We start from the raw sequence: 72089 nt of genomic DNA, 5'->3' as shown, positions 1-72089 counted from the left end.
TACAGCACTGACAGAACTTTATATTTGCCCGTATGACGTCATACCATGGCGGATCGTGTTTTATATCCCGTGATATACAGATTAAAATATACGACTTTTAATTTCAATATAATAAAACAATAATGTGCTTTTATGATTCCAAATCAACATATTTAAGTGTATTTCTACATAAATTTTAATTTTTTGCAAATTTTATATTTTATTTTTCACTACCGAAAGTACCCTATTATTCGAGAGGAAAAGCTGTTGGGAGAATCCCACTTGTATTGAAAAAAATTGATTAGTTAGGTTTATCTTTAATTTTTATTCTTTTCGTAACCATTAGTACCGTGAGCCAGTCATGAAAAGTTACCGATTTATCGGTGGAACCCGATTTTGGTGAATAAATACCGATAAAACGATTTTAGGGAGTAAATCTCCCGATTTACTCCATTTTAGCACATGAAACGTAAATTGTACGAGTTTTAAGGTTTGTATCACTTTCATAGGTACTAAGGATTAAATATTATTGTACTTGGAAAGTAGGGGCTTTCCACAGTTATCGATTGCGAGTGAAACACAAAATCAATAAGAAATAGAATAGGTTAAAGATTCTAAAAATAAGGCTTTTAAATCAAATTAGTGTACTCTTTGAATATAATAAAGCGGATTATAGCATTGTGAACATACAGCTATCAAAAATTAATTGGACAGTTGAACTAGAGGATAAAGATATTACCGAGGCTGTTGATACGTTCTATAGTATCGTGAACGATTTAATTGACAGATACATTCCATCTAAATTAGCCACAGAGACTGGGTATCCTGTTTGGTATTCGCGACGGTTGATTAGACTTGTAAATGTGAAATTAAAATGGCATAAAAAATGGAAAACGTATGGAAGGCTTAGTGATTATGAAAGGTTCTCAGAAATTAGAGCACAAACAAAGAAATTAGAAAATTACTGTTACAATTGTTATTTAGAGCGAGTAGAAAAAAATATTAAAATTAATTCAAAAGAATTTAGGTTTTTTATTAAATCTAAGAAAGAACACATTGGTATACCTGATACTATGTATTTGGATCTGCAATCTGGCTCAGGTGGACAAACAATTACCAACATGTTCAGTTGCTTTTTCCAATCTGTATTTGAACCGAATATATCATTCTCGCTCAATACTATGGACTATAACTCTATCATAATCATTGCGTCTTTAGATATATCAGAGAACAAAGTACAATCATACTTAGCTAAATTAGATGTACGCAATAGGAGTGGGCCAGATTCTATTTATCCTATGTTCTTAAAACAATGTAGTAAAACTTTAAGCATACCTTTAACTATTTTATTTAAAAAGTCCTTGAATACGGGCTGTATACCTAAAGAGTGGAAGAAATCTTTGATAACTCCGATTCATAAGGGTCTTGATAGGAGGAATGTAAGAAATTATCGTGGAATCTCTAAATTGTCCTCTATACCAAAGCTTTTCGAAAAAATTGTATATGACATGATATACCCGGTATTAAGACCCTTGTTAATGAGTAACCAGCATGAGTTTATCAATAAGCGATCGACTGAAACTAATCTTTGTGAGTTTTTAGATATTGTACTTAATGCAATAGACTCAGGACACCAAGTTGATGTTATATACACTGATTACGCAAAGGCTTTTGATAAAATTTCACATAGTCTTCTAATAAAAAAACTTGAACATATCGGAATTCATGGGAATTTACTTAGGTGGCTGACATCCTATCTGCGTGATCGGCCACAGACTGTGGCGATTAAGGGTTACACCTCTTCGTTTGTTCCAATTACTTCTGGAGTACCACAGGGCTCACATTTATGACCTCTACTATTTAATGTATTTGTTAATGACATTGATAATTGCTTTTTGAATTCAAATGTAATATTATATGCGGACGATACAAAAAAATTTAAAATTATAAAAAATAAAAAAGATTGTGCTTAATTACATGATGATTTAAATAGACTTGAACAATACTGTAGATTTAATAGCTTGTATTTGAATTTAGAAAAATGTTGTACAATTACATTTTCGAGAAAAAGAGAACATATTTTGTATAATTACTCAATCTCTAATGCCAGTCTAAAAAGAGTTACGGAGGTAAGAGATCTTGGAGTTCAGTTGGATAGCAAGCTCATTTTTGACCAGCATATAGACAAGATAACAACCAATTTGTATAGAATGTTGGGCTTTATATTTAGGCAAGGGATGGTTTTTAAAAATACTCAGACCTTAATTCTCCTGTATAATGCATATGTTAGATCAAATTTGGAATACGCATCTACCGTTTGGAATCCTCGATATAAGAAATACATAGACATAATTGAAGGAATACAAAATAAATTCGTTAAAAGGTTGAAAGTCAAATTTGGATCTGATTGTTTTTCTAAGTTTACTTCCCTTGAAAATCGTAGAGAATACAGAGATCAGCTTTTTCTCTACAAATTGATTAATGGTTTGGTAGACTCTCAGTACCTACTTAGTAGGGTATCGTTTAGGTGCCCCAGTTATTGCACAAGATCCCGAGCAACTTTCTCCCCCTCTGTCACTCGGACAAGGTATTGTGGCAACTCATTTCTCGCAAGGTCATGTAAAGTCTATGACGACCGGTATAATGACATCGACTTGTTCAGCAGTGGGATCAGAAAGAAAGAAAGAAAGAAAGAAAGAAAAATATTTTATTGTTCACAATAAAAATATCCAAAAAAAAAATAATACAAATACAGTTTCATAGATATTACGAACAATACAGGCAGCCACTCAGCATTTGTCACACCATTGGAAACAATGGTGAGACGCTGATTTTCAGTGACTCCTCATTGTCACTCACTTGGAGCGACATCACTGACAGCACTCAACCAATAACACACTCACACAATTATAGCTCACTTGAACCACCCACTTAACCGACACCAACATACACCACAAGTACACTGCACATATCAGAAAAACATAAACATCCGTAACCGCCATACACCACCTACACCCACAAAAAGAGAGCAGCACATCCACACTGACAATATATATACATAGCATACACATACACATATACACTTACATATACACACACACATATACACATACATATGCATATACATACACTTAACGAATATTTTGACAGAATCTATCATATTATTACAGTATTTATCATATTATTATATTCCGCGCCGAGGATGGAGAAGAATAAACAAGACAAATTAACATTTAACTAAAACGAAAGATCTAAAGATCTAAGACTGGCTGCAAAACTCTGCTACTAACAGTAACTTATATTTCCTCTTAAAACTAGTGACCGTTAACGCTTCTAGTAATGGAGGAGGTAGGTTATTCCAGCACTTACTTGCGCTGTACTTGAAACTCCCCCTAAAAGCAGCGGTGTGAAATCTAGGCAGACAGAGCTTACGTAGGTGTGACCTGGTTCTATGTTGTGTGTTTCCCTCTCCTATCCACGATAGTTTGTTGAAGAGATATAACGGATACTTATACTTGATCACATCGAATAATAAGCAAGCAAGGTGCAGACGCCTACGATTTTCCATATTTAGTATGCGCTCCTTAACAAGATATGGTGTGATATGACTACGAGGTGGTACGTCCCAGCAATATCTAACACAGGCATTTTGTACTCGTTGAACAGCTAATTTGGAACGCTTTAACAACCTAGGGCCATAAACTACATCCGCGTAATTTAATTTAGACAGCACCAATGATTCGCATAACCTAACACGCAACTGTGTACTAAGGTATGGACGGATACGATAGAGCAGCCTTAAACGGTAAAAGCAATTAGCGATAGTAGTGTTAACATGTTTTTCGAAACGAAGGCTTTCATCGAAAATGACCCCTAGATTACGTGCCTCTGTAACGCGTTCGATGGGTTTATCCTTTATACGTACTAAAGGAATATTATGTTCTATTCTTTTGACTTTGGATCAATGAGTACAAATACTTTTTGAAAGGGAAAAGGAAAACTAATCGAAATACGAATTAATGCTTAAAACAGTGTGGTAGTGTTCGATTTGTATAATGTATATTTGTCTTTGTTTTTTTTTAATGTTATACATATATACGTCCTTAAGTACAACTATATTTTATTGCATTGTGTAGTATCTATAATTATATTTATTGTATTGTCTAATTTATTTGTTCATAGTTTTAAGTGGAAACTTTGTTGGCTTGATTATTTTTTTTTTATGTCTCATGAACGAATTATATTCTTTGTGCTGTTTGTTTCCCAATAAAGAGAAAAAAAAAATAAAAAAAATAAACAGCTTTATGACAATGTTACCCATTACCCAACATAAGAAGAAAAATCATAATTCGATCACAATTTAAGAATACCTATATTTCTGTAGATTTTAATTTTAAGTAATAAACATTGATTTATCTAATTTATGGTGTTTTCTTTGTTATTTTATTGTTTTATCGTTATAATCCAGAAAACAACTATGCTTTTTCGTTGTAACACAGCAGCGAAAAATGTAATAGATTTTTAGTAATTTCTCGTTCTCTTTTGGTAGAATTTAGTAGGTTTTATCCTCCACAAGCAGTAGATTCGTTAAATGAAATCTGGTCACACTGCGAGAAAGAGTGGTGCAGTATATAAGTGTATAATCTATGGAGTGGTGTAGTCGTTTGCGATCGCTTAGTGGAATGCACTGTTTGACTTGATTGAGTCAAATTGACGTTTCACTAACTTGAAATATTTGTTGTGGTTAGGTATTTTATTTATTTCTAGCGATCGTGTATAGTAAATGCTGTTTATTCATTGTGTTTTAAAATATACAATATTAAAATGTCTTCGTTTTGATTCAGTATAAAATACTAGTCGTGAAAGTTTTATGTAAGTATAATAACTTTCTGGATAAATCACCGGTGTTTTAAAAACAAACCATGTCGGATGCATGGGAAGAGATTCAAGCCGTTAAGAGCAAGAGAAATAGTTTGAGGGAGAAGTTAGAGAAGCGGAAGAAGGAACGACAGAATATTCTAGGTGCCACATTAGCGAGTGGAGACAAAAGTGAAGGTTTACAAGCTGCAACAAGTAGCTCAAAAGAAAAGTCTATCGGGAGCCCTGCATCAGGAAAAACTGAATGTAAATAGACTTTTAAACGTTTTCTAACTGTAGGAAAAAGCTTGCAATCCATAAACAAAGGCTTTGCACGGGTGCAGTGCTGATACTAAATATAAAAAATAAAATTAATATTTGCAAAGTAAGCGCAAAAAAAAATGTGTTTATTTATGACATCACATTAGAAACCTCTAAAACTATCATTGTTCCACTACTATATTGTGCACTATATTGTGTATAGTAAACATTTAAACCTATGTCTGGAATCACTCTATTTTTTAAAGAAAACTGCATCAAAATCCGTTGCGTACTTTTAAAGATCTAAGCATACAGACAACTGGATGTGACTTTGTTTTATATTATGTAATAATGATTTTAAAAAAACTTATAACAAAATATTCATTTGTTTAACTTAAAATTTTTGTGCACTCTTTAAAATTACACAAGAAAATTACAATACTTACACAAATTACTGTCATAATACTATAATACTAACACAAACTTCACAAAGTGCAAAGGGAGTCATAACCGAGAGTTACTTACACATACTCCCTATTCTATCCCTTTACACCCAAAAAAAGTCAGTCTAGTCAGGAGTCTAAAGAAGCTACGAAAAATGAAAAAAAAATCTCTGAATTTTCAGTTTTCCTGAAAAGGTCCTCACTATCGTGACACTTAGATACAATCTACAAGTCTCACGATAGTGAGTATTCTCTTTTTTATTTAATTTTTTATAAAAATGAACAACGAATTAGTTAATTATCATTATTTATTTGTTCTTAAAAATAATTATGAAACAAAAATCAACAAGTTTGGAAAATAAACAAAATAAGCCTCTAAAAATTTTAAAATCACAGAATTACAATTATATTAACTATTAGGAACAAAAACGAGATCACAAATTATTTAATATAGTAGGAATAGTAAAATGTAATATATTTTGAAAAGACATAACTGGATATTAACTGAGGTACAGGCACAGCAGGAATTTCCTGCTCAAAATATGGAGCAGTCCGACTGGGGTAGTACCTCGACCTTACAGAAGACCACAGCTAAATAATACTGTTTTCAAGCAGTATTGTGTTCCTGTTGGTGAGTAAGGTGACCAGAGCTCCCGGGGGGTGGGATTGGGTCGGCAACGCGCTTGCGATGCTTCTGGTGTTGCAGGCGTCTATAAGCTACGGTAATCGCTTACCATCAGGTGAGCCGTACGCTTGTTTGTCGACCTAGTGGTATAAAAAAAAAATTATGGTTTGAGGTGATAAAATTGAAACAGTTTTGGTTTCGAGAAAGACACAGGTAAATATTTGGAACATTTAATCTTTGATGGGCTATGACATCCCTCCATCATGTATGACCTTGGTGCTTTTATGTCATCAAACACAGCCAGGTTATCATATCAATCATATCTTTTACCCTGTGATGGCCATATCGGTATGTATTGGCTATTAATAGGAGGTGGCTTGTTTTCGTCTCCGCAGCGGTTTTTTTAACGAAAAATTGGTTAAAGTGTCAGCAATAAGAAAATATTTTAAACCTTCTGGTCATGGTTTTTTTTGACGACCTGAGGCAAGGAACATCGGCCACTGAAATGTATCATCTGTTCATCTATGCAATAAAAAGATGGAACTTTTTCCAATTTGTTACAGGTATCCTGAACTCGTTTGATTATCGGTTGCACCTTCCAAAGTTGATTGTTAATCTCAGTTGCAGTTGGCTGATTGTGATCAACTACATGAAGAGCATCGCGTAAAGTAATAAATTGATCGTGAACTATTTTGTCTGCTATAAGTCCAAACCTCATATTAGCTCACCAGTACATCGGCGTTCGTGGGTATGGTAGGCATTCCATGAGAATATGTAGACCAAACACTTTGGCTATTTCTGCTTTTGTAGTTTTGTTTTCTTGGCCAGTCTTACGCTTGCAATAAAAATGAGTACAAAGAGCAATCTCCTCATAAAAACTTTCATCAAAATAATCATCAAGATTTTTAGATGGTGTTTCACTGGGTTTTTGTTCAAATTGCAGTATAGTTATGTGGCTTATCAGTAAAAGGAATATTCTTTCAGGTTCGTTCAGGTCTCTACGACCATGTGGCTGCAGATTTGTCGAGTCACCATAGTACGAGAACGTTCTCTGCGCGATTGCATTATTTACGAGGCATTGCCACTAGAACGCCCTCTGCTTCCAATATGCAGCAAATTAGTACTAGGAGAGAGTGTTCTATTTGGTGTCATTACCGTACTTAGAGGTTCCGGTTCAATTTCAGCGCATGAAACTTCAGAATTGTTGTCCTCGCCAAAGATCAGCGAGAACATGCGGCTCTCCTTCAAGATGTTCTTCTTGAAACTTCAATTTCTGACTCGTTTCCATCGCCAAGGAGTTCCAAAATACGTTCATCAGATATAGGGAGCACTGAAATAAAAAAGACAAGACAACTACTTATCCACAATACTAGTTTTTAATCAATAAATAAAAAACTACGTTGGAATGCATTTTACGAGTCATAACCGAAGAGCCACGACCGTGCTACTTGAAGTATAGTTGCATTTTATTTCTAGCTTATAAAACGAAATAATAACAATAGTGTGTATTTCATTTGATTAATGTTTCAATAGTAAAATAAAATAAAAAGTATTCGCAAAATATGGCAATAAACATCAAAACACGATACTTACACGTGTGGCCGGTCGGATCAAAAAACTCTGCCATATTGTACCTTCGATTGAGACGAACTTCGAAACTATTCTGCGAATCGGGCTACACTACGAGTGAATACACATCTCTCACTCAGATTGTCGTCGGTTGCGTTAGCAAAAATAAATCCGCGCGGTCTTGAATTTTTTTTTTTAAGTACCCGCACTAGCGTATACCTTCGGGTGTAAAGGGCTATACATATACTTTGACTTGTTTGCTTATTCTTTTTACCATTTTAGCATATTATATGTTTAATGTATAAGAAAAGTCATATTATTGAACATAGTTACATAATTTTTAATTTTTAAATATTTTTTAAGCACCGCCGGCTGAAAAACCAAAACCTCCAGTCCCCTCAGCGTCATTGGAAGTACGTTTATTACAAGTGTTATCTGACATGCAGCTACAACTACCTGCCACAGCCAGTGCCCTTCTACCAGGTCTCGGTGACGTCGACACTGGTATTGTTGCAAGTTTATTACAGAAGTTTGCAACGCAGAAGCTTATAACGTGAGTTTTGAATTTAAGTATGCAGTACTATGTGACTACGGTACTAAAGAATATAGCCACCCCCTCTCTTCCCGTGGGTGTCGTAAGAGGCGACTAAGGGATAACACAGTTCCGCTACCACCTTGGAACTTAAAAAGCCGACCGGTGGCGGGATAACCATCCAACTGCTGGCTTTGAAATACACAGGCCGAAGGCGGGCAGCAGCGTCTTCGGTGCGAGAAAGCCAGTACTGTGGTCACCAACCCGCCTGCCCAGCGTGGTGACTATGGGCAAAACACATGAGTTCACGCATTTTTGGCGCGAACTTGTGGAGGCCTATGTCCAGCAGTGGACTGTATAGGCTGTAATAATATGCAGTTTTATTTGCATTTATTGTACTGCTCAATTTCCATACGTCGTAGGATTATGCTTTATGAAATTTCTTCCAAATAAACATAGAATATAGTAAACAATTTTTGTAATTTTAGATCATGATATTCTGATTACTGCAAAATACTTTGCTTTGTGACAGTAGAATAGATGTATTTAATGTGCTAACAATAAGTTATACAATTTACTAATTTAATTTATTATCAACTTCTATGGACTAATTTGACAACTTACATACATGAAGATACCTGCTTATTTATTTATTTTATAAGTATTTCTAGCTGTGTGTGTACGGCAGTAAAGAATATAGCCTCCAGGGGGAGGTGATGATGATGATAAATATTTCCTTTTATCACTTCACTTCAGCCTATCGTAGTCCACTGCTGGACATAGGCCTCTACAAGTTTGCACCAAAATGATATGATTTCCTTTGCCCTATATTAAGTAAATTTTTAAAATATGCCATTATAAAATCATTATATTTCTTTAACATCATTGCCTGTGATATATTTCTATATTCGAAACTAAGTTTAATAAATTTTTTCAACATGTAAATATTGAGAATGTTTTGTTTTGTTTTTTAAATTGTTTTAAAAAGATATCATGATAGGTTTTGTAATATACATGTAAGTGTTAAAATGTTTGTTACAGAATAAAGGAAAGAACAGAAAGCACAACAGATGCGAGTATAGAAGTAGTGAGTGCAGAATCAGTAAGATTGGCCGCTGTGTTAGCTGCTTTAATGGAAGAACAGTCTTCCACAACTAAAAGAAAAGGTACTTTGATACCATTTTATTTAGAAGTATTATTTTAACCTAGTTGACTAGAATATAGTAAACTTTATACCTTCATATATTTTTAACCGACTTCCAAAAAAGGAAGAGGTTCTCAATTCGACTGTATTTTTTTTTATGTTACTTCAGAACTTTTGACTGGGTGGACTGATTTCGACAAAAAAAAATTTTTAATCGAAAGGTGGTGTGTCATTTGGTTGTCACCTAAATTTATTTGAGATCTAACAACCACTTTTCGAGCTATATCTAATAATGCGTTTATACCGCATAACTTTTTACAGGGTATACCGATTTTGATGATTTTTAATTTAATCGAAAGCTGATGTTTATCATGGGGTCACATTTAAATTTCATCGAGATCTGATAACAACTTATTGAGTAATCTTTGATAACGCGTATTATTACTTGACTATTTTTTCGTCTACCTACGTTGTATTACTTGTCGATGTAATTGAAGTCGGATTTTTTTTCGTTTGCGAGCAAATACAATTATTTATGAATATATAGATTTTCTTTTTAAAAACCTTATTCTGGCAATTACGCTTCAACCTGTAATATCCCACTGTTGGGCATAGGCCTTTTTCCCCATGTAGGAGAAGGATCAGAACTTAATAATCCACCACACTGCTCCGATTCGGGTTGGCAAATATATTCCCTACTATGAGTAACGATCGCTATCAGGTGTACATGATAACAACCGGGACCGACGGCTTAACGTGCACTCCGAGGCACGGTGGGGAGACCCACAAAGACTGCACAAACACCCAGACCACGGCAAACACCTGTATGACCAATACAAATGTTTGTCATGTGCGGGGATCGAACCCACAACCACCAGCGCAACAGTCACCAACCAGTGCTGTGACCGATGCGCCAACGCGGCGTCATTCTGGCAATAACAAAAAAAAAAAATATTTTATCCAATTTGGTAAGTTACTTCGAAGTTATGTGCAAATTAACGTTTTGGCGCTTATTGGCATTTATTTATATAGATAGTTTATAATTCTGTTGTGTGAATAGGTAGTTGTGTACCTCGAAATAAATTAATTTTTGTTAATAAATGTTGTTTTATAAACAAAATAATATTTCAACTTTATAAATATATTTATTTGAAAAATGCTTTTCTAAATGGTATATATGTAATGTTTACTTTTTATAGTGTTAACTTTTTCCAGCTTTATGATGTTTTATGAAATTTATACAAAATTTTAGGTGACAACATTACAGAAGAAGGTTCAAATCAAAAAGCTTCAAAATTAAACACAGAAGAGAAGAAAGCAGGAAAAGATGATACAGATATAATGGTACACATTTTTATTTGTTTTAAAAACATTTAAAAAAAAAAGAAAAAAATTATAAAAGTTTTTATAGCATTTTTTTTTTCTTAAATGTATATTGTTTAAAATTAACATATCTCTTAAATCTTACCATGATGTACAAAATATCGCTAACCAGAATTCATCAATTATGGAAGTAAAATAATATAATTGATAATAACTCTTTCAGTCTTTGTTGGCAATGCCTTCAAGTAGAGAGAAGGCTGTCAAAAGAGTGGGTGAAGAAATAATGGACTTACTCAGTAAACCTACTGCTAAAGAAAAATCACTTGCTGACAAGTTTAAGAGTCAGGGGGGTGAGAAATAGTTGTGTTTATAATTTTATCATTATTTAACTAAGTCAACAAACAAGCTTATGGGCCACCAGATGGTAACACCAGAAGCATTGCACGCGTGTTGCCGACCCTAAACCTCCCAACAGCTCCGGTCACAGGAACGCAACACCGCTTAAAACGATTATTACTTAGCTGTCAACTTCTGTAAGGTCAAGGTACTTTCCCAGTGTGGCTGCTGTAGATTTTGATCAGGATATTTCCTGCTGTGTCCTAACTCAGCTAATCAACTCAGCCTTATACTCACTTTTAAATATAATACTAGTGACGAAGGCATACGCAGCCGAGACGTGGACACTGGCGAAGGGATTGGTCCACAAGTTTAGGGTCGCTCAACGTGCAATGGAACGGGCTATGTTTGTGGTCTCTCTCAAAGATAGGATTAGAAATGAGACTATCCGCGACAGAACGAAAGTAAACGACATAGCCTACAGAATTAGCAAGTTGAAGTGGCAGTGGGCTGGTCGTCTGTGTCACAGGACCGATGGCCGTTGGAGTAGACGGGTCCTAGAGTGAAGACCGCGTCTCGGCAAACGCAGTGTGGGACGTCCTCCGGCCCGTTGGACCGACGATCTACGTAAGATTGCCGGTGTCGGCTGGACGAGGATTGCGGAAGACCGGGATGTCTGGCGCGAACTTGGGGAGGCCTATGTCCAGCAGTGGACTGCGATAGGCTGAAGTGAGTGAGTGAGTGAGTGACGAAGGCATGATTTAAAAGTGTAGCGACATATATCGCGCGGCACACAAACTAGAGAAAACTGACGTATCCTACATCGCGCTATCAAAGTTATCAAAGTGATTGAGTATATATACAAGATCCCGACAACAACCGTCGGGGCGTTAGCCCGCCAGACATAACACCCGTCTGGTCGGAGGATCCTCCCTTTGCGATGGCGGACGAGGAACTGAACACTATGTTCCTCATACACCACCAAAAAAGCCAATGAAAGAAAGGTAGCCGTGAAGCGGTAACAGTGACGGCGCGCGCCAGGTGCGCAGGTGATGGAGTTCTGCGCGCACGGCACGCGCGGCGAGTGCTCGCGGCGCGGGCCGGCGCGCGCCTGCCGCAAGCTGCACTTCCGCAAGATCATCCAGGCGCACACGGACGAGGCGCTGGGCGACTGCTCCTTCCTCAACACCTGCTTCCACATGGACAGCTGCAAGTGGGTGCCGATGCCGTTTCCTTCTTCTCATATAAACTTTTGCAATTTGTACCATTTTATTTTTGTGTTACCCACACGTTAGGGATTCTAAACATTTTTTTTTTATATCATATAAAACATCGACCGTTCCAGCGGGGATCATACCTGCATCTCCTCAGCCGACATCTGAGTTCTTTGCAGGAACCCGTAACTATTCAAAGCTTCATATTACAATGAAAATCTTCTAAAAAAATCTCACTATAGACGGCGCCACGGTTCTCTTAAACCGAATAGAAAAATCATCATATCAAAAATTTCGATCTAACGGGTACATCGTTCCATAGCTTAATTGGCTCACGGTCAGTCGGAGATGGGTTATAGAGTCGGAGATAGGTTCGATCCCCGCTAGAACGGTTGATTTTTTATATGTTATTAAAAAAATAAAGTTTGCAAACAAGTATATTTTCCGTCTGATCCACGATAAGCGAATACCGTAAATTTTGGACAGCTGCACCACCAGGAACAGTACCGACACTAAACCCTGGAGCTCTGTCGTTACCGACCTTATCTTTGATTCTCCCCAGGAGCTCCGACAACCTTACTCTCCCCGCAGCGACGCAACACTATTTGAGAACAGTATTACGAGTATGTAGCTGAGATCTTCCGTTGGGTACTTACCTATCCAGTCAGTCATCTTAAAATTTTGAGCAAAATATTTCCTGCTATGTCCTATCATTATATAATGATGTGATAATAAACCATACTTTTTGGAGTAAACGCGAGTTACGCTACTGTGTATACAGTATAACATTTATTTTTAAAAACAATTCTATAACTTTGCTTACAAAATTATTACAAAACAGAATAATATAATTTTATATTTTATTACTATTTTGTCTGCTTATTTTATAGTTATTACCCGACTGCCAAGGAAGGGTTATGTTTTTCACGCGTATCTTGTATGTATGTATGTATATTTGTATGTAATATTCTTTACTACCTCATATTTCCAGAACCACTGAACGGATTTACATAATTGAGGTATCGTTAGGTTTGTCTTAGCTGCCCAAGTGTTCTTAGATAGGTGACATTAAAAAAAAATCAATCATGGCGGCTGCGCGAAGCCATTGTAGTTAATGAAAAAAAAAAATTACAAGTTTTTTTTCATTACAAATTTTTATGAAATTGAAGGTTAAGTCAAATCATTCTCTCTTTGTGCATGTCTCCGACTGCATGTTATGTACGACGTTGCATAAAGTTTCGAAGGACTACCGTATTAATATATTTTAAATGTACAGCACAAAATGTTTGATATTGTTTCTATTTATTTCGCTGACTTTGTGTGCATATTGAATTTTTATCTTGTTCCAGCTTTTTCAGTTGATTTTCTATTAGTTATTCTTCACGCAGGCGGGTTTTTTGTTTATTTTTAATTATTATTTTTCAAAACGTGATTAGTAAGACTGGCATTTAAATTCTATAAAACTGTCAGTATTGCCAGCTAATAATGTTTGTGTGCTGTTCCGTGCCAGTATTTAAATTTTATATCACAATTTCAGATACGTTCATTATGAAGTGGATAACGCAGATCCAAACGTTACCGCGAACAAAACGACCACAGAACCCGCAGCTAAAGCTGGTCATAACGGTATGTACACTACTTAGTCATTTTTAAAACTAAGCAAAAGTAACACAAAAAGTAATAATAAAATAAGTTTTACGTTGATGTCGAACAGTCAGTCGTTATTGTTACACACAAATTTGTTCCCCCTACTTATTTTAATACCTCGATCTTATAATTTTCAAAATAAAGCAACAATTTGCCTAAACTCTTTCTACCTGATAACTTTTAATCCTGTATATTGCAATAATTGAGATTCTTAATCATAAATAACATTTTTTTTCCGTTTCAGGTACAAATATAGTACCAAAACCAGATGGGGTATTAACCCTGACGCCGCCGCAGTGGATACAGTGTGACCTCAGGTATCTCGACATGACCTTTTTAGGTAAGCTAAAAGTAGAATGAAGTACTTATTATCTTTTTTTAATTATTTTTTTAAGCTTACAATATTTTTGGTTTATATACATACCTATGTCGCTTTGCTCAAGTAAAAAGTAGTAGACTTTGTTTAGTGTTTTTTTTTTTAATTTTAACGATTGAAGAGTGTAAAAACTTCTATTACTTTAGCCAAGTACAACAAGCTATCATGGACAATAGCGTTTTTGGTTATGATTAGCATACAGAAAGTAAATTTTTTGTTGTTGAAGGTAAATTTGCAGTGATAATGGCGGACCCACCATGGGATATTCACATGGAGCTACCATATGGTACTATGTCTGATGATGAGATGAGATGTCTCGGAGTACCGCAACTACAGGATAGTGGCCTCATATTCCTCTGGGTCACTGGCAGGTAATAACAAATATTTTTAAAGAGGGGAACAACACAGGTCAATATCATGTAAGTAAAAAGGGGATCGGTAAAAAGAGGGGGAGAGAAGATGTCTGTACACTAGACGTTAGGGAATGTTTAAATTTTAGTTATTCTTATGTTTTAAGATAGTTTTTATGAAATTGATTCAATTTCACTGGTGACTTTCTTTGCTTCAAATTCTTATTGGACATAAGAGTTTTCTTTTGTCATCATCAAAAATCACTATCTGTCTGTTATTTATTTTATATAATTATGATTGTGAAATAAGAGGACATCTATTAATTATGTGAGCTCAAAATGGCGGAGGGGTCCAATGAAATCTCACCAAATCTCATTTAAAACGAGGGGGGATGATTGAAAATCTCACCTCAACTTCAAAAAATATAAAATATTACACGAAAAAGTACACGAGCCTCCATGGATTGAGTAAAAATTTAAAAAAGCGTTGTTTTTTTTCTGATTTTTCTTTGAATTTTATTTTATTTAAATGAACTTTAGTATAGCTAAACGGCTTATTATTTTCCTGAATAATAAAAATAAATTTAGTCTAAAATATTTTAGCGTCAATTTAACGTAAGGGGACAGAGGGTTCAAGCAAAACACACTAAATCATACCTGGGCTTTGCGGTCTACACTGATCGAAAATAGCTCACGTAATTAATGGATGCCCCCTGAATGAATAAATAAATTAAAAATATATATATTATACTCAATTTATTTAACCGAAAGCTGTCATAAGTATGTTGAGTTAAAAGGGGTATGTTTGCCTCCTTTAAATAAAATCTATTAGGGCCTGTTTCACCCGTTGTACATAACGCTATTTGACAGACGGCAGTATCTGACAGCAAAAAAATGTTGATTAATTTATTAATCTTAAAGTCGCAGTTTACTAATTTAGAAGAAACAGGTCCTATTGACCTATTCTACCTCCCGTTGTCATAGTCTATTTTTATCGTCGTCCGTTAAATAGTGTTAACCACAGCTGGTGAAACATTCCCTTAATAAATTATGTTTTAGATATTTACTTTAAGAGCAAACAGTATAACAGACCGTAAATATAATACCACAGGCCTTGTATTCAAAAAACTTGAAAGTTAAAGCAACTATCCGCCTAACCTAACCTATAACTTTTAATTAACTTTAATTGTTTAAATAAACAATTTTATAATGTTAAAAGCCCATTATTAAGGAGGATTAGGAGTAAACTCCAATCTGTAACGGTTCTAGGGCGATGGAGCTAGGTCGGGAGTGTCTCAAGCTGTGGGGCTATGAAAGGGTGGATGAGTTAATCTGGGTGAAGACCAACCAACTACAGAGAATTATACGCACTGGGCGGACGGGGCACTGGCTTAATCATGGCAAGGAACACTGTTTGGTTGGTTATTAATTTTATTTACATAACTAAGGTAGGAAATATTCTGCTCAAAATCTGGAACAGCCTATTTCAAAACAATATTTGTTTTTAATTTTATGTGAATAAAAAAGCGTTAATATAGTAAAAAAGGTACGATGGCAATAAGTTATATATTTTTGAATACCTTTGAGCAAATTCTGTTTTCCTGACATTTAAAACAAAATATAACAAATATTTTTTTTTTTACTTTATTCTATTTTTAGGTGGGTATGAAAGGAAATCCAGAAAACTTGAACAGAGGCCTAGACTGTGACGTCATCGTGGCCGAAGTACGCGCCACGTCGCACAAACCCGACGAAATATATGGCATTATAGGTATAAATCTATAAATTAAGATTATATAATAAACTACCGGACCCGGCAGACGTGACACCTACCGGGTCCAATTGTACTTTCAAACTGTCTATGAACTCATTGAGATGTACACATTAAATGTCAATCAAATCGGTCCAGCCATTTAGGAGAAATTAGGTGACAAAAAATATACAGTAGAATTATGTATATTAAGATATAACATATGTTTTTTCTGTTTCCAGAGAGGCTAAGTCCGGGTACAAGAAAAATAGAACTATTCGGTAGACCACATAACGTTCAACCTAACTGGTAAATACGTATAATCAAAATATAATAAGATAAAATTGTCAACTCAATTAGTTTTAGAATTTTGTATGTCTTTTGATTCACGCACTTACACCAAATACATTTCACTGATAAATCATACACTTACACTTCAGCCTATCGTAGTCCACTGCTGGACATAGGCCTCCACAAGTTGACGCCAAAAAGAACGTGAACTCATGTGTGTTGCCCATAGTCACCACGCTGGGCAGGCGGGTTTTTGACCGCAGGGCTGGCTTTGTCGCACCGAAGACGCTGCTGCCCGTCTTCGGCCTGTGTACTTCAAAGCCAGTAGATGGATTTATCTCTCCATCGGTCGGCTTTTTAAGTTCCAAGGTAGTAGTGGAACTGTGTTATCCCTTAGTCGCCTCTTACGACACCCACGGGAAGAGAGGGGGCGGCTATATTCTTCGATGCCGTAACCACACAGCATATAGATAAATCATAGCTATATATAATTAATAAATATCTAAGAAAAAAATAATAACAATAAAAGTAGGTAATTTAAAATACACAACTGTAATTAATGTAAATAATTAAAGTTTAAATACGTTTCCAGGATAACTCTAGGAAATCAAGTGGACGGAGTTAGACTAGTTGATCCAGACTTAATAGCAGCTTTTAAGAAGAGATACCCTGATGGTAACTGTATGGCCCCACCCACGCCTGACCCTGGACTGCCTTAGACGTATAATAAACCTCACCGTGTTTTTTAGACTATAAGCCCCATACATTGGACAAATATATTTTAAAGCTACTTTTTAAACTTCTACTTTGGATTATAATTTAAAAAAGGTATTTTTTATATAAAATAAAAAATAAATAGAAGCAGTGACTTAGACACAAAATAGTCTTACAACTTATGATCGCTAATGATATGTATTCTATCAAAAACTAATCGGCAACATTTCTTCGAAATTGTACCGTATAGACCGATAGTAATTTAAAAGTTTTGCAAGTAGGTACATATTGTATTAGAATGAATTTTAAGAAATGTAAATAAATATATTTTTAAATAAAATCAATTTCATTAAATTCTATTTCATTTGTCGCTTCCTCTATGGTCGCTTGCAAGAAAAATTCATAGATAATCATAATTATTCATATAATTTTTTACATAAAATTTTATAAAAGAAAAATAAAAAATAGGTTGTAGTAGTATAAGTAAATGTTAATAAAATGGCGGGTATGGAGATTTTCTGCCTTTAGGCGAAGTCGGACGAGGAGTATTCTGGAAACCTTTTAATATACTCGTAACAGTCTTCTCTCTGAAATAACAATGTAATTCGTCTTAATAAACATACCCCCCCCCCCCCGTTTTGCGTGTGTTTCCTCGACGTTTCATTACCAGTTTTGTTTGTCATTTGATATCCGTTAAATTAGTGGACATTTAAATTTACTGCCTAGCGACTGTGAGTCGTACCTTGGCGTTGTGTAGTCTAAATTACTTCTAGATGATGTAACAGTCTTTTTAACCGAATTCCAAAAAAGGAGGAGGTTCTCAATTCGACTGTATTTTTTTTGGAAAAGTATGTTACATCAGAACTTTTGACAGGGTGGACCACCGATTTCGACAATTTTTTTTTTTTTATCGAAAGGTGGTGTGTGTCAATTGGTCCCATTTAAATTTATTTGAGATCTAACAACTACTTTTCGAGTTATATCTAATAATGCGTTTTTACTTGACGCTTTTTTCGTCGACCTACGTTATATTATACCGGATAACTTTTTACTGGATGTACCGATTTTGATAATTCTTTTTTTGATGGGAAGGAGATATCCCTAGTTTGGTACCATGATAAGGAAACCAGGATCTGATGATAGAATCCTAGAGAAATCGAGGGAAACTCGAAAATCCGCAATTACTTTTTACTAGGTGTACCGATTTTGATAAATTTTAATTTTATCGAAAGCTGATGTTAATCATGTGGTCACATTGAAATTTTATCGAGATCTAATAACTACTTTTTGAGTAATCTTTCATAACGCGTAGTTACTTGACTATTTTTTCGTCGATCTACGCTGTATCATTTGTCGATGTAATTGAAGTCGGTTTTTTTTTTTCGTTTGCGAGCACACACAATTATTTTCTGAATTGTCCTCACAAACGAATCTTGCAAAAAGTAAAGTTTCTTTAAACACATAAATTAATTATCTCTGTAGTTAAATGTTTAATTTATATAAGTATGCGACTCCAATTAAATATAACTGTATTTGCTCGAACTGAACTATGCGACCGCAAAAAGGGTTGGTTAGGAAATCTTTAATACCTTCAAAAGTACCTGACTTAGTTTTATGAAATAAAAACTAAATTAAAGAATATTTTGATGTGCTTGAATGGAATTAAAAAAAAGGTTTATGATTTTTAATGTAAAGTGAATAAAATAATGCGTATTTTTTTTTTTCAGTTTTTTTGTAAATGTAGATTGGTTACAGATGTGCCGTTTGCACGCATTTTAGTCCTTTGTGTTGTGATGGTGCGGAATATTCAACCATTCGTCTACTATTAAAGCTTCTTTCATTTCACGTAGCGTGATTGGCGACGGATTCCGCTGACGGTCGTCCCATTTCGTCACATGCATACTCTAGGTTTAAGTGGGGGTTGCTGAGTGGCTGGCTGTGCTGGAGAGATTTCTTGAAAATAGGCAAGCACTGTTATTTCATAAAACTATGTCAGGTACTTTAAGATATTGAAGATTTCCTAACCGACGCTTTTTGTTTGCTGTCTAGTGTAGTTAAAGATAGTTAACAGACCTCTGCTCTTGATTTACTCCTTTCGCTCCAGCGGTACAAGACCTAGAGTTTACATGACGCACACTGGACTTCTGAACCGTGCTGTAGAAATTCTTTGAATCGATCATTTATTACTTAAGGGAAATAAAAGAAAACTACTTAGTGATTGCCCATAAAACACGTTCGCATATAAGGGGTAGTTTGGCTTAGTGTGACGAAATGTAACAATGACGAAGGGAATATGATGTTCGGAGTTTTTTGAAGTAAAACTTCTTTGCGCACGATTGACTTGGGGATTCAGCTGGTGAATTCGTGACGAGAGTGATACAAAACGGGTGAGACGAACGGAGCAAGTGAGAGGTGCGAGCACACATTTTCTTTTTCTCTTACTCTCACAGTCAAGTAAGTTTCGTATATCTAAGACACAGTGCAGGCCTATTGCTAAAGAAGTTTTACTTCAGTCGTGTGGTCTAAAGCACCCCCCCCCCCGAGTTCAAACTGTTTTGACTAACGTAATGTTGTTTTGTGTAAAGTCAATAAATAATAAGTATTCAAGTCAATGAATAATAAGTGTCAACAATATAATAAGTATTAAAAACTATTTATTAACTATGTAATATAAGTATTATAAAGTAATAAGTATTAAACATTACCTAGCTTTATCATTTGATTTATTGCCATGTCTTTCTAAAGTTATATTTTCCCGCAGTCTTCTTTGAAACTGAAAATAAAATACATAGATACTATATTTTATCAAAAATAATTTGGAAAACAAAATATAACAGAAACATAAATCTAAAATTAATATTCATTTTTGCGGATGCACTTAACAGGAAAGGGTACCGGCTCTTTCTCCATACAAACGTAGTCGACTGTTTCATCCCTGGATAATGATATGACTAGATAGAATATTTTAAAATATTTTTGAAACATAAAACCTTTAACTGCCATGGACAGCCCCATGTTTTGGTTTTTTACATATTCTTATTATCATAGGGAGTAGGAATCTTCAAAAACTAGTAATAGGCATAGCTGAAGGTTTTTTTAGTTACATAAAAAATGGCATGTTTTGGGGAGAAAATAGTGGACTAAGAAATGCTGTTTCTGTCAATAATTTTCTAACTAAAACGGTCTCAGCTGCAGTTATCCCTTTCTCTCGGGGGCTTCTTCTCGGGGCGCAGCAGCGGCATAGATACAGCGAGACAGGAACATTTTATTCAAATACCTATTTTTCAACTCTCTCAGGTACCCTTTCCTCTTAACTAGCGTTAATGTAGGTACTTACACAGGATCCTCGATTTTGTTCTCCAACCCTAGATATAAAAGATTTTTTTTTCTCATATTATACGTATGTGCTACATAGATTTTATTCATAAAAACTTGTTGCTGAATTAGGTAAGTACACAATTATAACTGTAAAATTTTAAGTTTTACATGTAAATAAAATGTAAACACAATTTTGATAAGAGGTGTGTTGTACTCATTAAGAAACCCGTAACATCCCACTGTTGGGCATAGGCCTCTTTCTCCATGTAGGATCGGAGCTTAATCACCACGCCGCTCCAATGTTGGTTGGCAATTGGCAGATATATTTCTTACTATGAGTAACGATCGCTATCAGGTGTATATGATAACAACTGGACCGACAGCTTAACGCGATCTCCGAGGCACGGTGGGTAGACAAAGACAGACATCCAAACCAGAAAGAAATATTTGTATAAATACAAATATTCATCCCGAGCGGGAATCGGCAATCGAAACCGTAAACCGACGCTGCTTAGGCGCCTACACGGCACACGCACCACTACACCAAGGCGTTTGTTGCTAAAAAATATATAGATATACCCTTCTTTCTATTTCACCTTAATACTGTTGAGCATGTCTCCTTGAGTCGCAAGTGGTCTGTCATCCGAGCGAACAGAGGGCGCTTTTCGCTCTACAGGCGCATCACGCTGAGCGCCCAACGATGCGGCTCCGATAGAACCGTTACGAGGAACCGATACTATTAATACATTTTTATTCCTTAACAACACTTAATATTAAAATGAAATTAAAATAAGAATTTATAATTATAGACGTAGTATAAGTAAAGGTCTTACTCAATATTCTATCTCTGAGTTTGCTTACTAGACATATAATTTTTACGTAAGCTCCATAAGTTGTGTCAAAAATCTATCGCTAGTAAGCAAAACCAGGGATAGATAGATTATTGAAAACGGTCATTATTGATTGATAATTACATCAGTATTACTGAAGAAAGCATTATTGTAATTACATCATAATTACTGAAGAAAATTTTAATAATTTCGCGGTTTCGCCGTTCGCGGTTAGAGGAATGCCGTGGTAGAGGGATCATCATTCAGATGATATTTTTCAAAAATAATCTCGTTATTACTTTACAATTCCTTAGTTTTATATTTACTATACCTTTTGTATTTTTTTTTAAATATGCACGTTCTTTGCACCACCTGTACATAAGCCATTATAAACTATTCTATTATTCAAATTATATTTCTGTTAGACTTAATAGGTATATTTAATTCCTCTTAAATGTCTACATACACTAAACGATATTTTTACAATGCTCCTGAATAATGTATTTTAAGTATTGGTGTATTTTATGTAGTAAATTTCAAGGGTATCTATTAGAACTCTATGATTTAAAAGGTACCTTAGAAATCATTTAATTGCAAGCAATTTTTTGTTTATTTTTTTTAAATTTAATTCTGTAAAAAAGTAAGGACTGTTTTTTTTTTAAGAAAACCATATAGATTTAACATTAAAAGCCATGTGGCAACAATTTTTATTTATTTATTACTACATCTAAGTTACATTATCAAATACATAAAGTATGTCTTGCCTATCTAAATAACAAAGGAAATTAAAATTATGCTCTGCAATTTCTACTTTTATTTAACTCATCTTCTGAGGCTAGTAAAAATTTAAATCAAACAAATATGTTACAATTCATATCCCGTCTATATAAAAATATTATAAATATAATTCCTAAGTAACAACAAAATTTCGGTAACAAAAGACTGAGGTAAGTCATTAATTAGCTATCGTTGAATTAACTCGATATATTCTTAATTTGCTCTTGTTTGTTTTCTTTGGAACTCTTTTTATCTTCAATTCCTTTTACTTTAGGTTTATATAGTTGTTCCCTTAACTTACTTGGTCCAGCGTACAATGCGGGAGCTTCTTTTGTAGCTGGAACATAAATTTCATATGTTTTGAAATATTTTAGAATATTTTCTACATCTTCCTCTTTCATTTTATACTCGTATGCTATCTTAGACACCGTAACTTCGTCGGGATTGACTTGATGAGCTGAAATGAAATCTATTGCATGTCTTAAGGTTGTTTTTCCATAAGGAACTTTCGTTGGTTCCATTAAACCAAAGTCGAAATCGGGAACCGCATCGCGATTTTGGGGCAACGGTCGGTCAGGTCTTTGTTCTTTCTTCTCCCTTGTCACATCGTCTTCTGGTCTTCCGTGAGAAGTTACATAAACGTCTTTCAAACGTAGGTCTAGTTCTGGATCTTTTCTATCGAGTTTTGAGTCAATTTCCGGGTCGAGCTCTTGAACCCTTTTCAATTCTTCGATTGTCGAAGGATATCTCGGCGCCACTTCTGGTTTTTCTTTAGATATAACCCGGTGAGCCCGGTTTTCTATGTTGAAAGATTTTAGAGGACGTAAAGCTCTAGACACTAAAGCACCCATCTCAGGTGGCGTTAGTTAGTTATTGGTTAAGTTATATTCTGGTATTTTTATTCAAATAACATCATTTAACAAGTATTGCGAAAATAAACACAAATACTTTACATCGTTTGAGGTTATTATTACGAATATGTCATTCATATGTCATTCTTCGATTGACATACTGACATCTGTCGCATGACATTTGGCAATAAAAAGTTCTTGACATAAAATAATAATCAAATCTTAAGGGGCCTACTCAAAGCACTGCCTGCAGGGCCTGCTTGCAGCTACTGCCGCAGAGGATGTTGCTCCACAAAGCACTGCAAATCATTTACGCGGCATACGTTGTCGTGTTCACTTGTGTTCTCTTTGTCCTTGTCTAAATTCGTCAAATTTTATAAATGGCTCCTACATTATTCAAACACCAAAAAATAGCATTGGGTTTGACTGTATTGACTACTTGTAGCGTTCAAAAGAAAAAAAGGAAGCACTGGTGTAAAAAATGGTTACTACTGCGTAAGACATTGAGTCACGCCAATTTATTGAAAGAATTAGAACCTCATGACTATAAGAACTATCTTAGAATAGATGAATCAGTCTTTTAAGATTTATTGCAAATGGTGACACCACTAATTGAAAAAAAAAAAGTATTTTGATGAGAGATACTGTAAGCGCAAGAGAAAGATTAATTGTTACTTTAAGATTCCTTGCTACTGGGCCAGTTATGAAGACTTGAAATTTAGATCAATGACCTCTCCACAGTAACTATGTAAGAAAAACCACAGATCAAATAGAGTAGACAAACGTCGGAATGTACAGACGTATACAAAATGGTGGTCTAAATCGGCCCGACCGAGCTACACATGTCCCTGATTGCAGTTTACGGAGTGGGGAGATCGTGTGTCGGGCTGGCAGAACGACACTGCGGCCCTGCGACAGGGTGAACAATTAAAATATCGGCCCTGCATGCATACATACAATACGATCGGCAGTGGCACTGCAAGCAGGGCCCTGCAGGCAGTGCTTTGAGTAGGCCCCTTTATACGGAGCCAACAAACCAGCAACCACAGAGTATAGTAATACTTACAGAAACCAGCAACAAATAGAGAAGAAAACAGAAATAATTTATAACTCTACTAGCTGTGCCCGCGACTTCATCCGCGTGAAATTTAAGAAAAAAGCTATTGTTGTTGTTCGAAAAAATAAATAAATTTTTGAAATAAAAGTAGCCTATATTACTATATTTCATTCTGAATATTATGGCCAAGATAATGAGTTGGGCATGACTTGGATTTTTGAATAAGGGCAATGTGTTGGCAAGCACACTATGAAATTAGAGGTATAATCAACCAGTTTTAAAAATTTACCATTATCAGAATCGTAAAGTTTTTCAGATCTTCCCTGCCGTACTGGCCCACACTTCATCAAAAATATCCTCTGTTTATCAGATAAGACCTGTGGCCATAACGCGAGATCGTTCAATAAATCTTTTCGAAGTATATTCTTCGGAGACGCTTCGGCACAAGGAGGTTTTGCGTCTTCTTCAACTACCAACGACAAAGACAGCAGCGGCAGTGGCGTTGACGAGACGAGTTCTGCTGTAGAACTATCTTGGTTTTCATATGTCTGTATCTCCAGGTATTCGCCGGAAGTGTTCATCAAAAATATCCTCTGTTTATCAGATAAGACCTGTGGCCATAACGCGAGATCGTTCAATAAATCTTTTCGAAGTATATTCTTCGGAGACGCTTCGGCACAAGGAGGTTTTGCGTCTTCTTCAACTACCAACGACAAAGACAGCAGCGGCAGTGGCGTTGACGAGACGAGTTCTGCTGTAGAACTATCTTGGTTTTCATATGTCTGTATCTCCAGGTATTCGCCGGAAGATGGACCGGGTCGAACAATAAACCTTTCAATAGAACTTGTATTCTTTTTTAGAGATTCTTCATTCTCCAGCTTTCTTTTTCGGCTTTGAGCACCAGAAAGTTTCTTTTTTCTATCGCCATCAGACATCTAAAATAAATAATAGAGTATAATAAGTATAGGCACCTAAAAGTACTATCGATGTAAATTAAAATAGGCCCAGAGAAATAGTTGCAGCTTGAACTATTATTATATATATTAATACGCTAAGGTTAAAATGTTTGCCTCGCTTTTTAGATAAAAACCTCACAATTACTCTTTTTTATATATCACTAGGTCAACAAACAAGCGTACGGCTCACCTGATGGTAAGAGATTACCGAAGCTTAAAGACGCCTGCAACACCAGAAGCATCGCAAGCGCGTTGCCGACCCAATCCCCAATCCCCCCAGGAGCTCTGGTCACCTTAGTCACCAACAGGAACACAATACTGCTTGAAAACAGTATTATTTTGCTGTGATCTTCTGTAAGGTCGAGGTACTACCCCAGTCGGGCTGCTCCATATTTTGAGTAGGAAATTCCTGCTGTGCCCTACCTCAGTTAAACGCAAAATAAATTATATATAATTTTATAGATAATTGGTTGCTCTACCGGCATACACAACAAAAAAAAAATATTATTGCTTTTGTTTTTGTAAATAAAATTAACGCGGGTGAAACCGCGGGGCACAGGTCGTATATTACTCCACATAAATTATATATCGTTATATAGTATATAACTAACTGTGCTTGCGACTTTGTCCGCGTGGAATTTTACAAAAGTTATTGCTCATATAAAATAAATCCATTTTTTAAAATAGAAGTAGCCTAAGTTACTTCTTACTACATCAGCTATCTACCAGTGAAAGTCTCGTCAAATTTGGTTCAGCTGTTTCAGAGATTAGCTGGAACAAACAGACAGACAGACAGACAAAAATTGTAAAAAATGTGATTTTAGTATTTGTACCGTGTATACATCCTATATGTATTTAGTAAAAAGCGGTTATTTTAATATTACAAACAGACACTACAATTTTATTTATTTGTATAGATTTCTTGCTCTACCGGTTTTCACAACTAAAATATTAATTAAAATATTTTTTGTAATTTTGTAAAGTGATAATTATTATACTTATTTAGTGCGAATTATTCACACTGGTATTGCTAATTATTTATTACTAGCTGACCTGGCGAACTTCGCACCGCCTTATTTTTTTATTGAGTATAATAATTTTGTATATCGAAATAAATTATAGCCTTATCTTTTAAGTTGGACAAAGTTACACACCCGTGTCAAATTTCATTAAAATCGGTTCAGTAGTTTCGGAGTTCATCCCGGACAAACATCGTCACACTGGAATTATATATAATAGAGAAGATAGATATGACGCATATCAATCAATAACAATTAAAGGTTAGGTACATACAAGTCAAACCTAAATATCATCATCATCATTACAGCCTATACAGTCCACTGCTGGACATAGGCCTCCACAAGTTTACGCCAAAAATAACGTGAACTCATGTGTTTTGCCCATTGTCACCACGCTGGGCTGGCGGGTTGGTGACCGCAGAGCTAGCTTTGTCGCACCGAAGACGCTGCTGCCCGTCTTCGGTCTGTGTATTTCAAAGCCAGCAGTTGGATGGTTATCCCGCCACCGGTCGGCTTTTTAAGTTCCAAGTTGGTAGCGGAACTGTATTATCCCTTAGTTGCCTCTTACAACGCCCACGGGAAGAGAGAGGGTGGCTATATTCTTTAGTACCGTAGCCACACAGTACCTAAATAAATACCTAAGTATACTAGTAGGTACATATTAAACCATTTTAACTTACCGTTGCGTTGTTTGTTGCTCACTGCGCTAGGATAAACAAATCAAAATCCTAGATAGGTTTACCTAGGTGTTTAACTTCGATATCACTACCACTCATTGTTTGGAAGAGGTTCTCAATTCGACTGTATTTTTTTTCGTGGATTTCGCTAGCCTTATTTTGATGACCTCTGAACTCGACGTATGTCGCAATAATTGTGTAATCAAATAACCAAATCTTACCTTTTATATAATTTTTATCAAAAGAAAAGCCGATTTACTTCATATTTACATGTTTACTCAAAAATGATATTTAAAATATTGCATAAAGGCTTATTTCGCAAAACTACGGTGAAGCGGTAAAGCAAAAATTGCGGCACGCGTACACAAAGCCTTTCAAAGTGATCACCGCAACGACCCTGGCAATTTGAATTTGAACTTTATAGCATTCTTATACAGCCGAGTTACCAATGATTGTCGGCGTGTTTTCAAACGAATCAAAACAGGTGCCGGCACCTGCCTTCGGTAGCGATGCGACACTACGCCAATATAATCTTTAATTATCTGTTTTAAGACTGATTTCACGTTGAAACAAAAGTTATTGTGTAGGTAAAGGCGCAGTTGTGAGGGCGCTCGGCGCTCCCTTAGACCCAGCGCCCGTGTGCGCCGCACACCCTGCCCTGCACTATAGGTAAAGACGCCTCTGTATCCCTAAGAGATAAACATGTCCAATCGCGGACTTTTTTGTAGAACTTTCTAAGGTATACAATACTGTAGTACATTACTTTGATCTATCTCGTAGGGTTCAGCCAGTATTTGCAATGTAAATGCAAAAAAAAATATGTTTATTTACGACATCACATTAGAAATCTTAAAATTATAAGAGTTTCTCTACTATATTATGCATGTATTATACATATCAACTTTCCTCTCGAATCACTCTGTCTATTAAAAAAACTGCATCAAAACCCGTTGCGTAGTTTAAAAGATATAAGCATACATAGGGACAGACAGCGGGAAGCGACTTTGTTTCATACTATGTAGTGATACTGGCAAAAATTATTTTAAATAATAATTATGACATCTAATGCCTATTGCCGGTTGCTATATACAGAAAACGGTTAGTTTATCTTACAACAATAATAATAAAGCTACTAAGAAATATTTAATGGTTTGTAAAAAAAACTAACCGCTTACTAAATAATTTTTCATTAATGTAATTATTAGAGTTTATGTTTTAATTATATTAAATTCGACATAAAAATTGCCAAGTATTCTAACTATGAAAAAAATATTAAGGTCTGAAAAGTTTAAGTGATTAAAATATTACTGTAACGATAAAGCTGTGTTTACATTCTATATTAATTAAAACCATAAAGCACGGGAAAAAATCATTTTGGAATAAGATTTTGTTACAAACTTATAAATTACAGTTAACTAACATTTTAATCTCGATAGCGCCTCCTGTAAAGTCGAGTTTCTAGTTTGGTAACTTTCTGGATGAGAGGTTGTGTTAGTAGCGCGAGACTGTTCTAGCACTGTTCTATTCGGTGCCGGACTTGGACTCCGTCCGAGACGACGGCGTTGTAGAGGTTGGGTTGGTGCTCTAGACGCTATGGACAATAAATGTTATAAATATTTAATTAAATTTTCTATAAATATTTTATTTTCGTATATATCTTTATAAAGACCTTAAAAATAATAAAAACGTTATGAAAATAGAACAGGAAACAAAATGATAATGAAAAATGTTATCAATTGACTTCTTATACCAAAAGATCGTGCTGTGTGGTTACGGCAGTAAGAAGAGGCGAATAAGGGATAACACAGTTCCGCTACCACCTTGGAACTTAAAAAGATGACCGAGGCAGGATAACCATCCAACTGCTGGTTTTGAAATACACAGGCCGAAGACGGGCAGCAGCGTCTTCGGTGCGACAAAGCCAGCCCTGCGGTCACCAACCCGCCTGCCCAGCTTGGTGACTATGGGCAAAACACATGAGTTCCTGCCATTTTTGGCGAGAGATTGTGGAAGCCTGTATCCAGCAGTGGACTGTATTAGGCTGAAGTGGTGATGACCAAAAAGTTATTAGTCATATTTTAGGAAAAGGCAGCAAAGCTAATTTTAACTATGTTAATAAAAATTATATTATGAAACACAAATATTTATACTAATTTTGATAGTTAAAATGCATTTTAACAATATTCAATTTTATTCTTAGTTAATTATCTATACAAATAAATAAAGTTGAAGTGTTTGTAATATTAAAGTAACCGCTTATTGTTAAAATTCATATGGATGTATACACAGTACATATACCAAAATAACATACTTTACAATTTTTGTCTGTCTGTCTGTTTGTTACGGCTAATCTTTGAAAGGGCTGGGCCGATTTTGACAGGAGTCACTGGCAGATAGCTGATGTAATAAGGAGTAACTTAGGCTAATTTTATTTAAGAAATTTATTTATTTTATAGCTCTGCGAACTGAACTTTTTTGTTAAATTCAACACAGACGAAGTTACGAGCACAGCTAGTGTTGTATAAATTTTAATACCTGGCGTAAACACAGAAGGAACATTTTTTGTAATACTTGCTGGATGTAAGCGTTCATTGAATATATTAAACTTTCGAAAATTATTTTGTGGTTTAATCAAAATTGAGGAATTCAATTGTTTCATTCTTTGCTCATTATCAACTGTAGACCGCAACAAAATGTTCTAAAAAAATTTATTGTTGGTAATAGTAAATTCTTATATATATATATATATATATATATATGTGTGTGTGTATTAAATAGATAAAATTTTACTTTGACATCTTTAAAAGTTCGTGCGATAGGCGGTGAAGTTGTACGAAATATGTTGGAAGTAAAACCATCCATTTTTTTCACATTGTCCTACAATGCAAAGAAATTATTAATTAATTATCCTCAGGGCTACCAATTACTATTAAAAATTAAGCTGACATTTGAATTAACGCTATCTCTTCCTTGTAATTTTGGCGTACTACATCGGGAAGATCTACAATTACGTGGTTCACCACAACCACTACCACGTCTGGATCCCGCACGACTATATCCGCTTGAACTTCTATGAATAAAAAAAATGATTAAAGCTTGAATCTAGTAACAAAATAAGCTGACACAAAAACACACATACTAACGTAAGTAAAGCGTATTACAGTAATCACAAAATAAAGGAGGTATAATTATTTATAACTAGCTGCTCGGACACAGACTTTATTCTGTCAATAGTTAATGGTAAAAATTTAATAAATAATAATGTAAATCAGTAATTTTTTTACCTTTTTTTTTGCATTAAAACCTTCCGAGGGCCTTAAGGAAAAAAAAAATCTGATTTAGTCGAGCCATTCTCGAGCTATGCACTTAGCAACATTCATTTTTATTTATATAAGATAGTTAAATGATTTGTACCAATACACGGTTTTTTTTTTTTTTTTTTTTAAATAATATACAAGCGTTGTTGTAGTCCAAATATTTCCCTGGGTACAATTTATACTTTGGTGCCTTGCCAAAAAAATAACGTAAGCCAAAATCGTGCCGCTTAAATTTGTGTATCAACAAATTTCCAAAATTCTTAAACCAAAATCTGTCGATTGTTTTTCATGTTTTACATTTATAATATTTAACGATACTTTGCCAACTTGCATATGGGTAACTCCGGGGCCCGGGAGCACTGCACCCCCGCAGTATAGGTCGAGCCGATAATATTTTCCTACGGATAATACGAATTACTCCATTACAATACTTACCCTCTTTTAATATTGTGCTCAATATTCACCTTCTCATTCCATCCGCCCTGGTTCTTTTCGGTTGTCTTACTAGGAACTGCCTCAATGAAAACAGTTTAGTTAATTTTTTTTAATAACATTCAATGGTATGTAACTTACATTAACTAACCATATTCAATAGAAGGCAACATTTATTTGATTTGCATCTATTTGGCGCCACTTTTGCACAACGTACTGCCAACCACCACAACTTGTAGTTACAAGATTTCTTACACGGCTTGCAACATAAGTATCTTTCCCAAACGGAAATATTTTCTTCAGAACCATATTGGCTAGTAGACTGTTCGCTGATCGTGTTACATTTTATAACACAGCCTTTCATTTTTGTCATATTTCGCTCAGATGTTTTAACGGTTAAATCACATGATGTAATAAATTTTTCGTCTTCGAAATTTTCAGAATTATCTGAATGGAAATAAAAAAAAAAAATACTAAATTATTTAAAAGCAAGATAATTTTTAACACTATTTTGTGGTGTTGGCAGTACATTTTACAAATGCTAAAAATATTGAATTCTAAAATTGTTCTTAAAAAAAACTGAAAACATTAAAATAACAGTATCTGAAGTATACACAATCCTATAAGATTTTACCTTCTCGTGTTCTGGAAGCTTGTGGTCGTACTGGTGACGCCACTTCCGAGTGTGTCAGCCTTTGTAATGGTGGAGGTGGTGAGGGCGATTTACTAAACACCACAGGTCTGTATCTATGAGTTTTCTCCGCTATAGAATATATGCCAAATTCGTGTATTGGCACCTTATCCACATCTTGATATTTTCGTCTCCTGACACAAACTTTATAAATTTGAATTGGCGTTATCTTTTCTAAAGAAAATAAAATCTTGTAATTGCAAATTTTACCTATATAAATTGCCCTGTTTTATTAGCCATGACTCCAATTCCTCTAACCAACCCTGTAAATTATTATGATGTCAAGAAATGTTTTTATTAATAGCAAATGCTCTCGGATCGATCATTGTTTTGTATGGAAGGCAAAGTTTATATCCAAAACGATAATATTATGTTTTTATTTTAACAACAGAAAGTATTTTTTGTCTCAAAAAATAACTGTTTAAGTTTTTATAGGTTTCTTTTATAGCGACTAAAAGTTTTGTCTTTCACATATTAATAAGAGAAAAAGCTATTCCTTACCTGTTGATGTCCGATAACAGAACCTGGTCTACATATTCGCATCCACGCTATAGCTTCGTGAGCAGTCATACGATAGTGTTTCATTAAATAACATCCTATTAAAGAACCAGTTCGACCCAAACCTGCCTGAATAATAATAATCTATACAAGTAAAAATGAATAGTCGAAAAGTGTGGTAGCGTATAACTTCCAAATGATTACATCAAAAAGGACAATTATTTTTATTATTTTCGTTATTAAAGCAGGATTATGCACCTTGTTTATTCAATTATTTTTCTTAAATAATTTAATAAAAAACCTTGCAGTGTACAGCAATAGCTCCCTCACTATCTTCGCTTAGTTGTAAGAATTTAAACAGAATATGCTGCGGTGGACACGATCCGTCGGGGAAGAAAAGATTATAGTGAGCTATACCAGCATCTAAAAATCTATAAATAAAATTGTTATATTGTAAATTTGCCTATAAAATTTGATTTATTCAATTGATAAACAAGTTCTCGTTTTAAGAAGTTACTAGAAAGTGCTAAACTATTTACAAACGTAAAATGATAAAGGTGTTCAATAATTATTAACGGATTTATGAGTAATATTTTTGTTTTGAAAGTGAAATACACTAGAAAATGTAGATAATGATTTTATTTAAATCTACTTACACCTTAGCATCATAGAGTTTTTTATTTAATCTTATAACAATTTTTACATTGTTTTCGTGAAAGTAATCAATATACATTTCAGGTGGATGATAAAGATATCCACTGTAGTCCACAGGTCCAATAAATGCTAAAAACTTGCCTAAAATATATTTTAAGTTTGATTATTTTTAACCGATTTCACTGCTGTGTGGTCACGGCAGTTAAGAATATAGCCAGCTGCCTCCTTTGTTCCTGTGGGTGTCATGAGCGGCGACTAAGGGATAACACAGTTCCACCATCATCTTAGAACTTTAAAAGCAGACCGATGGCGAGATAACCATCCATCTACTGGCTTTGAAGTACACAGGCCGAAGACGGGTAGCAGCGTCTTCGGTGCGACAACGCCAGCCCTGCAGTCACTAACCCGCCTACCCAGCGTGGTGGCTATGGGCAAAACACATGAGTTTACCTCATTTTTAGCGCGAATTGTGGAGGCCTACGTCCAGCAGTGGACTGCGACAGGTTGAAGTGATGGAGTGAAGCGAGTTCAAGTTGATTTATTTTTGTTTGCAAACAAACACAATTATTTCAACTAAACGTTATCGTAAAACCATATTTTTACCAGGTACAATCCAATTCAAGTCACCGCCGTGAACTTTATCCCATTTTTCATATTCATCGTAATTGAAGTCTTGAAAATTAAAAAATTTCAAATCACGCGCTTTAGCTAATCCTTGAAGACAGTCCATTAATGAAATTGTGTATGACGAATCACCTTGCGTTGCGTCTTGAAATGGTCTTAAATTTTATAATTTCACCCTTTATTAATTTGTTAGAAAATGTACTACTTAATTTAAAATTTTTATTCACCTGTAACTTTGTCCGTGTACCATTAATGGTTTTAAGGCATCTTTTGGTTGTAAACTTAGATATAAAACACCATAACAACCTAAAAGATATGCTGCATTGGCCTTCTTCTTGGGGTCCATAGATGTGTAATGCACTATACATTTATATTTATTTGGATATAATTTTAATTTTTCATCAAGTGTTTTACAATATTTGTACACACAGCCTAAATTCAAAGGTCCGAAATCAGCGTAGTAGTTTTCGTATATCAGTTCGTTATCAATTGAAAAAAAATGTGTTTCACTAGTGCTTTTGAGTACTTTTCCTTGTCTTACTGTTGCGAAATATAATACGTTTTCTATATATTCAGTCATAAACAAAATATCTAGATTTTTTGTCATGTTATTAATAGCTTATAATATTTTTCATAGTAAATATAATTTCGAATTATCCTCGATATACATTACAATTACTTTATTTAGTAAAGTATAAATTCCAAAAATATAAAAGCAATGTTTAGTACATAATCAAAATGACGTTGATAATTGTTTTATTTTTATTTTAGTGTAAATAAATGCCAGTTTTTTATTGCCATTATTCGTTTTTAGCCTGGTAAGTAACGAAAAACGTCAAGTCAACATAAAGCATAAACATGGTAACTCTAGTCTTTTTCCGGTGCGCAAGGTAAAGTGTCAAAGAACTTATCGATAATTTTGCAAAATCTGTAAATATTTATGTGATCTTCATAACTTTAGTGCTTTTTGAAATTGTACAAATATGTTTCGGAATTATTCAATTTGTTTTAATTCATATTTCAGGTTTACTACAAGCTATAAACCATGGCCGACGTTGATGTGTAAGTGTTGTTTTGTTTACTTGTAACTTAAATTATATTAGTATAACACGTGTAGTGAAAATCTATACAATTATAAATTTTATCTATCAATATTATCTTCAATATAATTCATAATAGTGTACACCTTTCAAATTGTCAACATAACCTTAAAGTTAGCAAAACTCGTGTTGTTCGTCGCTTCAGTTAAATGTGATTGAATATTACTATGTACTAGACATTCTATAATATTTTCTAAGAGATCTGTTCTTAAGATGCTTAATTTTGATCATGTCCTGACCTCGCCACGACGCCTAATGGGTATGTTATAGCGGAAGAGTTCTGTCTTCAAGTTGAATGTATTACAAATTATTTACCAACATAAAGTTATTTATGCTGCTATATAAAACTATAAAAATTACGTCTATAACATTTTAAGCACATTACAATTTAAGTAGTAGTTACAATGTCCAGTCTACTTAAGACTTATTTATACATACTACAACCATATTTATCGCTTTGTCCCGTCTACTTAGGGCTTTCATCAATTATTTAATTACTTATTATTATATTTTGTTCAGTGAGGTACCTAACAACCCCGTCCTGAGCGGAGGGGCTATGGACGTAAACACAGCTCTCCAGGAAGTTCTGAAGACCGCCCTCATCCACGGCGGACTCGTACACGGCCTCCACGAAGCCACTAAGGCCCTTGACAAGTGAGTTTGACCAAATGTTTTTGCAGAAACAAACTGCATACACATAACAGAAATATGCTCCACTTACACACATGGTTGTCAGTTCCTATGGTATTAACTTGATCCTTTTGTTTGAGTTAATAGTTAACCAATATGAATTATAACATTTTTAAATATACATGCCACTTACGTACATAGCACACCCAGATGCTAGACTGTGTGTGATATTGTATTCTTCTGAGTTTTGAGTTCATCGACCACAAATAAAAAAGCAAATCTTTTATCTTTATAGTATTAGTATAGATGTAGTTACACTCATTAAATACTAATATTAGTAAAAATGTATGTTGAAACATCTTATATGAGTTCCCAAACATGTATACAGAAGTTTTTTTATTTTTAACTAAAAGATTATAACCTCTTTGTTGTAATAAAAAAAAAAAAAAAAAAAAAAATAGCTATAGACATCACACAATATTCACTCAATGTGTGGCTGTTTTAGTCACATGTTGGGTGGAAATATCTATCACCTATTATAATGTGGTGGATCAACTCTGTAGCTAACAGCATAGCATACACATAGTACCACAGTGCATGCTGTCTCATGATTGTGGCCTCCCAAGTGTGCTACAGAATATTATTTATGTGAAACTAACATGTTTTTTTTTATCTCGTGACAATGTGACCAGCTTTAACCACATGTGATTACTGTGCCAATATATTATAACTATTCTGGGGACTTGCAACCTTTAAAAAATAAATAAAACTTATTTTTTAATACAAAAAAATCAACATTACCTTAGCAGAACTTCATATGAGACGTAAAAATGAGTAATTTAATATTATAAAATTAAATAATTTAAAATTTCTAAATATTTTTCGCAGGAGACAAGCAGTACTTTGCGTATTGGCTGAAAACTGTGATGAGGTTGCATACAAAAGATTAGTGCAGGCCCTTTGCAACGAGCATCAAATCCCACTTGTAAAGGTAAAGATTAATTTACAATTTTTTTATATTCACTTTATAAAAATTATAATTAATTAATAATATTAATTTATTTCAGTTATTAATATTAATTATATGTCAATATTGTTTATTTTTGAATATTATAGTATGAAGTTTTTGTTACTTTAATGATCATAAACACTGATTTGTATGACAAATGAGATTATTACCATTTTTTTTCCTGTTCCTAAGTTCCTGATATCTTAATTTGATCAAGTTTTTAACACACTGTCCAAAACATTAGGAACTGAAATTTATTGAAAATAAATGTGGAATATATTTTTTGTATATATATAAAAGACTGTTTGTCTGTAAGGCCTTTATAGAATCGTATACTGGATTTGATCATGTCATGATCATCTTCAGTAAAGTGTTGTGCAGGAGCCCACAAAGGTTTCTGACGACTGGTTTGGTACGACCAAAAAAAAAGGTGTAGCAACGCGCGCAGGGTCCAGCTAGTTTTACATATAAATCATAATTTAATTTGGAATAAATGTTTGAATACTAATGCAATACTGCTCCGCACGAGCCACTCTGTTCTAATAACAGAGATGGCATAAGGAGCAAATAATAAATTGTGTGCCCCTATGGTGCCTCACAACTTGTGAGTCAACTTTCCTAGCATCCAGACACATTTTTAAAAATATTCGAAAATATATATTATATATCGATGCCTAACAGCCAAAAAGGGTTAAGTGACATTTTTTAAGAAACTGAGTTATATATATAGTTAGAATCGAATACAACTATATATATAAACTATGTATATAACTCAGTTTCTCAAAAAATGTCGCTTAACCCTTTTTGACTGTTAGGTATCAATATGTATATTGAAAATGTATATATTTTTTTTTTCATAAATTATGCATTAATTTAAAATATATTTTATGTAATATCTTTGTTAGGTGGACAACAACAAGAAGCTCGGAGAATGGGCAGGTTTATGTAAAATCGACAAGGACGGCAAGGCCAGGAAAATTGTTGGATGCTCTTGCGTAGTTATTAAAGTGAGTATACTTTATCAACATAACAATTGTATTTGTTCCCAAACAAAAACACAACTTCGATCAACATTGATAAATTCAGTGATAAAATGAGAACATCATCGATGTAGCCAATTAACTCAAAAAAACTGTTCAAGTCTGTTAAAAAAAAAAATACAAAATATATTAAATATAAATATATCAGAATAGTTTCCTGCTTTGGCTTTCATGAGAAAAATTTGCACTTGTTCCTGTCTGCCTCTGAAATTTTGTATGCGCTTAGCACGATCACTGGTGACTTAGTAGTTGCAAGTGACAATAATATCAGCGCTATAAGAACTTGTGCGACCCTATGGTGTCGTGCCATTTGCACAGGTAACTTTCCTATCACTCATACAAAGCCATATCTTTTTTCTAACACGCTGCCTCTGAAATTTTGTATGCGCTTAGCACGATCACTGGTGACTTAGTAGTTGCAAGTGACAATAATATCAGCGCTATAAGAACTTGTGCGACCCTATGGTGTCGTGCCATTTGCACAGGTAACTTTCCTATCACTCATACAAAGCCATATCTTTTTTCTAACACGAAAACTATAGATTGTCACTCAGCTCAGCTTGATCAATTAAGTAAATTAGAATGCCATGTTCATATTGACCATGATATGAGCCCTGAGTCAATTTTCTTAATTGACTATTATAAAAAAGCATATTGTACTAGACTAAAAAATTACGGTATATTGACCCTTTTTTAACCGACTTCCAAAAAAGGAGGAGGTTCTCAATTCGACTGTATATTTTTTTTTTTAATGTATGTTACATCAGAACTTTTGACTGGGTGGACCGATTTCGACAATTTTTTTTTTAATCGAAAGGTGGTGTGTGTCAATTGGTCCCATTTAAATTTATTTGAGATCTAACAACTACTTTTCGAGTTATATCTAATAGTGCGTTTTTACTTGACGCTTTTTTCGTCGACCTGCGTTGTATCATACCGCAAAACTTTCTACTGGATGTACCGATTTTGATAGTTCTTTTTTTTTGTTGGAAAGGGGATATCCCTAGTTTAGTACCATGATAAGGAAACCAGGATCTGATGGGATCCTAGAGAAATCGAGGGAAACTCTCGAAAATCCGCAATAACTTTTTACTGGGTGTACCGATTTTGATAATTTTTAATTTAATCGAAAGCTGATGTTTATCATGTGGTCACATATAAATTTTATCGAGATCTGATAACTACTTTTTGAGTAATCTTTGATAACGCGTAGTTACTTGCCTATTTTTTCGTCGATCTACGTTGTATTACTCGTCGATGTAATTGAAGTCGGCTTTTTTTCGTTTGCGAGCAAACACAATTATGTATAATAAAATGAAGCAAAATTAAATACGAAACCTTCTTTTCAGGACTTCGGTGAGGAGACACCCGCGCTGGATGTGCTCAAAGACTACTTGAAGTCTTCAAGCTAATCCTTAGGTGTAATGTCTATAAATATACAATAAAAAACCAAAAAAAATCTATAATTTGTTTTATTAATATCTAGTCAGTAACGTAAAAGTTGTACCATAGTTAAGGCTTAATTAGAACAAATAGCTTCAAGAGCTATAAATTCAACCCTACATTCTTAATAAAAATCATTACAGAAGGACCACAGAAAATTTTGTTTCACATACACAGCTTGGCAAATTGATCACAAAGTTCTTTATGCTTGGGCCATTGCTGTACTTGGCATTCTCTGAAAAAAAGAAAAAATTCGTTCGTTGAATTCATGGTGTGGATGATTGTATGTCGTTAAAGTTCTGTTCACTTAAACTAAAAAGCTAAAACTACCTTGGATGTAAGAAATATTATAACGAACGTCACCGAAATAAAAAGAAAATGTCGATTACGTCTCTAATCACCCTTATAATGTACGTTTTTTAACAAGTTTGTAATTGCTACCATATCCAAAGTAATTCAACATTGCTTAAGCTTTTGTTATTATACCCCTTTTTTCTATTAAAATCTAAACTTACAATGACGATTTTAGCTTTCATTTTTAGTGATTTTTAACAAGACGTGATTACCTGCCGCAGTACCATTCAGTTTTGCATCTTGAACACTTTTTACTTGCTTTATCTCCGCATTTAGCGCACTTTGCCCCACCACTATCCAAGGCAAGTGCAGCGTCACTAGTGTACGATTCTAGAAGCATCTTCGCCATATTTCTTGATGTATCCGAGCCATCCATTTTGAAATACTCAAGCTGTGCTTTAGCTAACGTTTTAGTTCGTTTGTGTACTTCTTTCATATACTTATTTTTTATCTGGAAATATCAAATCATTATTGAGGTCTTATAAAATTCTGTTTTCTATTTTATACTTAGGGCCTGTTTCACCCGGGTAAAAAAAGTTATATATAATTAGATATAATTATATATAATACCATATATAATTATATATGAAAAATGGCCCTATATAATTATATATAACTATATATATCTATATATAATTATATATAACTATATATATAATTATATATAACTATATATGACTATATATAATTGTATATTACCATATATAACTATATATAATTACATATAACTATATATAATTATATAAAGTTATATATAAATATATATATTTTGATATAATTAGGGATAAATATGCAGAAATCTATTCCATCAGGGTTTGCTGGTATTCAGAAAAAGTCTAATTTCAATCATATCCTCTTTATTTCGCATATATGCAGCACTTATTTTCACATTTCTAATTAATAAATATGTTAATGTATTGCTTCACAAGGAACTGTATTGCAAGTATTTCTGATAATACTGTAGGTAATCATAGGCCTGCTATTATAACACTTTTTTACCATTACAATTTTAAGTATTGTTACTAATAATTGCCTTTTTTATACCTAAATTAAACTTTATAAATTAAATTAAGCTGAATTTTTTAAGAAAAACTTATGCATATACATGACTATTTTGTACTAATGTATCAATTGGTATTAATACTACTAGTACTACTAGTACTGATACTCACTTTTTAAATAGTGATGATTTAACATTTTTAATTACGTATACATATTATCTTATGCCTAATGACAATCTTTTTTGTATCATAATATATTATAGAAGATTACAATTTAACGTTAGATAATAAAATACAAATATAATACCATATAAAATGAAATTAGAATAAACGAACAAACATCAAACATTAAATATTTCTTAGAAATTAACTTAACGTTCATATACTTTTAAGAACTAAATTTCTGTGTAATCACACATGTCTTGTCACTCAGATGCACATTATAAGTTAAAATACTTTTTTTCAAACGCTCAAGCATTATTCATTATATAATCTGAAGACTCATATTTAAATTACGAGTACTATTTTATGACTAACAACAGTTTATTTCATATCTTAACAATACTTAATAACTTAGTAATACTTTTTTATGATTAAATATCTTGGAAATCGAATACTTAGCAATATGATTAAATTTTAACAATACTCTCCTCTGTCGTAAAAGCATAAACTCTGATAAAAAATATTAAATTTCAGAAATGGATAATAATCAAAAATTTATCTTATTAAAGCTTAATGAACTTATTTATTATAGATTGACGTGTAACGTCATGCGAGATAAAGTATTTTTATCAAGTTAACAAAAAAAGAGTGTGACCAAACGAATTATGTGTTTCGTTTGAGATTTTTTTGATGTGTTCTTTTTAACTCACCGATCCATTGTGACATAGCTGCACGTAGATCACTCGGGTTGGATTTTGACCATCCTTTTTTAGTAGCATAATCATCACAATATTCTGTAATACAATTTTAATGCATCATCAATATCATGGATAGAATCAATTATAAGTAGAATGAAAAAAGATTATATACCCATGAGTGCTCTTTTGGCTAGTCGATCTAATGGTTCAACTTTCTTAAGCTGTTTGTCTTTTCCTTGTGCTGAAGGAGGCCGCCCACTGTACGTGCAGTTCAAGTTTAAAATAACATCAGGTCTAAATACTCCATCCATCAATCTTCGTAAAAGCGATGTAGCAGACTTCCTAGATAAATCTTCTGCATCGTCAAAAATCGCTTTTTTGCAGTAAATGTTGTTTTTCAACAAAACTACCTAAATTTAAAACAAAAAAAAATTAATAATTATTATTTTATATTTGTCGTAATTGAAATTTATATTATTATTGACACTATTTAATTTATAACAGGAGTATACTTTTTTAAACTACAATGCTTAAAAACTGAGAAGTTTTCTTTTCTCCACTTATAAAATCATTTTCAAATACTCACTGGCTCGCCGCAGTTTTTGCCCCACAATTGAGGATTCAAAGTTGTATCATCTTTCGGACTATTACTTTCCGTTTTAGATTCAGATTGATGACCGTCCTGATTGTCATTTTCTTCAAGTGTTTCTTTTTTTGATACTCTGAGGGGTTCCTTATAATCATCATTATCACTTGCAGAACTTGTTTCTGCACGTAACACTTCTTTATCACTGTCTTCGGAATCTGATTCGTTTCTTTTTTGCAATATTTTACTACTCAATGCTGAACTTTGACGTGATGGGCTTTGATTAAAAGAAAAGCTTTTCTTAGGCTTCCGGGATCTCTTGGGAGGTAATGGTGATGACTGAACAGGTGAACCAGAAGCTTTCCGTTTCCGTTTTAAATTTTTTGCCTTTTCGTTCAATAGATTAGCATCCTCTAAAATATTCCCGTAAAATATAATTATAATCGCATCATTATTATTGAAAAATGTGACAAGCTATAGATAACCTCATACAGTTTATTTCAATTTTACATCCATGTTTTAAATTATATTTGAAAAATAAATCAAAATTTTAAACTGATCAATATTATATCAATATTTACCTGACATGCCAACAACAACCCCTTTGTACTTTTCTTTTCCATAAAAAAAATCAACATTTTCGTCTAATATTGGTGGTTGATTGGGATCGCACACGATTTCGAAGTCTTCTACAGTACACAAAGATTGATCTTTGTCACACTCAATTAAATAAAACATATTCAAATCTTTTTATTAAAACAATATAATATAACTATATTTGCTTAATTAGTACAATCTTTATTTTTAATTGACTTCACTTTCAAATAACGCAATTCAATATATGACGCCTTACAACATGAACACGTGTAGCGAGATACTATGACGCCATTTGCAAAAAATGTGCCTATCGTTAGTTTGCAGTTATTGCCACAGTGCAGCGCCGCAATCGATGTATTGGTATTTATCACTGTATGGGTATGGGTATAGGCTATGTTTATATAAATATAATATATATACATGTATGTACATACGTAATGCATGGATATATGCATTTGTTTACAATTAAAACACTCATTTTAAATAATCGTTAATTTCAAATCACGACATTATTTTTTCAACTTTATGTGAAATTAATTAAGTTTTATCTTGTTAAATAGATAAATTATAAATAATATGTCATCAGATAATAAGTCTTCACAACAAATGTAAAGACATATACTTATGTATAAATTATATGTAATTCTATATAATTATATATAATTATATATAATCTTAAAAACGAACATATGTAAAGACATATAGTTATATATAAATTATATGTTATTATATATAGTTTTATATAATTATATATAATCTTAATAACAAACAAATGTAAAGACATATACTTATGTATAAATTATATGTAATTCTATATAATTCTATATAATTATATATAATTATATCTAATCTTAAAAACGAACATATATCAAGACATATAGTTATATATAAATTATATGTAATTATATATAGTTTTATATAATTATATATAATCTTAAAAACGAACATATGTAATGACATATAGTTATATATGAATTATATGCAATTATATATAGTTATATATAAATTATATGAAATCATATATAAATATATATAGATTATATATGATTCTATAGAATTATATATAATTTTTTTTACCCGGGCACCGTTAAAAGGTAGCGGTATTCAACATATAAAAGTTTATAAAGTATTTTTCTTTTGTACCATCCAATTCTAGTTTATTGATGAGGTATAACTATTTGCAGCTGTGAATTTAAAAGTGGTATAATATCTAGTTAATTAAATGAGGTGAAAAATTATGAAGTATTTTACCTCAAGCTGTTAAAGTATATTCCTAATTTAAGTGCAGGATAAACCTTATCCAGAACCGGTGAAAGAGGCTCTTAAAGTTTTAGATTTTTGCTCCGATAAGTATTTTACTATTTCAATTTAAATTGTAACGGACATTTGTTGTCCACGATTTTCGTCAACCTTAACTGTGTTGTGAATATACTGAATCATCACTTCAGCCTATCGCATTCCACTGCTGGACATAGGCCTCCAAACACATACAAGTTCGCACCAAAAATAGCGCGGATTCGTGTTTTCCCCATAGTCACCACGCTGCTCAGGCGGGTTGGTGACCGCAGGGCTGACTTTGTCGCACCGAAGACGCTGCTGCCCGTCTTTGGTCTGTGTATTTCAAAGCCAACAGTTGGACGGTTATTCCGCCATCGGTCGGCTTTTTAAGTTCTATCAGATCTCATAGACTCATAACCCTGTATGAGAATTTGGTCTGCATTTGTCCATGTTTGATGAGATTTTTTCCATAGAAAATATAAATAAATAGTAAATTACATTAATTTGTTTTTTTTCTTTAGAACATTACCTGTGGAACTACTTCGATAAGCGTACATCCCGGGTTCTTGACGCCATTAGTACGATTGTGCAGACTGGAGTAATCGCCAACGGCGAGTCGGCACAGAAACATTTTCAAATCGCCTAGCGGTGGTACTTGGTCTAACATTGCATCTGTGATTTTTGCTTGAAGCTAAATTACGAGAAAATTTATAACCAATATTGATATATTTACTTATAATTACTTTTACATAAACTTATTCGTGTATATTATTAAACAAGATTACTTCTAGTAATGCAAATGACGATAGTTAGTGTTAAGTGTTGATGTAAGTTCCATCGAGGTCAATGTCGCATCTTCGATTCTCGCTCAGCGCGGATATTTATATGTATTTGTTTCTACTTTATGTGTATCTATTGAGTCTTTCCAGCGAATATTAGAGAACATGTAAAGCAATTCAACCTGTTTGTTATCATAAACTCCTGATAGAAAATAGTTCCTTTAGGACACTATCCACAAATTCGTAATGCCGGTAGTGAGACATAATAGACCGTTACCATGTAAATCAGTTGATATACTTACCGAACAAAAGGCTGAACGACGGCATTCATCGATAGTGTAGTGATGTGGTAATCTTGGTTCTAGAAGTAACTGACGAAGGCAGAGCCAAAGTTGCGCCTCGGTACGATGCAGTTGAGAGAGGTCGTCCTCAGTCGACTTGGACCAGCGACCAACTATATATATATATATATATATATATATATATATATATATATATATATATATATATATATATATATATATATTGTGTTATAGGTAACAGCCGACTGGTATACCTACATATTTTTTTTTGATAAACATACTTATAAATAATATATATATATAAATATATACATTACACCCAGACTCAGGGTGGGAATTGAACCCACAAATACCGGAGCAGAAAGCAGGGTCACTAAAACTGCGCCAACGGGCTAGTAAATAAAATTTATAGTCGAGTTCAAAGTCGCTTAAGTACATTAGTTAAGCCTTTTTTTACGTGGGGAAAATCCTCATGGATACCCCTCCAGCGCGCGGGCACTGGAGGTCATGCAGACCTTTACTGACCAAAAATCAGCACGTAAGAGCAATCATCCGCCTGGGTGGAGTGAGATGGGGTCACGCTACCATTCGCCACTTAACATTAGTCAAGCCTAAAGTAGCTAAGAACATTAGTCAAGTCCAAAGTAACGCATAAGACACGTTGCTGTTAACACATTGGGCTATTCATTATTTTTCATAGGCGATATGATTAAGTGAATTGATAGTGTAAACATTACTCTAAGCTGTTCGGATTTTCACAAATACTGCCTAACTTTTTAAAATATTATCTCTTATTTTAATTCCTTAATATTCTGGTTAAGTTTGTACAAGTAACTTGAAACATAGGACTCTTTAGGTATACGTGCATCCTTTTGTTTTCTAATTATTTACATTATTCTTTATTGAAAACAATGCTACCTACAATTTGAATCTTATTTTAAAATACCCTGTTAATGATTGAAAAATTGTGTGGTGATAATTATTATGTCTAAGGGTAGTTAAAAAATTTGGCAGTGATACAGTTAGAATTATTGTCACATCTACGCTTCAGCCTGTAATATCCCACTACTGGGCATAGGCCTATTTCCCCATGTAGGAGAAGGATCAGAGTTTAATCCACCACGCTGCTCCAATGCGGGTTGGCGGATATATTCCCTATTATGAGTAACGATCGCTATCAGGTGTACATGATAACAACCAGGACTGATGGCTTAACGTGCTCTCCGAGGCACGGTGGGGAGACCCACAAGGACTGCACAAACACCCAGACCACGGCAAACACCTGTATGGCCAATACAAATGTTTGTCATGTGCGGGGATCGAACCCGCAACCGCCAGCGCAACAGATACAATCCATGGCTGTAACCGTTGCGCCAACGCGGCGTCGCAATTGTTATGTAACTTAATTACACATCAAAAATACATCATTATTTTTTCTGACGAATTTTAGTTCTTAAGTTTTTTACTTTATTAAGCATGGGAATTAGGTCTATAATTAAGGTCTATAAAGAAGACATATTTAAAACGTAAATATTTGACGTACAGTTAAATATTTGTATGTCCCCCTTGTCGTTGACTTTACGCCATGGCTGTAGCTGTATAAGATGGCACAGAAGTGATGGAACGTCAAACGTTTTATATAAGTTCGTTGATATTGAGGCACCGATACCTGCCGCTTCCATATGTTCTGCTAAATAGCTAAAATGTTTACTCAAAGTTAGAAGACCGAAAGTTAAAAATGAGTTCAATAAAATAAGTTTTTAATTTTACCGAACAATAGATATACATCTCATACTAATGTCGAACTGCAAGTCTTTCTTTTGGCGCTCGAGCTCTTCAGCTGCAGTCTCACATTCTAAGTCCTTAACAGACAAAGGCTTTAAATATCCATTGCTGAAATTGACATTTTCTTTTATTCCATTAAATTATTATGTACCTATAAAATATCGTGTCAAACATAGATAGGCGCATACGAACATAATCAAGCTCTATGTATTTCAAGTTTAATATAATTCTTATTATTTTGCAATAGATTTTCCAATGTTACATGAGATTCAAAGCTATAACTGGCTAAGTGCGCATCAAAACCACTCAGAGATTCGAACTTGCATTTTTTTTTTTTAAATATTAAAAATGTTTAGCACGTGACGTTAAATATTCTTAGAATGCATATTCTGTAAAATGTCATTGGGGAGACCATTTTAGACGATAGTCGACCTTGCATGAGAGACAAAGATCTCTTCATCATTGCAGCCTATACAATCCACTGTTGGACATAGGCCTCCACAAGTTTACGCCAAAAATAACGTGAACTCATGTGTTTTGCCCATAGTCACCACGCTGGGCAGGCGGGTTGGTGACCGCATGGCTGGCTTTTGGCTAGTCGCATCGAAGACGCTGCTGCCCGTCTTCGGCCTGTGTATTTCAAAGCCAGCAGTTGGACGGTTATCCCGCCATCGGTCGGTTTTTTAAGTTCCAAGGTGGTAAAGGAACTGTTATCCCTTAGTCGCCTCTTACGACACCCACGGGAAGAGAAGGGGTGGCTATATTCTTTAGTACCGTAGCCACACAGTAAAGATCTCTTAAATAATAGCAAAAACAAAAGTTAAATTTCACTGTGAATGTTAGAGGCAAATATAAACTATAAGGCATTTCTACAAAATAGCTGTAGTAGATACTATACTTAATAATGGCGACAAGAGCAGTGAGCTGATCAACGGAGTAATGGAGCAAATCAATGGCAACTTCACTGATACATTGAGCGCCGTCTTCATGGAAAAGTACTGTTTCTAACAGCCCTATGGCTGCAGCCTCGTGGTACAGCTGCATGATACAAAAACAAATAATTGAAGTTAATTTTTAAATAAATTAAATTCAGACAATCGTTGGATGATGACAGATTCACAATAAACCAGTCCAAGGTTTTAATTTTTTAATTTATACCTGAATACTACGAGTAAATAATAAAACTTGCTCAGTTTTGAGTAGAAATTTCTAGCTTCTAATGTGAAAAAAATATTAATACCTCATTTAATATTTTTAATTATACGATTTGTGTCTTCATACTTAACATTAGGACATATACAGTGACTTTTAAAAGCACGAATTAAAACAAACACCACTGGTTTATGGTGTATAGCTTTGTATCTCACATTATACGATGACCGTTTGTAAAATACACATAAGTTCTATATTCTAAATTAAATTTGCTATCTTTAAGGATAAAGCTTATTTAGTAACTTTTATTATTTTTGGGTCGTAAAACAAATAAGGTAAGTACTTACCACCATATAAATACCGAAAGTATTAGCGGGTGCGGGTTCTAATTTCATTATTTGCGGGTAGATTTTTAAGCGCCAAACTTGAATGCAAATTGCTTCGTGAACTAACACGGGAAGCTAAAACACATGTACTTATTGTTTTATGTAATGAAACATTTTATTATCAAGATTAGTTACTTTAAACATTAACTTTTTGAATTTCGTAGTAATTAATTCATCTATCGTTAGCAAGTTAAAATCTCAGGGTTAAATATAGGTCAATTAAAGAAATGTGAAATGTATGAAGCGTTTCTTATTATTATTAAAGAAAGTATTAATGTGTAATATCTCAAGTAGCTTACTAATAAGACAATATATATAAGTAATATTCGGTGACGAGGATGTGACGTCACGATGGAAATAGAGGTGTTTTTTTTTTTTTATAAAATATCAGATAAAATACCTTCCCATATGAGATAAGAGTTTCTTTTGTCAGTTCTTCTTGCATAGATGAAGCTTCGAGAACTGCTTGTTGGTTCAGCTTCTGTAGCCGAATATGCCAGTCTATCCAGCTAAATGAAAAGTAATAATTTAAATCCATACAGCAAATATTGTACAGTAACAGTTTTTTGGAATTGAAATTCTAATTTCTATTGTAATTAAAATAAAATCTTCCAAATTGTATTCTCTTATAGTCTGGCTTTTAGAATAAGTACATTTTCGAATTAAGTTTATCAAAAATAAAATCAAATGAGCGACACAAAAAAGATAAATAACTAAAAAACTTAAAACTTAAAAAAACGGTGGATTCATGTGTTTTGCCCATAGTCATCACGCTGGGCAGGCGGGTTGGTGACCGTAGGGTTGGCTTTGTCGCACCGAAGACGCTGCTGTCCATGGCCTGTATCTCGAAAGCCAGCAGTTAGCAAACACACAAATTCGCGCTATTTTTTGGCGCGAAGTTAGGGGAGGCCTTTGCAGTAGTGAATTGTGATGATGATGATGATGATGATTTGTTCACAAATTCGTAGGAGTTGATATGCTGAAGAATATTTTAGGATAAAACTTACGCTTGATTTCCAATAGCATCTAAATGCCAATGTTCCATACTTTGAACATACAAGTCTAGCTCTCCAATATTTAAAGCACTGAGCTGTGCGTCCTTTTCAACCATTTTTATAATTGAATTTTTCGAAATCCAGTGTGATTTTTTATATTATAAAAATCTTTCTACTTATTCGTGAGTGGTATTGAGGATCATAAATGAAATATTTCGATTTATTACTACCGTTGTTATAGAAACGTTATTTTAAATTTTTCTTAAGGTTTTATTATTCAAATATACAGAAACCCAGATTATAAGAAAAATAGATATTTAAGATTAATATAAACTTTTAAAACGGATATTTATACATAACTAGAAATGAGGTATTGCGTTTTTATTTCTTTTTCTTTTAAGTAATAATATTATTTATGAAGTATGTAATGATTATTATTGTACAGTGTGAGTGTACTATTGCCACATAAAAATATAGACAATCTGGCGGTTACCGGAAGTCTATGGTTTCTGTCGTTCTTTCTATAATTTGACACACGTGCCGCGTGGAGTTTTGCCCCGCAGGTTGCTAAATTTTTTAATTTTTATTTATTATTTGGTGTTAATCGAGATAAATATTAATAAGGAATATAGTTTTAGTGGAAATATCTTAAAAAAGTTTATTGGTTTTGTGAAAAAGTGTAACATAAAAAGTGGTTATTATCGATGCTAAGTAATCGGTATCTTACTCATCAAAACGCTTTAAATTAGACCTTTTTGCTTTTAAAAGTAAATTAATTCTTCCATATTTACTATTTTTATACCGAAGTATTGATGATTAACACATATTGGAATCGGACTTAGTTGATACTCTTCTAACCTATACCTAATGCATGCTTGCATCCAATAATGGGTATAAATAAATATCAACACCACATTGTAATAAGATAGCAATAATTATTCTAATTACAATTACGATTTTCTTTATTATTTGTTGTGACTACTTCATAAACATGTTTAGCTAAACCACACTCGCGCGTCTTAACCTAAATACTAAAAACATTTTCATATAAAAATTGTAGCATAAAATTATTATATATGTACTATTGACGTGAATTATTTGTCAATTTCCTCTAATTATTTTTTACTAGTGACCCGCTTTGCACGGTTTCAGTGTTCCTCTACAACATTATGCATGTATTATACATATAAACCTTTCTCCGGAATCACTCTTTTTACTATAGAAAACCGCACCAAAATTGTCATGTAACTAGTTTTCTGCTAGGGCTTCACCCGTGTGGACTATACGATTTTTACTGTTCCGTTTTCTCCCTATTAATGTAGCTTATGTCACTTTATGATAATATAATTTTCTCCTTGTGAAAGAATTGTTCAAATTAGTAGCAGCTATTAACTTTATCTATTACAAACAAACAAATAATCATAAACTTTGCTCTTTATAATGTATATTCTCAATTTATGATTCAGCACAATGGTTGCGACTACTGACAAAAAGGCTCCGGCCGAGAAGAAGGTGGTGAAGGGCAAAGAAGACAGCAAGAAGCTGCCTGCTGTCCCAGAGTCAGTGCTCAAGCACCGCAAACGCAGGGAGGCTCTCAGAACTCGCCGCATTCAGGTATAAATACCTATTTATAAGTAATAGTATTTAAAAAATTGTAATTATATCTATCGGTCAGCTGTTATCTATAACAGGGATTAATTTGCTTACCTTAGAAACTGAAAACTGTGTGAATGTAAAAAAAAAAAAAAAAAGTTTATTTGAGACAAAGTCAAAAAATTAAGTATCTTCAATTAAAGTAGTCAACAAAATAAGGAAATATTGAATTTGTTTAATGAAAAAAATATATAAATTAAAATGCATTGCAGTAAGAGAATTCATAAAGAAATTTATGTAATTCTTATTAACATTTCTGTAGCACATAAATCTTAAACAAAGAATCTATAATCTGTATTATCAAAATATTCTACTTTTATGATGATACTAAATATAAAGGCATAGTTCATCTGATTATGATGCTGTTAAATATATTTCCTGATACATTTCACTAATTCATACTTATGATAATTAATTCAAACACAAGTTAACAATATTGTGATTGTAATTTAGGTGACAATCAAAAGGCGTTCAGCTGCCATCAAGAAGAGAAAAGAAATCTTCAAGAGGGCTGAGCAGTATGTAAAGGAATACCGCATCAAGGAACGTGATGAGATCAGACTAGCCAGACAGGTAATATATTAACTTATTAATTAACCAAAAACAACCACTAGCCATAAATTTTGAAAATAGTTTTTTTACCAAATAAATATTCTGTTATGCTCGAGTTTACTATAGGCAAGCAGATCAGAATATTTATTCAACTAAATTTAATTCAACTGCAACTAATAATTATCAAAAAATGGTTATAGATTTAAGACACCAGTGTATTTGTTATATAGAATAAGTTGTTATTTTGTTACACAAGATGTGTTACAAATGATTTTTTTTTTTAAATCAATGTAATCCTTAAGACAGATGTAATTTCTTCTTATGTTTATACATATATTATATTATTATTATTTAGTTTATTTGTTGCTTTAATTTGAATCATTATTTGACTTAGATTTCTTTAGGCCTTATTTTTTTTTGTCACAATACATAAATGTTTTAAAAGATCTAATGAATTAAATTGGTGACTGTAGTTTGTTAAAATTTCAATTAATAATTATTTCTAATAAATTTACTTCATTAATTACTATACATTATTTTTTCAACTAAGTATAACCTTCCAGGCACGCAACCGAGGCAACTACTATGTTCCCGGTGAAGCTAAACTAGCTTTTGTCATCCGTATTCGTGGTATCAACCAGGTCTCACCAAAGGTATGTTGAATTACATAAAAGTTATGGAAAATTCACCAGTTAATAGAGGCTTTTGATATTTCCAACAGAAAAGTGATATATTTTGTTTTTAATCGTTAAAATCCCGAATCTGTCAGGTATTTCTATTTGCAATCTGTATAATAAAAAAACCTACTTCAAATGCGTTATTAGAGATAGTTCAAAAACTAGTTATCAGATCTGACATGAAACAAATTTTTCATCATTGAACATGGGAAAAATGTACAGCAGTTACTGTTTTTCTCTGATATTTAGTATGCGCTTAGCACGATCACTGGCGACTTAGTAGTTGCAAGTGACAATAATATTAGCGCTAAAATAACTTGTGTGACCCTATGGTGTCGTGCCACTTGCACAGGCAACTTTCCTATCACTCGTACAAAACCATATATTTACTATAATGTGGAAACAACATTACTGTAATTGAAATATAATAAAAAGAATCAAAATCAAAATTGGTACATGCAGTAAAAAGTTATGAGGTAACACATAAAAACCTCATCTTGGTTTTGAAGTGAGCGAATAAGAATTTAGCATTAAATATAATATTTTTTAAAATACTTAGGGTCGTTTTTACCAATTGTGAAACAAAAAAAATATGTCATTCAAGTTACGATTATACTTCAAGAGGTAGACTAGGGTATTAGGATCTGTTTCTCATTATATAAGAAACTACAACATTCATAATTACAAATAGTAACATCTGATAAATATATCGGATTTTGATGATAAAAAATCAATAATATATCAAAATCTTATCTGTTGGGTGCCATCATCCATCTAATAGCATTATTAACTCAACTTGTGAAATAGTCCCTTATATTTACTTTGAGTTGTATTGTGTCTGCTATATTTATGCAACATATTGATCAATTAATATGGCCTAATGGTTCAAACCATTTAAAGCATTAGTAAGTGTTGTAATACTTAGTATAACAGTAAATTATGCATGAGCAAAAAATGTAATAATTTATGAATGTTTTAGGTACGCAAAGTCCTCAAATTGTTCAGACTGCGTCAAATCAACAATGGTGTGTTCATCAAACTGAACAAGGCTACAGTCAACATGCTCCGTATTGCTGAACCTTATATCACTTGGGGATACCCCAACCTAAAGAGTGTTCGTGAGGTAACTAATGATTATTATATTTTTTTATTATTTTCATTTATGTAATATAGATGTTCCTCGCGGTTTCGACTACGCTAATTTAAGGAAAAAATTGCTAAAAATTACGAAGCCCTCCTCAGTCAAAAGGCTTTCCAAACACAAGAGAATTTGTTAATTTGAACCAGTAGTTACTGAGATTAGCGCCATTCAAACAAACAAACTCCAGCTATATTATTTTAGTATAGATATTAATATTTTGAAGTTGTTCTTTATCTAATTATAAAATTAAACTACTTCTCTGATATGTGTATTACTTATAACATAGTCACTTTGTGAAATGATATGAATAAGATAGCAATACCATAAATCAAAAAACTAAATTTCTTATAATTTTGTTTACAGCTAATTTACAAGCGAGGTTTTGCTAAAGTGAAGGGCCAACGTATGCCCATCACCTCAAACAAGGTCATTGAGGAGAAACTCGGCAAGAGCAACATCATTTGTGTTGAGGACCTAATACACGAAATATTCACTGTTGGGGATAAGTTCAAGGTAATTATTTTACTAATTGCAATTTTCTTTTCTTAAAAAGTCCTTGTCTTGGTAATAATAACAGATAAAAAATAATTACCAATTAGGTGTTTATTCTCAAAATAAGCTCATACATAAATGCCAGAGATTAATTTTCATTTATATAGGTGGGTATTTATTTATTCATTTACTAGTAAACAAATACGTAAGAATAATTGCTCACAAATAAAACAAAACTGGCTTCGAATACATCAATAAGTAGTACAATGTAAAAAATATTTAATTAAATATGCATTATTAGTGATAACTCAAGAAGTGATTTGTCATCTGTGTGTCTATTGTGGCCTTAATAAAATTTGAATAAGATGATATCGATGGCTCCTAAGTATATTGAGTCAACTCTACTTCTAATAACTTTATTTTTTTGTTACATAGGTAGATATAGAATGAAGTAAATGTTATTAATATCTTAAAAAAATGAAATAGTCAAAAGTTGTTAGTTGACTCAGTATACTTAGGAGCCATCGATATGATAAAAACCTGTTTTCGAATTAAAACATTCATCAAAATCATTTCACCCAGTAAAAATTTAGGAGACATAAAAAAAAAACTCTTGAATTGAAAATTACTTACTTTTTAAGTTGCTTAAAAAATAAAATTGTACAAACTTTGTAAGTCTTAATATTAACATAATTTTTCAGTATGCAAGCAATTTCCTATGGCCATTCAAGCTGAACAATCCAACTGGAGGCTGGCGTAAGAAAACCATTCACTACGTTGACGGAGGTGACTTCGGTAACCGTGAGGACAAGATAAATGAGCTCCTCAGAAGGATGGTCTAAATAAATAGATTATAATTATAAAATTATTACTTTTTTATTTTTTACATCCCATCCTAATATATTTTTAATTTTGTGACCGAGTGAGGGTAAGTCAGAATTTTTGTATTATAATTTTACTACTGCTCTGGCAAATGTTCATTATCACCTAAGGTTATAAAAATATCCTACTTACCTATTCTCAGACGTACCAAATATACATAAAAACTACTATAATGGTTTGTCTGTAAATATCCCTGTGCTGGGCATAGGCCTCTTTTCCCATGTAGGTGAAGGATTGGAGCTTAATCCACCACACTGCTCCAATGCGGGTTGGCGGATATTTATATTAGACATAGATACATATTATTATATTAGATATATGGTCAAATATGAATAGAAAGAGAAACACATTATTAACGATTTATTCATGGACATACATGTATTAACGATTTTTAAAAATAAAAAAGAGAAACACTATTTACTATTTTTATCTTAAAATCCAAAAGACGTACATGAAACAAATCCATAGTAATATAATATAAAGCTGAAAAGTTTGTTTCTAGCCGCTAATCTCAGGAAGTACTGATTCGAATTGAAAAATTCTTTTTGTGTTGGCCCATTTTTACTGAGACAGCCTATAGGCTACTTTTTCAACTCAATTATCTTACATAATTATAGTACTACACCCTTTCCACTGTGGCTTCACCCAAGTGGGCTACAAAATTTATATTGTTCCATTTTCTCCTGATGTAATGTAGCCCATTCAATGATATCGTAGCTTGAGTAGTGATGAAATAATTAGAATGTGATTGTGAATGAAATGTGAATTTGTGAAATAGAGAAAAAAAAATGGGATAAATAATGGGGTGTGTAAGGTGATGGTGCATTTGCCCCCCTCCCCCCTGCAGCTTGTTACTCGCAGCTAATAACTGATATTTTAGATTTAGCCAACACTTCAACAACATACTATTGAAATAGTGTAAATAGTGAAAGTAAATGAGTTGTTGCAGTAAATAAATATAATTTTTATTTTTCTACTACCTATTTATCGATGTATTTTTTTTGCCCCACCTTATGAAAATCTGCCAAGCCGCAATGGAGCAGTGTTGTGGATCAAGCTCCAAACCTTCTACACGGAGAAAGAGACCTATGCCCAAGTGTGATGATAAACGCTGAATGCTAATGTTAAGAAAGTTCTGGGTACGCCTATGATCACATGTATTTAGTTTTCATTGAAAGTGCAATTTTTAAACAAAACAAACATCTGCAACCTTAATGTCTATATGAAGAATCTTTTCACAATGCTTAAATTTGACAGTTTATTCATATTATACTTCAGCTTTATTAAATGTAATAGTGGAGGTTTGGTTAAAATGTTGCTAAAAATATCGTGTTTGATAGGAAACCCCATATTTTGTAGAACAGAAAATAAATCAATTTATTTTTGTAAAATAATTTGCTCATATATTTTTTAAACTTTTATTAAAAAACTATAAAATGAGTACAATGATTTTTATAAAAATAGTTAAAAACAAATTTAGAATAACATTTAAGATTTTATTTCATTTAATGACACTTACATGGCACTTTTAGCACTTATATTATAATAGATACTTTCGTGTTTTGTGATAAAAAAATTGACTAGGTATTTTAACAATGCTGTTATATCGCTATAGCACCCATAACAGTTTTTTGGTATCGGTGGAAAATATTAACAAAGTCTACAATTGAAGGATTATCCTTTGTGCACTTTTTGAATAATTTTTCTTGGGACTGAAATATAAATGATTAAGCCATAAGTTTATTAATTTAAAAGTATCGCTTACGAAAACATAGTTAATATTTAAAAAAAAAATTGCAGGCCTCAAAAAAGTAGGTTCTCTATCTGACTTTTTTTTTTGGTACCTGAACATTTTTCTAGATGTACCGATTTTGATGATTCTTGTTTATTTCAAAGCTGATATGTATTAAGCAAGATCTGATGAGTAGTTTTTGAGTTATCCTTAATGTGTTTGTTGTATATATATTTTTTACGAGCTATGCCCGCGACTTCGTCCGCGTGGTATTTAACAAAATAGTAATGTTTAGTTCGCAGTTATAAAATAAAAAAAAAAAAAAAATAAAAGTAGCCTAAGTTACTTCATATTACATCAGGTATTTGCCAGTAACAGTGCCATCAAAATCGTTCCAGCCCTTTCAGAGATGATATAAAAAATTATGACGACAACTATGTGTCAGCCAATTTTTAAGGAATCATACATTATAATGGGATGTTCCCATTATAATGTATAGAAACATGCATATGAAATATGCTTGGCAGAGATTTTTATTTTAGAAATTTATTTATTTTTTAACTTTGCGAACTGAACAATTACTTTTTTATAATCCACGCGGACGAAGTCGCTGGCACATAATAATTAAGTGTATAAGTTTATTTTTATTAAAGAGATACAATTTGGGATCAACTGGTCCTTATTTGAAAAATATTTTTGTCTCAGAGTATTAGACATACTGCTATGACACAGATGTGAAGTATAACAACTACAGCTCTAGTTATTAATATGATATTAATTTACTTAAATATTTAAATCTGAACAGTAAATTTCTAATAAAATAAAAACATGATTTACCTCAATGAACTCCATTAAATCATTCCCTACATATTCATGCCCGTAGTCCTTCAGAATGCTGTAAGTGATGTTTGAAAAGAAGTTTCTTATATTAAAAGCAACTAAAGGATTATGAGAAGACACTGTCAAGACAGCATTTGAGAAGCCATCATTTACAATTTCTATATTTACCCTCTCATTTCCTACTGACCAGCAAAGTACATTCTTTGATCTCAGAAATTCGTCAGAACTTATTTCACTTAATAAATAGTTTGCTTTGGTTTCACTGAAAATTTCAAAACAATAACTTCCGCTTGTAAATGAATCCTCAAAGTGTCTCGGTAATTTGACTAAAAAGTACCAAGTTATGGGTTTAACTTCTGGAACTTCATTGATCTTAAACAATTGCCCGTGATGATTGCGTGTCGTTTCAAAAATTAATTCCTTAATAGATTTTTTTGTTTTTTTTGTATACTCAATGTCATTGCTGGGGTAATCACATTCGATGAATTGTTCCGAATTCAAAATTATCGTTTGGTTATGTAGATTAGCCCATAGCGTCTCACTCTCATTTAAAGCCCCAGGCACAGGTGTTACTAGATTGATGTTAACATTCACGTATGTTAAATTTAACATTTGTGCATTTAAAGGTACAAGAATATTCAGTTCTCGCAGATATTCGTTAATTTTAACGCTGGTTGTTTTTAAAACCTTCTGCTCAGACAAAAGTGTAACATGAATCTGAAGATTGCCAAACAGATTAGAGAGTACATCGATATATTTTTGCTCTAGAGTAGTTGATGTAGCTACTTCAATAAGAAAGTAAAATGTGTGGGTATCAAAATATTCTCCAATGTTACTTGTGACTAACAAAGGAATTGCTTCTTTTAATATATCCTCATATTTATCATAGACTTTAATTTTACATTGAATCATTCCTTCCACAAGATCTGTTCTATTAGACAAAGCCAATGCTGTGATGTATTTTTCTTGCTTTGCCACTGCTTGAGCGAGCGAATCATTTTTAGAAATTTCATCTATTACTTGGTACAAGCATTCAACATGATTGTACATATGTTTTGATGGGCAATAATCAGTCACAGTTGGTATTTGTACATAAGACAATTCATCTTCTAATGGCAAGAAATAAATCATCTTCGAGTATGTTACACAGACAATTTTATCATCTACCTTTATGAAATCTTTGACATGTTTTACTATAAACTCTCGGAATGTTTTATAAGTTTCAGAAAATGTTTGATCCGCCTTCCACAAACTAATACCATCAGAATATATAATAGTTTCATTGAAAGTAGTAAATTTTGCAATTGCTTTGTTCAAATGAATGATATCGGGTATGTTATGTTCTCTGCTTAGAGTGATCTTAATCAAGGTGCCCGAGGCTAACCCTAGAAGTACACACAGATGATTTTTATTAATAAAACTTACATTGTTGAGTTGAGATGGACTGGAATATAGTTTAATTAGATTTGCAGTTTGATTCCGTGTTTTAAGGCATATTAGTGCAGCATATAATGACAAATAATCAAAACTAATTATAACAAAAATTTGATTGCTCCAAATAACGTTTTGTAATTTAAATTTATCTCTTATATTGAGAAATTGTGTTTCATTTATCGGGTATGTACGAAACAAAATCTTCCCATAACTAATATTTGTGAAACTTTGTATATTTTTATGTAATATTTGGACTTTATTGATCAGCGGAAACTCAGTGCTTATTTTATGAACGCAAAAGTCTAATCCTTTTGGGTTTTTCTGTAAACTGAACGATACGTCTTCACTGTAACAAATACCCACAATTTCCTTTTCACGTTTTTGAAAATTACTTGTAACATTCTTCAATTTAAACTTCAACGGAGATATGTAAAGATCACCGCAGCTATCTAAACATATGATATGATTACTTGATAATATTAGTTGAACTATTATAAATTCTGAAACGTAAATCCACTGGGACTTTTTTCTTAGGGTTTCATAATCGAGGTCTTCGTAGAAAAATATTTGATATTTATTCCAAAATACTGCACTCTGGGTGTAGAAGTTAGAAGCTATGTTGAGGTTATCGAACACTTCGTGTTGAAATTTAACGACTTTTTTAATATCCATTTTTATTTAAGTAGGCATCAAAGAATGAAATTTAAAACTTTTATAAGAGGAAGTCCATTTTTTCGCGCCTCTATTCAAATTGTCACCACGATGTCAAAACTCTTAACAAAAAAAAAAAAACTTGTGAGTTAAAAGATTTGTTTATACTCTATGGTTTGAATTTTGGTTTGTGGTCTTGTTCTACATTTAACTTTGTCTTTCTCTACGGAACAGACAAAAGTATGCGATAAACCTTTTTTCCTTTCTATTAATTTTGTATTTTTTTTTTTTTTGTATTAAAACCTTCCGTGGGCCTTAAGGAACATACAAAAAATAAATTAGCCCGATGGCTCGACCAAGAAGCTTATACAGATGTACCAGGAGCTAGAACATCCTATCCGATTTTTTATAGTTTAGATGATATGCTTTATTTTTCAATGTTTTTCGACCTTAGCGCTATTTTTGATCATAATTTCGTAAATAATTAAGATAAATGCTTGATTTTTTAACCGACTTCCAAAAAAGGAGGGGGTTCTCAATTCGACTGTATTTTTTTATGTATGTTAGAACTTTTGACCGGGTGGACCGATTTCGACATTTTTTTTTTAATCGAAATGTGGTGTGTATCAATTGGTCCCATTTAAATTTATTTGAGATCTAACAACTACTTTTTGAGTTATATCTAATAATGGGTTTTTACTTGACACTTTTTTCGTCGACCTACGTTGTATTATACCGCATAACTTTCTACTGGATGTACCGATTTTGATAATTCTTTTTTTGTTGGAAAGAAAATATCCCTAGTTTAGTACCATGATAAGAAAACCAGGATCTGATGATGAGATCCCAGAGAAATCGAGGGAAACTCGAAAATCCGCATAGCTTTTTACTGGGTGTACAGGTTAAAACCAAACGTGTCAACTGTCATACTTTGTTATTTATTATTATTAATTTAATCATTATATTTGTCTAGTAGAATTCTTTCAGTAAAACCAATATTCCTCTTGGTTTCTCGTTTATTATGCCACAATTTATTTAATTGAAAATGCCTGACGAAAAACTAGGCATGCCTTCGCTGTCGAGATATCTACGACCCGTTAAGTTTGACATCGAGCCTGATGTCGCGGACGCCGATGAAAAATGGGTACACTGGAAATCGACATTGAAAAGCTTCTTAGCAGAAGAGATTACCGACGATGTACCAGACTCCCTTAAGCGTAAGCTGCTAGTTAATCACTTATCGGCATCGATTTACAAGCATATCAAAACATGCTCCACTTATAAAGATTCGATGAAAGTTCTAGAAGACATCTATGTCAAACCGAAAAATACTATTCTAGCTCGACACATTCTCTTCAACCGCAAGCAACGAGCCGACGAAACGATCTCTGACTATATTAGAGCTCTCCGACTTTCCGCGAAAGATTGTAAATTCGAAGACGTCATAGCTCAAGAGCATGAAGAATAAGCAATTCTTAGTGCTCTCATATCCGGCTTACTATCACGAAGGATTCGCGAACGGTTACTAGAAAACTCAAAACTCACTCTCTCAGAAGCACTTAATCAAGCCGTAGCTCTGGAAACGGCAGAGAAGGATGCAGTTGCTATTGGTATCAGTTCTACGCAGCTTACCGCCATATCGCAAAGTACTTCACGGGACAAGGAATCCGAAAATCTAGCAGCAGCTCCATCGTCACGAACTTTTCAAGCCGCCCCGACTACGCCACCTCCGGCTAAACCCTGGTTCTTTTGCGGCGGGAGTCTTCATCCAAGGTTCAGATGTCCAGCCAACAAAGCCACCTGCAAAAAGTGCTCAAAGAAAGGACACTTTGCAAGCGTCTGTAGATCGGGCCCGGCGTGAGCCAAGATGGCAGTGAATCCCCGAACGGAGATTCACTGCCATCTTGACTCACGCCGGGCCCGATCTTACTTAAAAAGAACGTCCGTTCTTCAAAAACGGACCCTCTTGTCGAGGAAGCCGAGCTCTTAGAGACCAATCCCTACTACTCTCTCATAAGACGGGATAATGGAGAAACCTCAACGGTATCAAACCGTCAATTGGCTCCTTTCCCCAGTATCACTGATAATAGCAGCGACGATAACTTTGAAATGGCCTCCGAAGATGATAATCTCAGGTTTCCATCTGAAAATACCTCCACACCTCCACCTGAAAATATCGCTCCTTCGTCACCGCCTCGTGTAGGAGAGCCGTCGACGACTTCGCCAGTTCTTCGGACTGGGCTCCCCAGGAGATCTAATAGGACGCGAAAATTACCCTCCTACCTAGCGGACTTTGTGGTTGATGGGAGTGAGAGTGAAAACTGAACCGGGGGAGAATGAGGTGATATGCGACCTCCGCGCCATGTATACGATCTCCGTAGTGTTGTTAAAACCAAACGTGTCAACTCTCATGCTCTGTTATTTATTATTATTAATTTAATCATTATATTTGTCTAGTAGAATTCTTTCAGTTAAATAAAACTAATATTCCTCTTGGTTTCTCGTTTATTATGCCACACCATCGTCGTTGAAACCGGCTTACATTCACCCATGTTAAATTTTTCTATTAAATTTTCAATATAATTTGTCTGTGATAGGCTGATAGCTTCATTTCTCTCCATACATGAGTGAATTGTATGCCAAGGCAATGGTGTAGCGAACCCATATCTCTTAATTGAAAAGCTTTTTGTAATTTCATTTTTACTTCTTTTAACAGATTGTCTGAATTATATGCCAGTATTAAATCATCCACATAAATCATTGCAAATAGCTTTTTACCTCCTTTTTATAAAATATATAAGCAAGGTTCTGCTGTAGAGTTCTTAAATTCGATTTTCATCAATTTATTATGTAACTTCAAGAACCATTGTCGTCCTGCTTGATTCAACCCATAAATAGCTTTATTTAGTTGACATATTCCATTATTTTTATATCTATTTATGTCTTATAGCTTTTCTTATTAATTCTTTATCTTTTCCGTTTGTCACTATAATTTTTAAGTATTTATACAAATTTGTTCGTCTATATCACCGTTTAAAAATGCAGTACACACATCTGACTAGGATAATTGGAACGAAGTTCCTTACGGTAGGCTTGACATTTGGCTGGGCGATCGAACTGAAAAAAATGTGATATTAAAACCGTAAGAAAAATATATAACGGAAGTGACGTAATATCAGTCACACGACTGTATAATATGACGTTTGTAAAACTAAAATATTACTAGTAAACCTTTTTTAAAAATTATTTATGTAGTTCTATATTGTCGACAAAAATAAATAAAGACACATGTTTTTTTATTTCACTTAAATGTTTGAATAATAATAATTATTATTATTATTTTGTTTGATTTATTTTATTTTACGGTATTTGTTATTTTCTAAAATACTAAATTTCCTAAATACTTTTATGTTCTTAATTAAAAACCGTATACTATCCGAAGGAACTTCGTTCCGGCCCGGTGTTCCAAAACACCACATAATTTTTTTCATGTCATTTTCAATTGTATGTGCAATGAGTAGTCTAATGTTACTCATTTTTGCAACAGGTGCAATGTTTCTTTGTAATCAATACCTTTTTTCTGATTAAACCCACGCGCCACGAGTCGTGCCTTTCGTCTATCTATTTCTCCTAGTGCATTATACTTATATTTCAATATCATTTTATTATCTATCAAATTTTTGCTTTCGTTTTTGTGTACATTTGTCCCCAAGTATTGTTTTTAAGATGAGATTCAATCTTATTTATTATTGCATCTTCCCATTCATCACTGTTCTCATATATTTCACAAAAGAATGATTGCTCAGCATCCATCTCGTAATGTTGATGCCATGCTGGTGATTTTCTCTGTCTTTTTGTACTGTTAGTCATTGCTTCGACTTCATTATCTGTCACATATTGTTATCTATTTCGTCTATTTCTGTAGTTGCATCTAGCATTGCATCTATCATTCGTCATTGTTCAATTCATGTTCTGACTCATTTCCTTCATTTTGTATTAACTCATCATCATTTTCTTTATTTTGTTTTTCTGGAAAAATATAACTTCTATTTCCTTTTTATCAACTTCTTTTTGTTTTTATTCTTCTCTCATCTCGTTCTCATAGAACATTTTATCGAGCACTTTAACGTCTCTACTGATTATCACCTTGTCTGTTTTCGGGTTATATATCCGGTACGCTTTATAATTTTCGGAATATCCGATAAAAATTCCGGCTGTTGCTCTGGTTGCAAATATTCCATTTTTCTTTTCTTTATTTAGTACAAATGCTTTAGCTCCAAATATGTGAAAATGTTTCACGGATGGAATTTTCTTTACCCATTTTTCAAACGGAGTGGCATTATCAATGCTGCTGCAAGGACTTCGATTCGTCAAGTAGTTAGCTGTAATAATTGCTTCAGCCCAAAAATCTTCTTTCATATTAGCGTCTATCAGCATACATCTCGCTTTATCAAGCAATGTTCTATTTTTTCTTTCTGCTAATCCATTTTATTCCGGCGTATATGGTGCCGAAAGTCTCCTCTTGATACGTTTGTCTTTTAGATAATTATCAAATTTATTGTTTATATACTCTGTCCCATTGTCACTTTGCAAATATACTATTTTATTTTTCGTAAATCGTTCAGCCTCGTTTTTAAATTCTATTATATAAATTTTGATAGGGCTTCATCTTTAGTTTTCATTGTGTATACTCTTTTATATCTCGAATGATCGTCTATTGTCTAATGTGATGAAGTATTTTGAACCTCCCTTAGATGGCTGTCAAATGGGATCACATACATAAGTATGTACAATTTTCAATCTATGATTTGTCCGTTGCTCATTTTTACGTGTATTAAACGACAGTTTTGTTGCCTTACCCTTAGCACAGACTACACAATCTCTTATTGTGTCAGATTAATTAAATTCTAAGCCTTCCATACTTTTCTTATTAAGAGCTATTCTCATTTGCCCTTCATTAAGGTGTGCTAGTTTTCTATGCCATAGTTGCATTTTATTTGTTCCACAATAGTTGGATTTCTCTTCTAAATTTTCTTTAACGTAGTATAAACCATCTTCATTTCTTTCTGCTTTTAACAGTATTTGACCATTTCGCATTACGGTTGCTTATTGCTGCTTAAAAAAAAACTGTTAAACCTTTATCTGTCATTTTTCCTACTGACATTAGATTTGTAGTTAGCGACGGTACATATAAGGCTTCAGTCAGTTGTAGACCAGGTATTTCCTTTATGTTTAGTTTCACTGAACCTCGACCTTCATTTGTGCTGTACAGTTCTCTGAAGCTAACCTTAGAGTTTTATAGTCATCTTTTTCTACATTATGGAATCTTTCTAATTCATGAGTCACGTGTGACGTGCATCCACTATCAAGACACCATTTTCTGACTTTTTCTTTGTTATAATTAGCATTTAGACATGTTTCTAAGCAATAATTCGCATTGCTTTTAGTTTTGTTCATTTTCGACCAGCATTCATTTGCTTTATGCCTCTTTTTATGACATTTGTAGCATTCAATAATATATTTCTTATTTTTTATTTGTTGCTTACTGTACAGTACTTCTTGTTTTAGTTCTCATAAGTTGTATTAGCCATATTTTTTCGTGCTTCAGCTTCTTCAATGATCTTTATTTTCAGGCTATCTGGATCTGGAAAATCATCTCTAGATTCTATGGCTATGCTAAAATTTTCAATAGATTGTGTTAAACTATGTAGCAGCATTATACTTAATAAATCTTTATTAATTATTATATCCATGTCAGCTAGTCTATCGACAATATCCATTAATTTGTTTAAATGATCAACTATGCTGTCATCATCTTTCATTTTTCTTAAAATCAACTCTTTTAACAGAGTTGCTTTTCTAGCGGGACCTTTACTATGATATATATTTTCAAGCGTATCGCACCCAGACTTCTTTACTGGTTTGACAATATTTTACTTGTTTTAGTTCGCTTGGAGATATTATAAGAAATAACTCAGCTAATGCTAACCCATCTTTTCTATATATTTGCTCAGTTCGTCGCCTTTACTTGTTGGCTTCTTAATTTTATTAGAAACATAGTTCCAAAGACCAAGTTTCAACAACAGAGCTGTTGCATGAATTCTCCATGTATCGTAATTTTCTCTTTTTAGTGGCTCTTTGTGCACATGATGACTCATTTTTCTCGTTTTCAATATACTATATTTTTCGCATCCACGCGCTGCCCATAACCTTTCATAGAGAGTAGTTTTTATCTCAGTGGAATTATCTCTAATAAAATCTTTTTTTAAATAAGCATAGTTTTATTTATTTCAACTTATATTTTTTAATTATTACAACCTGACACAATTTTCTTTTTATTTCATCGACATCTATCAAAAAAATATTATTTTAAATTTTATTGCAAGACAGTGTTCTCTATGACATAGATATTAAGTTATTGCCCACTTTTTCCAACGGATACCTATTCGTGCACAGCGTGAATAATTTTCTAAGTTGTCAGTAAGGTCTGAAGAAAATTAAACCACAAGACTTATATCCCAAATTTAATTTTCTTTAAATGTACATATATTTCGACTTAAGGAGAGACCCAGATGAAAATAAACCATTTAAAAGGTTGGATTCAGCTGGCACATGTAAATTTCAGGAACCATTTAAAGTTGTGGCTATGACGCTGAATTAAGAACTAACAAAGGGCCCTTTTTCTCTAACTTTCCTCTCGCAACCTATTAAATGGTTTCAATATAATAAGGAACACGTTTGCGCAAAGGTCATAGCACCAGTTTTTGGCTGTTGCGTTGGCGGTTGTGGATTCGATCCCCGCACATGACAAACATTTGTATTTGCCATACAGATATTTGCTGTGGTCTGAATGTTGTGCAGTCCTTGTGGGTCTCTCCACCTCGGAGGGCACGTTAAGCCGTCGGTCCCGATTGTTATCATGTACACCTGATAGCGATCGTTACTCATAGTATATATACCCGCTTTGGAGCAGCGTGGTGGATTAAGCTCTGATTGTTCTCCTACATGGTTAAAGAGGCTTATGCTTAGCAGTGGGATATTAGAGGCTGAAGCTTATACAAAACTAAGACTTCATAATATTTTAGTAGACAAAATAAAGCGGTAATATCAACTTTTAGACTTTTGAATTTCGTATGCCTAGATTCCCCATTATAAAATAATAATACATGTAGAATTTAATACAAAGTATAGGCACTATATCGTCATAAAGTAACGCTATTTTTAACTGACTTCATCATGACCGACTTCATTGTCTGGATCATGTCAATAAAAATGCGTTTATCCTGTAAAATATATAGGTTGATTTTTTTAAATCTTAAAAAACTATCTCAAGTTTTTTGTTAGATCCTGCTAAGTAGCATTTAGTAAATCTTATTATTAGTTTTCCAGGCGGTCTTTATGTGTTTGGTAGCAAGGGTTCTAAATAATTGTATATTACTCGAGTTTACCATAGACCAGGCTTGTGCAAATTAGTTCTTTTCGTCTCGAGTTTTTTAAACTGCTTAGCGTTTCTAATTGAAAAGTCCAGTATTTGGCATGCGGATCTACAAATATGGTAAATATGTAGGCTAAAGCTTAGATTTGTGTCCATTATAATGCCTAGGTCACGGATAGAATATTTTTTCTGAAGTGGACTATTTTTTATTTTGTAGGAACTTGGTTTCAAGTAACGTGCGTCGACGAGTGAAGTTAAAAGATCCGTTTAAAAGACACCAGGCAGCAATTCTATCAACCAATCAGCGTTGTTGTTATTTGATTTATCTAAACAGAATTTCAGGTCGTTAGCAAATATAAAGTACCTATTTGGAATTGTGGTAAGATACCGTGATATCGTTTATGAAGATATTAATTAAGAGAGCTCCTACTTTCCTACTCCTACTTTTTGATTATGACGTCCTAATATTTGTAAGATAAGTACGTGGTGAGCCATAAGAGTGCCACCTATTCCAAAAGCAAAGAGTTTCTCAATACCAGTTTGTATTCTACTCTGTCAAATGCTTTGGAAAACTCAGTATAGATAACGCTCACTTGTCTTCGTGAACCTAAGGAACTATGGAATTAATAAAATTCTTTCGATTCGTGACTGTTGATCTACCAATTACAACGGTATGTTGAGCCTCTGAGAGCCTATAAAGTGCATAGCGCGATATAACAGGATGTATCAGTGACTCGAATAACTTTGGCAGGGCCGACAGTATAGAGCTGGGCCTATAGTTAGATACGTTGTTACGGCCATCTTTGTAAATAAGCGCAATTCTTCCTAGTTTCCACAGATCTGAAAAAGCTCCGATTTGGAAAGATTTATTAAAGATGAAAGAAACAGGAAAAGAATGCCGAGGCGCACTTGCCCAAAAATAGCGTTGGTAAGTTATCTGGGTCAGCTCTCTTCTTTGTATCCAGTTTTTACAAACTTTCGATTTATACATTGAAGTCAATATTGACGAAAAAGGTATGGTTGACGGGGAAAAGTTCTTTACCTCTTTCTTTATTAAAGAGCGAGTCAACTTTGTCTTAGACTGAGGAAAAAAAGTCAACGAATAAGTTGCAGATACAAGGACCGTCTGTAATTACCCTGGAGTTGAGCGTCATTCTTGGTGGACATGTGTTTGGTAAATTTCTAACGTTTTTCAGGTGAGTCCAGAAGTATTTGGAATTCTTAGTTAAATTGTTTTTTATTTCATAGATATATGTATTATAGCATTCATGAATTAGACTGCTGTAGTCAGATCTCAATAATTCTTACGTAAGTGTATCTAATGGATTTTGTAAATTTTTGCTTTTATTCTGTATTTATTTTCTGTTTTAACGCTTACTGTTATACCGCACTAGACAGTTCTCATTATTACGTTTGGCTATTGGCATATGTTTTTCTATACTTTTATGTAGACTACTATAAAAGTTAGCTAGCATTAGGTAGACGTTGTCACAGCACAGGAGTAGATCAATCCATGGCACGTTAACCGAATCCTAGTTAAGTGCATTGTAGTTGCTCTTATAAAAGTTATTTTTTTTTTTAAATTTTACATTCGTCCAAGTTTCTGACGTTTTCTGTTAGGAGTTTTACATTAAGAGCTGGGTGTTGATTGTCGATTGTGGTAATGTGGTTCTTATTTTCAGAAACTGATATTTGAGAGGAATTGGATAGTATTAAATCAATAATTTGTTCATTATGGTTTTTAATATTATTATTGTTATTATTATAAATTATGCTCTTAACAGAAGTCCTCGAATATAGCATTCAAGCTGCAACCACTCAATGGCTGTAGGTTATTTGAACCTGGCGGTCCAGACAAACGCATTTTACTCGAGTAAGAGTCTCCCGCCAGAAGTAAATGTCCGTTATTTCCATTCTGATTCCCATTCTGTTTCTTTTTGATTGAGATCTCTCCCATTCTGATTTCTCGCGCGACTTTTGATCACTTTTAACAGCTATCAAGATCCCCCGTCGTTTTTCAATTTGTTTATGTCAGTTTGATCTCTGTCTCTCGGATATATTGTGTAGCGATTGTCAATGAACCTACCATTGAATACACCGTCACAGAGTCAAGTTTCTCTAAAAATTAAAATAAAATATTGAGTTTTACTTTTCTTGTTTTATTTCGGACCCCATAACATTTCGACAAATCAATTAGTAAGATATGAAGCAATGATTTTAAAAGCTTTACCCCTTACACTAACTTTGTTTGTTTTGTTATTATTAAGATCAAAAGAACTATTAGTTCGAGTTAAAAATCTTTAATTTTATAATAGCTCATTATCTGTATAACATCGTAACTATAACTTTAACAACTATAATTTTAACCAAAAAAAGTCGCTTCAATGTCCCTGACTAATCATCGCCTCGTTGGTTATTCACATGCTTAGTTATTGTGTTTTAGATTAATGTTTTCAAGAGCCGCTATATAAGCTAGAGTATATTTTTTAGCTCTAGAGTGTATTTTTTTTTAACTAGAAATTTATACAGAAGAAAAATATACAGTCTACAGTTTTAGTGATAAAATTGATATACAAAATGAAAAACAATGTCAAATTTTAAATATTTTAATTCAATAATCTTCAGTAACGTACATATTTACAAGAAAAAAAAAAATAAACAAGATACTTTTCAACACATGCGAAAATATCAACGAAATGAGAAAGTAACGCCTCTCACTTCACTGAATAATATTTTACTTGGCACACATTTCGTTTATAAAAAAAAAAAAAAAAAAAAAAAAACAAATAATAATAAACCGATTTCAGCCAAATTTTTCGTACATTTATTTGTCAAATTAAATCTCCATTGGATGTATTTAAAATATTAAAACTGGTATTCAAGAATTTTTCATGCATTTCATTTTTTAATTTGATATTAATGATAAGTAAAAAAAGATATCATTAAACTTTTCACATTCGTTTATATTTAAGACACAATAACATTTTTACAAATTATATATAAAAACTATTTTTATGGCATTGATATTTATTTTACATCTATCTGTAAATTTTTAAATGGCAATTCAGTAGCTAAAAATCGTATTTCTTACCACGGTCTTCTAGTTGTTTACATAGGTCTTGCAACAACAGTAGTGGGTGTATATCGGCTTAATGATTGCGCTTTTCTTTTCAATTTACGGCCGCCAGAGGCATGACGATAGATAGGTGTGCTGTGCCACGAAGCCAGAATAGCATTCTGTTTCTTTTGCTATCACACGTCACGCATTTATGTTTTAAAATATAACCAATTACAATGAAACGTCACTCAACCGGCGTGCGCAGTGTGCACCGCACCACGTGACCGCAAACCTCCCGATAGCCGTGTACAACGGCGTTGACGCGAACGAAAAGTCATGACACTATCGTACTCTCTAATCTTTCACCATTGAAATTGAGCTCCGTTGCAAGATCGTGTTTCGTATAGTCTGACACACGAAAGCTGAAATTATAATATTTACAAACCCTTATTGGGTAATTGAGCTGTTTAATACTTGACGTATATTTCTTTCGACTAAATATCTAAAAGTACCAATCGAACTATAAATGAATTTAAATAAGGTTGGTTATTCGAAACAAAAATTTAAAATAATGAATCGAAATACTGTAAAAGAAATTAATAATATTTAGTGTTATGGCTATGTTTTCATTTATCATATTAAGATTTTATAATTTTTTCGATTTTAAGATTCAGCTTTCTTGTGTCAGATCATTTAAACTGTAAGAAAATAAATAAAACATTCTATTATTAAAATGTAAATTCACAATAATTAATAATAGATATTAAATACTCAACCGATGCGCGGTCGTTTCAACTTTAAAATCTAATTGGCACACTTTCACAACGAATAACTAGCAACGCTATTACTAATAAAAAAAAATTAACTAAAGAGGTTTCATATTAAAATTAAATATTTAGACTTAGCGTGACATTTCAAATACTATAATAACTATATACAGATATCTTCTGATATGTGTTTTTATTGCGGTGGATCACTGAATACTCGGCTTAATACTTTATAATTGTTATTAAAAATACTATTTTTGGAAAAAAATGTGTTTTATAGAAACATATTTTGAAAGTTTATTATCGACCAATATTTTATTGTATGTAGTGTAGTAACTAACAATCTTGAGAACGTGTTTGATTTATAATTAGATAATTAATTTTAATTTCAATCGTATTATGTCTTGGTGTAGTTATGAGAAACAAAAATAAAAAATAAAAAAATAAAAAATAAACAAAATATCCGTAGGAAATGTTTAACTGGTTGTGTGAAAGAAAAACGCGCTAATACATGGTACCTTCCATTACATAATATAAGAGTAAAAATTTTAAGGAGCCATACTGCTCTAATGCAGGTTTTTGATAATAATTTTCCAGCCATAAGTAACAATATCTATTAGATATTTATATAAACACCAGGATTGACGATTTTAGGTGTTCTTGCGACACGGAGGGTAGACACATAAGGACACACACACACTCAGATTAGAACCAATCTTTGTTTAAATAAATACCCCAAGCAGGACACAAGTCCAAGAACATACAGCGTTAAAGAATCTTATATACATAATAAAAAGCAATATTGATCGATAATAATCAACACGGTGCTCTGTCACTATTGGTCTTTAAATATAAAAAGAACTACATCACACGCGGCAAGTACATGCTTAATTTATCTATAACTAATCCTATATTTACAAAATTCTCACAAACTTGAGTATTTCATAATTGCACTTTATTCGAATGCGGTTTGTCTTTCATAAAATTAATTTCTGTGATTTTTTAATGTTTAAAAGTATTTTAACTGTAGCAACTGACAATTTTTTTACATAATCTGTACTAATGGTGTTTTTAAGAAAAATAATAATATTATTAGCATTTTTTTTTTGAATGATATAGCTTATTACACCACAAGCTTATTACAAAAACGTTAATTAAAAACAAAATAATTGAAATTGTATAAGTATACGAAGGCATTCTCATTTTAAGTCGATATGTATATTTTGTATTATTATGGCATTTTATTATTTTACAATAACTTAATTAAAAAATATAAATAAATAAAATGTAATTTTATCGTGAATTAAGGTGTTGCCATCTTTATAACATATCGAATTAGTAATCGACATTGTAAAGAACTTAGTCTAATATATCAAATGTTACCATTACGAAAAATTTACAAGTTTTATTTTTATTTCTCATAATTTGCGCGTCTGTTTTTCTGAGACGACGCTGAGGTAGTGCTTGCGTTACTTTTTGATGTCCGGGTCCATTTTTGTTTTGTCCATTGTTGATGACACCATCCCGCTTTGAGGGTATAATTTGTCTAAATGCTTTAGAGATTCATTTAAGAAGTTCTGAAACAAATAAAAATAATGTTAATGGGCAAGAAATACCTGGTGAATTTTATACTTTCATAAGTATTTCACGAGACTTGTAAATCAATGGTGACGCATTAGTCACAGTAACTGGCTGTAACGTTAGCGCTCGCATGTTTCACCCCCACATTTGACAGATATTTGTAAAGATCATAAAAATATTTGTCATAGTCTTAAGTAGAAAACTAACAAAAGTAGCTTTGTGTAATTTCAGACTAAACTTTATATCTACGCCAAACTACACCCAGGTACGAATAACTATTCTGAATAATGTAACATACATTCAAACTGTCGCATTTCTATAGTATTTTTTTTAATCGTACATATTAAGAATAGCATGGTGTCGTCTCCTGTCAAAGATTTTCATTGTAATATGAAACTTTGAATAGTTACGGGTCTCTGTAAAGAACTCACTATAGACGGCGCCACGGTTCGCTTAAACCGAAAATAAAAATCATCATATCAGGAATTTCGCTCTGGCGGGTACATCGTTCCATAGCTTAATTGGCTAGAGCGCCGACACGGTCAGTCGGAGACGCGGGTTCGAATCCCGCTGGAGCGGTCAATTTTTGATATGATATTCAAAAAATGTTTAGAATCCCTAATGTGTGGGTAACACAAAAATAAAATCGTACATATTAAGAATAGCATGGTGTCGTCTCCTGTCAAAGATTTTCATTGTAATATGAAACTTTGAATAGTTACGGGTCTCTGTAAAGAACTCACTATAGACGGCGCCACGGTTCGCTTAAACCGAAAATAAAAATC

General features: G+C 33.2%; 8 protein-coding genes across 8 annotated transcripts; 3 read left to right on the top strand and 5 right to left on the bottom strand.

Annotated features, from left to right (window-relative positions):
• Nucleotides 1–4901: 4901 nt before the first annotated feature.
• Nucleotides 4902–17765, top strand: LOC123665566 (N6-adenosine-methyltransferase subunit METTL3). Its single transcript, XM_045599854.1, has 13 exons — nt 4902–5103; nt 8098–8287; nt 9308–9432; nt 10663–10754; nt 10957–11083; nt 12111–12282; nt 13821–13909; nt 14175–14270; nt 14533–14677; nt 15926–16073; nt 16316–16427; nt 16649–16715; nt 17290–17765. Exons 1-13 carry the CDS (start codon nt 4902–4904, stop codon nt 17414–17416), a joined length of 1692 nt encoding a protein of 563 aa, XP_045455810.1. The 3' UTR covers nt 17417–17765.
• Nucleotides 17766–20112: 2347 nt separating this feature from the next.
• LOC123665329 (dual specificity protein phosphatase CDC14B-like) lies at nt 20113–33719 on the bottom strand. Its single transcript, XM_045599642.1, has 13 exons — nt 33340–33719; nt 33092–33267; nt 32491–32629; nt 32136–32265; nt 31838–31963; nt 31547–31599; nt 31280–31470; nt 30901–31092; nt 30649–30724; nt 29908–29966; nt 28317–28487; nt 21326–21465; nt 20113–20184 (listed from the first exon to the last, which is right to left on the bottom strand). Exons 1-13 carry the CDS (start codon nt 33717–33719, stop codon nt 20113–20115), a joined length of 1905 nt encoding a protein of 634 aa, XP_045455598.1.
• Nucleotides 22236–23370, bottom strand: LOC123665407 (protein NDUFAF4 homolog). The gene has a single exon (XM_045599719.1). The coding sequence runs from the start codon at nt 23185–23187 to the stop codon at nt 22534–22536; it is 654 nt and encodes a 217-aa protein (XP_045455675.1). The 5' UTR covers nt 23188–23370; the 3' UTR covers nt 22236–22533.
• A 211-nt stretch (nt 33720–33930) lies between the features above and the next one.
• On the top strand, nt 33931–38354 carry LOC123665696 (40S ribosomal protein S12). Its single transcript, XM_045599958.1, has 6 exons — nt 33931–34002; nt 34137–34174; nt 34732–34866; nt 35731–35833; nt 36757–36858; nt 38241–38354. Exons 2-6 carry the CDS (start codon nt 34158–34160, stop codon nt 38301–38303), a joined length of 420 nt encoding a protein of 139 aa, XP_045455914.1. The 5' UTR covers nt 33931–34002; nt 34137–34157; the 3' UTR covers nt 38304–38354.
• Nucleotides 38348–48525, bottom strand: LOC123665694 (zinc finger MYND domain-containing protein 10). The gene is made up of 10 exons (XM_045599956.1): nt 48422–48525; nt 47815–47923; nt 47376–47489; nt 46775–46914; nt 45862–45984; nt 45635–45789; nt 44092–44243; nt 43540–43701; nt 38901–39139; nt 38348–38569 (listed from the first exon to the last, which is right to left on the bottom strand). The coding sequence occupies exons 1-10, from the start codon at nt 48523–48525 to the stop codon at nt 38500–38502; spliced, it is 1368 nt and encodes a 455-aa protein (XP_045455912.1). The 3' UTR covers nt 38348–38499.
• LOC123665695 lies at nt 40307–42268 on the bottom strand. The gene is made up of 4 exons (XM_045599957.1): nt 41717–42268; nt 41136–41548; nt 40722–40959; nt 40307–40645 (listed from the first exon to the last, which is right to left on the bottom strand). The coding sequence occupies exons 1-4, from the start codon at nt 41871–41873 to the stop codon at nt 40515–40517; spliced, it is 939 nt and encodes a 312-aa protein (XP_045455913.1). The 5' UTR covers nt 41874–42268; the 3' UTR covers nt 40307–40514.
• A 354-nt stretch (nt 48526–48879) lies between the features above and the next one.
• LOC123665430 (60S ribosomal protein L7) lies at nt 48880–53789 on the top strand. The gene is made up of 7 exons (XM_045599737.1): nt 48880–48972; nt 49876–50023; nt 50516–50635; nt 51178–51267; nt 52271–52414; nt 52796–52945; nt 53626–53789. Exons 2-7 carry the CDS (start codon nt 49880–49882, stop codon nt 53764–53766), a joined length of 789 nt encoding a protein of 262 aa, XP_045455693.1. The 5' UTR covers nt 48880–48972; nt 49876–49879; the 3' UTR covers nt 53767–53789.
• A 1496-nt stretch (nt 53790–55285) lies between these two features.
• Nucleotides 55286–58484, bottom strand: LOC123665328. Its single transcript, XM_045599641.1, has 3 exons — nt 58172–58484; nt 56547–57763; nt 55286–55518 (listed from the first exon to the last, which is right to left on the bottom strand). The coding sequence occupies exons 1-3, from the start codon at nt 58482–58484 to the stop codon at nt 55408–55410; spliced, it is 1641 nt and encodes a 546-aa protein (XP_045455597.1). The 3' UTR covers nt 55286–55407.
• Nucleotides 58485–72089: the final 13605 nt, after the last annotated feature.

This window comes from Melitaea cinxia, chromosome 24, assembly GCF_905220565.1.
Source record: "Melitaea cinxia chromosome 24, ilMelCinx1.1, whole genome shotgun sequence".
Classification (NCBI taxonomy): Eukaryota; Metazoa; Arthropoda; class Insecta; order Lepidoptera; family Nymphalidae; genus Melitaea; species Melitaea cinxia.
Note: the sequence above shows the minus strand (reverse complement) of the source record. Positions and strands in the feature narration are given on the sequence as shown.

Bases quoted from the DNA above. Each gene is read 5' to 3' on its own strand.
- LOC123665566 (XM_045599854.1), top strand. From the start codon at position 4,902: ATGTCGGATGCATGGGAAGAGATTCAAGCCGTTAAGAGCAAGAGAAAT. The intron at 13,910-14,174 runs GTATGTACACTA...TTTCCGTTTCAG, and splicing joins AGCTAAAGCTGGTCATAACG to GTACAAATATAGTACCAAAA. The intron at 16,074-16,315 runs GTTGGTTATTAA...TTCTATTTTTAG, and splicing joins ATGGCAAGGAACACTGTTTG to GTGGGTATGAAAGGAAATCC.
- LOC123665407 (XM_045599719.1), bottom strand. From the start codon at position 23,187: ATGGGTGCTTTAGTGTCTAGAGCTTTACGTCCTCTAAAATCTTTCAAC.
- LOC123665329 (XM_045599642.1), bottom strand. From the start codon at position 33,719: ATGACAAAAAATCTAGATATTTTGTTTATGACTGAATATATAGAAAAC. The intron at 32,630-33,091 runs GTAAAAATATGG...AATATATTTTAG, and splicing joins CTTGAATTGGATTGTACCTG to GCAAGTTTTTAGCATTTATT. The intron at 31,600-31,837 runs GTAAGGAATAGC...AATAATTTACAG, and splicing joins CTGTTATCGGACATCAACAG to GGTTGGTTAGAGGAATTGGA.
- LOC123665696 (XM_045599958.1), top strand. The intron at 34,867-35,730 runs GTGAGTTTGACC...TATTTTTCGCAG, and splicing joins GCCACTAAGGCCCTTGACAA to GAGACAAGCAGTACTTTGCG. The intron at 35,834-36,756 runs GTAAAGATTAAT...TATCTTTGTTAG, and splicing joins ATCAAATCCCACTTGTAAAG to GTGGACAACAACAAGAAGCT.
- LOC123665695 (XM_045599957.1), bottom strand. From the start codon at position 41,873: ATGTTTTATTTAATTGAGTGTGACAAAGATCAATCTTTGTGTACTGTA. The intron at 40,960-41,135 runs GTGAGTATTTGA...TTTTAAATTTAG, and splicing joins GCAAAAACTGCGGCGAGCCA to GTAGTTTTGTTGAAAAACAA. The intron at 40,646-40,721 runs GTATATAATCTT...ATTGTATTACAG, and splicing joins AGCCAAAAGAGCACTCATGG to AATATTGTGATGATTATGCT.
- LOC123665694 (XM_045599956.1), bottom strand. From the start codon at position 48,525: ATGGTTGAAAAGGACGCACAGCTCAGTGCTTTAAATATTGGAGAGCTA. The intron at 47,490-47,814 runs GTATTTTATCTG...CATGTGTTTTAG, and splicing joins CTCTTATCTCATATGGGAAG to CTTCCCGTGTTAGTTCACGA. The intron at 39,140-43,539 runs GTAATGTTCTAA...TGATATTTCCAG, and splicing joins TTATCGAAGTAGTTCCACAG to ATAAAAAATAAGTATATGAA.
- LOC123665430 (XM_045599737.1), top strand. From the start codon at position 49,880: ATGGTTGCGACTACTGACAAAAAGGCTCCGGCCGAGAAGAAGGTGGTG. The intron at 50,636-51,177 runs GTAATATATTAA...ATAACCTTCCAG, and splicing joins AGATCAGACTAGCCAGACAG to GCACGCAACCGAGGCAACTA. The intron at 51,268-52,270 runs GTATGTTGAATT...TGAATGTTTTAG, and splicing joins TCAACCAGGTCTCACCAAAG to GTACGCAAAGTCCTCAAATT.
- LOC123665328 (XM_045599641.1), bottom strand. From the start codon at position 58,484: ATGGATATTAAAAAAGTCGTTAAATTTCAACACGAAGTGTTCGATAAC. The intron at 57,764-58,171 runs GTATTTGTTACA...GTGTACTTCTAG, and splicing joins ACGTGAAAAGGAAATTGTGG to GGTTAGCCTCGGGCACCTTG. The intron at 55,519-56,546 runs GTAAATATAGAA...TTTATATTTCAG, and splicing joins GGTCAGTAGGAAATGAGAGG to TCCCAAGAAAAATTATTCAA.